This window comes from Lithobates pipiens, unplaced genomic scaffold (genome assembly GCF_037356315.1).
Source record: "Lithobates pipiens isolate NorthernLeopardFrog02 unplaced genomic scaffold, aLitPip1_a1.2 Scaffold_8, whole genome shotgun sequence".
NCBI classification, from domain to species: domain Eukaryota; kingdom Metazoa; phylum Chordata; class Amphibia; order Anura; family Ranidae; genus Lithobates; species Lithobates pipiens.
Genome location: NW_027507903.1, coordinates 685,743,021 through 685,815,109, shown reverse-complemented (window position 1 = coordinate 685,815,109; position 72,089 = coordinate 685,743,021). Strand labels below are relative to the sequence as shown.

Genomic DNA, 72,089 nt, shown 5'->3' with positions numbered 1-72,089 from the left:
CAGCAAGTGAGATGAAAAAAGACGGACGGCAAAACAAATTATACAGGGGTGATAACCCTTCCCTATGTTTTCCAAAAAGCTTAAAAATACTTTTTTTGACTGGAGCTACACTTTAAAAATGTACCAGTTGAAAATTACAAACAGATTCAACTTAACACAACAAACCTACACAGTCCCTGTCTTGTTTGCACTGCCTGTATACTGCTGTTCTGAGTATATAGGGCCTGGGGGCCACACACATTTCCTTTTTTTAATATGGGTACGGGGTTCCCCTTAATATCCATACAAGACCCAAAGGGGCTGGTAATGGGCAGGGAGGGCTACCCATGCCATTTTTCTGAATGATTTTCAACCATATTGCAGGAACCAGATATAACATTAAAACCACAAGCAGTTTTAAATGACGTTATTTCCGTTAAATGTCATTTTGTGTAGGGACTGTTCTAAACACGGGAAACACGTGGCACTTCACAGGCATACTACAGACACTCCCCAGGCACCATATTTAATGGAATTTTTCACTTTTTTTTTCAGTTTAATCGTCATTAAAATCAGTGCTCCCGCCAAAACGGCCGTTTTTAAAACTTTTTTTTGCATTGACCCATGTCCCCTGGGACAGGAGCCAGGCCCCCAAACCCTTTTTAGGACAGTATCTTGCATATTAGCCATTAAAATTAGTGCTTTTAATTTTGAACGTTCGAGTCCCATAGACTTCAATGGGGTTCTAACGTTCGTACGAATTTGGGGTCCGTTCAAAAGTTCTGGTGCGAACCGAACCGGGTGGTGTTCGGCTCATCCCTAATGAAGAGTGGAGATTAGGTGTGGAGGAGTAGAGTGGGGAGTGGAGAGCAGGTTCGGAGGAGATAAATAGGAACTGGAAAGCAGAAACAAAGAAAGAGAGGGGGAACAAAGCAAAAGAGTGAAGAACAGGGGCAGAGCAAGAGAGTGGGGAGCAAAAAGTGGGAACATAGATTGTAGAAGAGCAGAGATCAGGTGCAGAGGAGCAGAGACTGGGTGCAGAGGAGGAAAGCTGGGAACGGGGAGTAGGAGCAGAGGAAAGGAGGAGAGAGGGAACAGAGGTGAAGGGTGGATATCAGTCAGAGAGAAGAGTGGAGATCAGGTGCAGAAGAGGAAAGTAGGGCCCGAGGAAAGTAGGGCCCGAGGAAAAGAGAGGAGATCAGCGTCTAAGGCAGAAAGTAGGGAACAGAGAGTGGGTGCAGAGGAGGAAAATGGGAGCTGGAGAGAAAGGCTGGATAATAAAAATGAATGACATGCACTCACGGACTCTTGGTGAGAGAAGAGTATGCTGTCAGTTACCGTCTTCTGGATTTTGTTGGAAAATAAAACCTTGCACACAGTCGCTGTGCAAACCTTGCCTTATGAAAGTAGAGCTACTTCCACCAGGGCTGAATATTTCCCAAAATGGCAGCCTGAGACTGCAATGGAATGTATTTCCTTGCCTCCAAAATACTCCACCAGTCACCATGTCTGGCTACTGATTGTACAGTCTGGGGCCTGTTTTGTTGGACTCAGACAAAATACTTGTACACTGGGCTTGCTGAGTGTTGGCTTCATAGGTCTCTCCCTGGTTAACTGCAGCTGGTTGCCAATGGTTCCCACTTAGGTGCAGTGGGTTCTCACTTAGGTGCTGAGGATTTCCTGCTTGATTGCTGAGGGTTTCCACTGTTGCTAGGGGGATTTGTTTGGTTCATGTGGCAACATTATTTTGCTAGGGGTTCCTGCTGTTGCTGAAAGCACCTACTTGTTCCACTCCTTACTCTCGTTTTCTCATTACTCAAAGACCAGTCCAAGGTATTTTTTTTTTTCATTTATTTGGAACTTGGATGAGAGAAGGGATGAGTGGGATACTCCAACAAGAACTATTCACAAAGGATGAGAAAAACTCTCACTTGGCCTCACCAGATTGATAGTAGAAGCAGTAACACTGCTTTGACCATACAGCCACATGTATGAAAGGGTTAAGTCTTCTTGCTCTCACTGGCAGCAGACTTGATACACTACATTATCTTCAGGACACTCTCTAGCATCTCCTTTACTGACACCCATCCACTAACTCTTCTAGCTGAAGGGGGTGGCCCCTCACTCGACAGACCCCAAAGACACAGATCTGTACTCACAGTAGGCAGAATGAGATTCTTCCTGGTGTCTCCCTTCCAGTCAGCTCTGCAGGACCTCTGGGTTCAGCTTATCTCTCTCTCTCTCTCTAAGCCCCTGGGTCCACCACCCAGGGCCGCACGGCCTCCTCTCCCTCCTAGGCTCTGTTCCCCCTGCTCGACTCACCCTGAGCACAAGTACTCTGGCCTTTTATACAGTATGCTATAATTCACTATAGCACTTTCCTTCTGCCAATTGCCAGGGCTGTAACAAGGCCTGTGCACCCGCCTGCTGGGTCCGCTCCCACTGTCCGATATACCTCCCTATTGGACCAGTGGGGGGCAGTCAGAGCAAGCTGAGCTGCATCTGAGTACAATGAGCTGACCTAACCAATAGATCCTGCTCCCTGGTAGGCAGAGAGCAAACTAAGTTTTACCTGACCATCTTCCTAGTAAACAGAAAGACCAAAAATGATGCTCTTTTCTAGCACCTACCTAGGAGGGTGCTACAACTGCATTATCCTAAAAGTTAAACCAAATGTCAAAACAGAGGGCATAAAATAAATTCAAAATAACAACCTCACATTCCCCCGGACCCCTCTCACTCCTGTATCACCAATTATTTCCAAAATGTTTGAAATATAGACTTCAGGCAAGTGTTTGGTGGAAATTGGCTAGCATCAGAAAAGTACAGAAACACTTGAATAGGCAGCAAATAAAAATAGATGAAATTAAAATTGGATTGTATGGTCTGACAATAGCTACAAATATTGTTCAGTGGCTGGACAGAATGTAGGCAGCTTGATTAGGCAGCAACGTAAGAAGGAGCTACCAGGCAGGTTTTATGTTAAAGTAAACCTTAATGTGGTTGTAAAGACTGAAGGTGTTTTACCTTAATGCATTTGTTGCATTAGCCTTCAGTGCCAGAGGATCCCTCCTATACTTGCTGGAGCCCAATGGTCATTAGAGGGGAACCTGCTACCATAAGGAAATGTGGTACTTATGCAGTACTTCCTCAAAGTTCCATATTGAGGATGGTGGCAGTAGATTGGACAATTTACTCTTGTATAGAGGATCCAAAAGGGTGGCCATCCAATATCTCTATGATACCCCAAATTCTGGGATCATTGCTGAGGCATTTTAACATAAATGACCCCATGTCTTTGGTGCCACTGAGAACAACATTATCTTCAATAGCCCCATCCTAACCATGTACAACTCCTGGTTGTTTGGGAAGAGTTAAATGTCCCCCTCGAAGTCTTCCCCTTTTCCTCCTTCTCATCACCAGCCTCACAACTTCCCCGACCCTCCTCCTTAAATTCCACTTCTGTCACTTGCTGCATCTACTTCACAAGGTTGGGGGTCAGCAGCAAGTCCTCCTCCTCCTTCTGCTACTGCTCTCCCAGTGTCCGGTCTATCAGGCCATGGAGGGTGTGCTCCAGAAGGAACAAAAGAGATTTGTCTCACCAATGCCTGGCTCAAGTCTTCAAAAGTTACACAAATGCTGCACACATTTTACATGATGTACTACATAATCGCACAGGTACTCATTAATAGCACACTGCTCCTGGAGTAGCTTCTGCAGCATGACCAACATTGAGATCCAGCTTGGGGGGGGGGGGGGGGGGGTTGCCACAGCTAAGGCGTTCGACGAGCAGCTTGTGTTGGTGCTGCATTTTTGCCAGGCAAATACTGGTTGGGTATGACCACCTAAAATGACCACATACCTTTCTATTTAGACAAATGGCCTCTGGGAAGGTGGGGTGCCTAGTGAGAAAATAAGAAACCACTGCATCCCCAGGTTGAGGACATTTACCGGGCAAGATATATTTTCCCTGATGAAGGGTGGCCAACAGGTTAGTGTTGTTTTCACAGATGACCTTGTCTGGGTCAACATAGTGTGAGGTCAGACACCTCTTGGCCTGGAGAGCTGCCAAATGCCTCAGGAGAGCAATGGCAGCATTTAGCCAGAAATGTTTCACATGGTCTGGGATGCTTGGGGGGGACTGGTGGTTGAGAGGAATTGGACTATAAGTCCAATGAGGAAGATGGGATGCAGGTGATTGTGTGCTTTCTCATCCTCAATACCTGAAATGAGCAAAACTTTCAAATAGACATGGGTCACACACACCCTTCTGCCTGGTTTGCAGAGGAACTCCCGACTAGGGGAAATGTTCTAGCCTGAATGGTGAACCCCATTGAAGTTAATGGAAGCCGAACAGGAAAAATCAAAAGTGCCTATTTTGAAGGCTTATATACAAGTAATTGGCCATAAAACGTGTATGGGGGTCTGGGTATTGCCCTGGGGGACGTGTATTATTATTTTTTTTAAACTATGTTTTTTTCAGGAGCGGTTATTTTAATTATGCTTAAAGTACAACAATAAAAATGAAGTTCACTTCCTGGATGTAACAAAAACCTGCGTTACATCAGAGGGGGCGGGGTCACCTATACGTCATTGGGGAAGCCAGGCTTCCCCACTTGCGTCAGAGGGGGGCAGTCTCAGGTGACGGGTGGCCCCACCCTCCTCATATAAGAAATGTCAGGCTGCCGGGATCCCGCAGTGTCTCCGCCAGTGGAGACAGAGGAAGGATGGACTGCGCTGCGCTGGAGGGAGAGATCACCCGTCACTGGATCAGATCAGCTATTGCTGGACCCCAGAGAGATGATCATCCGTCGCTGGATAGCAAGAGTGGATTACCACCGCTGGAATCTTTTTTTATTTTTTTTTATTTTTAATAAAGGACTTTTTCAAAAGTGTGTTTGTCTTTTTTAACAATTTTTTACACTTTCTTTGATGATAGGGGTACTTTTGTACCCCCTTACCATTTCAAACAGGGCGATGGGATCTGGGGGTCCTCTTGTTAAAGGGGGCTTCCATATTCTGATAAGCCCCCCACCTGCAGACCACCACAACCACCGGCCAGGGACATGGTGGTTTGAAAGGGACCCCAAAGCATCCTCCCAATGTTGAGGGCATGTGGTCTGGTACGGTTCAGGGGGGGGAGGCGCTCTCTCGCCCCCCCCCCTCTTTTCCTGCGGCTTGTCAGGTTGCGTGCTCGGATAAAGGGTCTGGTATGGATTTTTAGGGGGACCCCACGTCTTTTTTTTTTTTGACGCGGGGTTCATATCCATACCAGACCTGAAGGGCCTGGTAATTGAATTTGGGGGAACCCCATGCTTTTTTTTTTTTTATCAATGACTTTCAATGACTATTCTCTGTATTACGGGGAGCCGACAATTCATTATAGCCGCGAGTGATTTTAAATGACTTTTTTTCCCTGCGAAATGACACTTTGTGCAGGGACAGTTCTAAGCATGGGAAACATGCACCCCTTCACATGCATACTATAGACACCCCTTAGGTACGAAATTTAAAGGAATATTACACTTTTATTGTTTCACTTCATTATTAAAATCACTGCTCCCGAAAAAACTGCAGTTTTTAAAACGTTTTTTGCATTGATCCATGTCCCCTGGGGCAGGACCCGGATCCCCAAACACTTTTCAGGACAGTAACTTGCATATAAGCCTTTAAAATTAGCACTTTAGATTTTGAACATTCGAGTCCCATAGACTTTAATAGGGTTCTAAAGTTCACACAAAGTTTAGATCTGTTCGCAGGTTCTGGTGCGAACCGAAGCGGGGGGGTGTTCGGCTCATCCTTACTTGCAAGATCATCCTCCTACAGCAAGCCACTGATCATGATCGTGATCGTGATCATGTGGTAAAATAATTCTGACAATTGCCAATTTGCTGGGTTTTGGCAGGATTATCAGGATTATCAGAATAGGAGGAAAAGGGGTTTGCATTAGCAACATTTTTAATGACTGCTCTGCATATGGGAGTAGGAGCAAGATGAGTAAAATGACTGCTCTGTGCATTGATTGAGGAAGAAGAAGAGGAAAATGACTGCTCGGCACATAGGAAGAAGAAGAAAATGATTGCTCTGTGCATGGAAGTAGGAGGAAGAAGAGGAAAAATGACTGCTCTGTGCATGTGATGAGGAGGAAGAAGAGGAAAATGACTGTGCTGCACGTGGGAGGAGGAGGAAGAAGAAGGAAAATGACTGCTCTGCACATGGGAAGAGGAAGAAGAAGAAAATTATTGCTCTGCGCATGGAAGTAGGAGGAAGAAGAGGAAAATGACTGCTCTGTGCATGTGATGAGGAGGAAGAAGAGGAAAATGACTGTGTTGCACATGGGAAGAGGAGGAAGAAGAGGAAAATGACTGCTCTGTGCATAGGAAGAGGAGGAAGAGGAAAATTATTGCTCTGCGCATGGAAGTAGGAGGAAGAAGAGGAAAATGACTGTGTTGCACATGGGAAGAGGAGGAAGAAGAGGAAAATGACTGCTCTGTGCATAGGAAGAGGAAGAAGAGGAAAATGATTGCTCTGTGCAGGAGAGGAAGAGGAAAAGTAGGAGGAAGAAGAGGAAAATGACTGCGCTGCACATGGGAAGAGGAGGAAAAAGAGGAAATTACTGCTCTGTGCATGGGATGAGGAGGAAGAAGAGAAAATTATTACTCTGTTCATGGGAAGAGGAGGAAGAATGGGAAAATGACTTCTCTGTGCATGGGAGGAGGAGGAGGAAGAGGAAAATGACTACTCTGGGTGTGGGAGAAGGAAGAAGAGGAAAATGAATGCTCTGCACATGGAAGGAGGAAGAATAGGAAAATAATTGCTCTGTGCATGGGATGAGGAGGAAGAAGAGGAAAATGATTGCTCTGTGCATGAGATGAGGTGGAAGAAGAGGAAAATGACTGCTCTGTGCATGGGAGTAGGAGCAAGATGAGTAAAATGACTGCTCTGTGAATGGAATGTGGAGGAAGAAGAGGAAAATGCCTGCTCTGTGCATGGGAGTAGGAGGAAGGAGAGAATAATGATTTCTCTGTGCATGGGAAGAGGAGGAATAAGAGGGAAATGATTGCTCTGCACATGGGAGGAGGAGGAAGAAGTGGAAAATGCCTGCTATGTGCATGCGAGTAGGAGCAAGAAGAGAACAATTATTTTCTTTGTGCATGGGAAGAGGAGGAAGAAGAGTAAAATCAATGCTCTCCTCATGGGATGAAGCGTAAGAAGAGGAAAATGACTGTTCTGCGCATGGGAAGAGGAGGAAGAAGAGGAAAATGACTGCTCTGCACATGGGAAGAGGAGGAAGAAGAGGAAAATGACTGCGCTGTGCATGGGAAGAGGAGGAAGAAGAGGGAAATGACTGCTATGCTCATGGAAGTAGGAGGAAGAAAAAGAAAATTACTGATCTGCGCATGGGATGAGGAGGAAGAAAAGGAAAATTACTGATCTGTGCATGGGATAAGGAGGAAGAAGAGGAAAATTATTGCTCTGTGCATGGGATGAAGCGTAAGAAAAGGAAAATTACTGATCTGTGCATGGGAAGAAGAGGAAAAAGAGGAAAATTAGTGCGCTGCGCATGGGAAGAGGAGGAAGAAGAGGGAAATGACTGCTCTGCTCATGGAAGTAGGAGGAAGAAAAGGAAAATAATTGCTCTGTGCATGGGAGTAGGAGCAAGATGAGTAAAATGACTGCTCTGTTCATGGCGGGAGGACGAAAAAGAGGAAAATGACTGCTCTGCACATGGGAGGAGGAGAACGAAGAGTAAAATCAATGCTCAGCACACGGGATGAGGAGGAAGAAGAGGAAAATGACTGCGCTGCGCATGGGAAGAGTAAAATGACTGCTCTGCGCATGGGAAGAGGAGGAAGAAGAGGAAAATGACTTCTCTGTGCATGGGATGAGGAGGAAGAAGAGCAAAATGAATGCTCTGCACATGGAAGTAGGACGAAGAAGAGGAAAATTACTGCTCTGTGCATGGGGTGTGGAGGAAGAAGAGGAAAATGAATGCTCTGCACATGGAAGTAGGAGGAAGAAGAGGAAAATGACTGCTCTGTGCAAAAGAGTAGGAGGAAGATGAGGAAAAATGACTGCTCTGCACGTGGGAGGAGGAGGAAGAAGAGGAAGACTTTGTCAGCCACTGAACTACCTCCTGTGCATGCTTTGGCTGTATGCCACTTTCCCTCTGGGGCAGAAAAGGCAGTGCCTTGCCTCTTGATGGTGGGGCTGATCACCGCTTTGTCCTGCAGAACCTGCTCACCCACTACTACCTCTGCAGAACCTCTGCCTCTCCCTTTAGGCCTCTCTGACACATTTAATTAAGGGTCTCGCACACATTTAATGACAGCAATGGCAATAAGGTAAATAAATCTGTGTTGCTTCTGTGCAGAATACTTTGTCACCCAAGTATGTGATGATATGCCGCAAACAAAGAGCAGCTTTTCTGGTGACAGCAACAGTAGCACCTTGCACTCCCTGAAATGTAAAAAAAAAGGCCCTAGGATACAGCTAAGTCAACAAAATCATTGTTCCAGCACAACTACTTACCCTGTAATGCTAAATTGCAACACGCCCTTAACGATCTTATCTAAATTAATTTTGTCAGGAAAGAAATCTCGCTGGGCCAACACAATACGAGTTAAGCACCGATCTGTTGGGGGAAGCGGCCATGTAGACTTTTCTGACTAATACCTAGCTACAAAACTCACACAACTTAGAGAATGGTTTCAACCCACTCCCAATACACGATGGGGAATTATAGGATCGTCTTATATCCCGGGACACTCTTTATTCATCTGGTTAACTAGTGTAGCCCTAGGAGCTCAAATTTCGTAATTCATATCAATGTCCATGTTTGCATCGGGACGAGCCTGGAAAACATTAGTCCAGCAGGCTCATTCATACTCAAACACATCTACTCTTAAAAGACCTATCTCGGCTTTACACCATATTCATATGCAGCCTATTGCACAAAGCTCAAACACACATGTGTATATACAGTATATATACACACGCTAATTGGGAGGCCTACCTTTACACGCACATGAACTTTAATGGCATCCCAGTCTTAGTCCGTAGGGTTCAATATTGAGTTGGCCCACCCTTTGCAGTTATAACAGCTTCAACTCTTCTGGGAAGGCCGTCCACAAGGTTTAGGAGGGTGTCTATGGGAATGTTTGACCATTCTTCCAGAAGCACATCTGTGAGGTCAGGCACTGGTGTTGGATGAGAAGGCCTGGCTCGCGGTCTCCACTCAAATTCATCCCAAAGGTGTTCTATCAATGGTTGAGGTCAGGACTCAAGGCAGGCCAGTCAAGTTCCTCCACCCCAAACTCGCTCATCCAAGTCTTTATGGACCTTGCTTTGTGCACTGGTTGAAATCATTTGGTGGAGGGGGGATTATGGTGTGGGTGGAGGGGGGATTATGGTGGGGGGGTTTGTTTTCCAGGGGTTGGGCTTGGCCCCTTAGTTCTGGTGAAGGTAACACTTAAGGCGTCAGCACACCAAGACATTTTGGACAATTTCGTGCTCCCAACTTTGTGGGAACAGTTTGGGGATGGCCCCTTCCTGTTCCAACATGACTGCACACCAGTGCAGAAACCAAGGTCCATAAAGACATGGATTTAGTTAGCAAGGGTGGTGGAAAATTAACTTCAGGTGCAAAAAAAAATCACTTTATAATAGTAACTAAAACATATAAAATTAAGTGTAGCAATCAAAAAAATTTAAATTCTAAAGTGCTGTAATGGTGGGAACCTCCCAACTAAAAAGTTGTTGCACTTGAAGTTAATCTGTATGGCAAATATCTATAGGAGGGGTTTCCACCATCCCTGCTAAGTTTTATTATTTTATTTATTTTTTCAGTGTGATGTGTATTATATGTGAAATTACATATCACAGAGACCGGTATTGTGGTAATATTGAAGTTTATTGAGATTTCCATACATAGAGGGTTCCATCATTATTGTTATGTTATTGATTAGTAAGTTAGCACTGCACCTTTTTCTTTTTTTTTTCTGTGGTGTGGGAACACATAACAGTGCTTTGCGGCAGGCCTTTTACCGGGACCGAACAGCTAGCCCACAGGTGTCAAACACAAGGCCTGCGGGCTGAATCCGGCCCTCCAGGCCATTTCATGTGGCACTTGCACCTCTTCTGCAGCTGCAGGAGAGCTTCAGCCCTCCTCCGGTCCTCCTCCAGACCCCTACTTTCTGCTTTCAAGCAATGCATCCAGCTTCTTCCCAGCGGCAGCATAAGGAAAGAAGGTGCACTGTGATGTTAGGGAGAGTGATGGACTTAGCTTCTGATGGTGGAGTGGCTCTTGACAAGTGATGGACGAACTTCCGACAGGACGTTTCGCGAACGCGGACCGCGAACGCAGACGATAGTTCGCGAACCGGAACGTTTGCGGCGGGCCCCATTGACTTCAATGGGAGGCGAACTTCGCAAACCTACAGGTCAAATTTGCAGCCACAAAATAATTATTAGCTGTGCAAACATAGTCCCACCACATGGCCAATGACATAACACATGTATGAGGTGAATCTGGGATCGACAACTACAAGCATTCTTTTTTTATATGGGAAATTGTTGTGACAATTCAGGACAGTGGAGCGCATGAAGGCAATGGAGGAGAGGGAAGGTCAGGGACCAGGGTAGGCAAAGAAGAGGGTACAGGAGATGATCACCAGCAGCGTCACATACAGCAATGACACCTGCACCGTGATAGAGTCATCTGACAGCAGCACCGTGATACAGAGCACTGACATCAGCAGCGTGACATACAGCAAAGACACCTGCACCGTGATAGAGTCATCTGACAACAGCACCGTGATAGAGAGCACTGACATCAGCAGCGTGACATAAAGCACTCACACCAGCACTGTGATATACAGCACTGACAGCAGCACCGTGATGGAGAGCACTAACATCAGCAGCGTGACATAAAGCACTCACACCAGCACCGTGATATACAGCACTGACAGCAGCACCGTGACAGAGCGCACTGACATCAGCACCGTGATATACAGCACTGACACCTGCACCGTAAGCAGCCCCAGGAGGAAGTCAGCATAGCACAGGGATGGTGGGAGCCCCTCATAATGAGCATAGCACAGGGATGGTGGGAGCACCTCAAAATATGCACAGCAGAGGTACAGCCCCAGGAGGAAGTCAGCAAAACACAGGGATGGTGGGAGCCCCTCATAATATGCACAGCAGAGGTACAGCCCCAGGAGGATGTCAGCACAGCACAGGGATGGTGGGAGCCCCTCTTAATAAGCAGCCCCAGTAGAAATATGACACCGCTCAACCTCTTCAAAGAGGAGGGTACGGGCATATAGTACAGTGTGCTTTTTTTGGACAAGGAAGTGAGCCAAATTAAGAAAGAAGGTCTGTGTGCTCGATTAAAAAAATTGTTTATAGACATATACATGGTCTACTGGTCACATGTGTTGAATTCCTCCGAGATCCATGCCTCATTCATATTTAGAAATGTGAGGTAGTTAACGCTGTCGTGAGCAAGGCGATCCCCCCTGCTGCGCTGAACGTCCTTTCGGACAGGACACTGGATGAGGGGCAAGCCAACAGTTCCATTGCAAATTGGGCAAGCTCTGGCCAGAGGTCAAGCTTGCCCACCCAGTAGTCCAGGGGTTCATCACTCCTCAGAGCGTCCACATCGGCCGTTAACCCGATGTAGTCGGACACCTGACGGTCTAGGCGTTCCCTGATGCTGGATCCGGATGACACCTGTCGATGGGTCGGCTGAAAAAATGACCTCATATCCGAAGTCACCAACACATCTTCAAACCGGCCTCTTCTTGCAGGCGCTGTTGGATTGGTACCCGCAACTCCTTCTCTGGGAGTGGGAATTGCTCCTCTGCCAGCGCACGCAAAAGCAGAATGCAGCATTTCTCGAAGCAAGGCCTGGAAGTGCTGCATTCTGACAGCCCCCTGCGACGGCGGTAACATTTCCGCCATTTCGTGTTTGTATCGGGGGTCTAAGTACGTTGCCACCCAGTACTGGTCCTTGACCCTTATGCTTTTTATATGGGGGTCCCTATTAAAACACTGGAGCATGAAGGCCCCCATTTGCACTAAAGTGGAAGCGGTGTGGTGGCCTGGCTCCTGCTCATCATCCAGGATAATGTCGTCCTCTTCATTCTCCTCTCCCCATCCACGCACAACAGGGATCCCAGAAAGGTTTAAAGCATGCTCTTCTTGCTCCTCCTCATCCGCCCCGGTACCATCCTCCTCTGACTCCTCTTCAGACTCCTGTTGTTGACTTGTCTCAGATAGAGTAGCCCCCCCCCTGGGAATTCATCCAGCATTGCGACTTCCTCATCTTCCCGCTCCTGCTCCTCCACAGCTTGATCAATGACACAACGCAATGCAAGCTCCATAAAGAAGGCATAAGGTACCATGTCACTGATGGTGCCATGGCTGCGACTGACCAGTTTGGTGATCTCCTCAAATGGCCGCAGAAGTCTGCATGCGTCGCGCATGAGCAGCCACTGGCGTGGTGAAAAAAAACCCAGCTCCCCAGAACCGGTTCTGCCGCAGAGTTCATACAGGTAGACGTTAACTGCACGTTTCTGCTGGAGTAGCCTATCAAGCATATAGAAGGTTGAGTTCCATCACGTCGGGCAATCGCAAATAAGACGTCTGACCGGCAGATTGTGTCGCCGCTGAATGTCAGCAAGGCGAGCCATGGCCATGTAAGATCTTCTGAAATGGGCCGAGATTTTCCTTGCCTGCCGCAAGATGTCCTGGACCCCAGGGTATTTGACAAGGAATCGCTGCACGACCAAGTTTAAGACGTGTGCCATGCATGGCACGTGCGTGATTTTGCCCTGTTTCAATGCGCTAAGCAGATTGGCACCGTTGTCACACACCACTTTTCCAACTGTCAAATTGAGCGGTGTTAGCCACTGATCTGCCTGTGAACGCAAAGCTGAAAGGAGTGCCGGGCTGGTGTGGCTCTTGGCTTCCAGGCACAACAGACGCAGCACGGCATGGCAACGTCTCACCTGGCATGTGGAATAGGTTCTGGGGAGCTTGGGCGGCGCAGCGGAAGAGACGCTAGCAGCGGAAAAGGAGGAGTCAGCTGAGGAGGAGAGGGGGGAGAATGGAGTAGGAGGAGGAGAAGAAGAAGAGTCAGGCCTGCATGCAATCCGTGGCGGTAAAAACCAAATCTACACGGGTGCCACGGGTTACATGCATGACGGCCATCAGAAGGTTCACCCAGTGGGCAGTAAAAGTGATATACCTTCCCTGCCCTTGTTTGTTAGACCACGTGTCTGTGGTCAGATGTATCTTGGCACCGACACTGTGTGCCAGAGATACATTCACTTGCCGCTGAACATGGCCATATAGCTCTGGGATGCCCTTCTCTGAGAAATACTTCCTTCCTGGGACCTTCCATTGTGGTGTTCCAATGGCTACAAATTTGCGAAAGGCCTCCGAGTCCACCAGTTTATATGGCAGTAGTTGGCGGGCTATGAGTTCTGACAAGCCAGCCGTCAACCGTTGGGCAAGAGGGTTATCCGGCGTCATCATTTTTTTACGCTCGAACATTAGGCCAATGGAAGCCTGCCTTTTTGCAGAAAAACGTGAGCTTGGCGTGATGGAAGGTGGAGTGGAGGACAATTGTGAGGAGAGAGGAGAAGGAGAAGTAGAAGACGAGGCTGAACGGTGAGAGCCTGCAGTGTGGCTTTGTGTGTTCCGTTGCTCCCACTCGGCTCGGTGATGGCTGCCCATGTGCCTTCTTAAGGCGGTCGTCCCTAGGTGAGTGTTGGGCTTACTGCGACTAATGCGTTGACTGCAAAGATTGCAGATGGCAACGCTATTGTCATTAGCGGACACGTTAAAAAAAGCCCACACTGCGGAGCCATGTGCCGGTGTCCTGGGAGCGCCAGATGTGACCGTACATGGTCGATGACTCGCTCCTGATACATTTGCAGTCTGCTTTGTCCCTCCTGTGCAATGTAAGTTAGTCCTGCTTCTCCTCCCTATCTGCTGGTCCATGTCTCCCTCTGAACTCCCCTCCTCTTCCTCTCTTGTGGGCACCCACGTGACATCACTAGACACGTCATCATCAACGTCACCTTCCCCACCGCTATAAGTAGAGATCTCGGAGTAGGCAGCAACACCGGGGACCAACCTCCTCCTTGGGCCGATCTGGGTACTGTCGTCAGACTGCTGAGTAGCGGTTGTTGCTACCTCCTCTTCCTGATCCAATACCAAGAGTGGCTGCTCATCAGAAATGTCCTCTTGATATGGATCGGAAAATAATTCCTGTGACTCAAGCGGAAGGTATGTGGTGGTGGTGGTGGTGGTGTTGTTGGTGGTAGTGTCTTTGGGGGTGCACATAGCAGAGAGTGAAGAAGAGGGTGCAGATCGAGAGGATGAGGAGGGTGCAGAAGAGTAAGGCTGAGCGAGCCATTCAACCAAGTCTGGTGCGTCCTTTAAAGTAATTGAACGCACCTTCTGCAACTTCCCACTTTGGCTCAAGCCTGTTGCTCCTGCCCTACCCCTACCACCCCTGCGGAAGGGCCTGCCTCTTCCTATGCCTGTCATTTTTTAAATGACCCTGTGACAAAGCTCTCAGTCCCTATACCAATGAAGGACTGCTGCAGTATAGGGCAGCGGTCAGCAGTAGTGCACCTCAACCCTATGTATTGTGGACCTATACCAGTCCTTATAGAATAGCAGACTGTACCTCACTCAACCCTATGTACTGTAGCACCCTAGACCAAGTTACCAGTCCTTATAATGACTTTTGTGGACCAAGTAGGTTGTGTGTGAGGGATTAGCAGACTGCACGTCAGTCCCTATACCAATGAAGGACTGCTGCAGTATAGGGCAGCGGTCAGCAGTAGTGCACCTCAACCCTATGTATTGTGGACCGATACCAGTCCTTATAGAATAGCAGACTGTACCTCACTCAACCCTATGTACTTTAGCACCCTAGACAGACCAAGTTACCAGTCCTGATAAAGAGCTTTGTGGAACAAGTGAGTTGTGAATGATTAGCAGACTGCAGCAGAAGGGCAGCAGTCAAGTATAATATTCTTTCTATATTTGGAAGAAAGAATATTATACGTGTACAAGCCTATTACCATACCACTGATACCAGTCCTGAAAAGAACCTTTGTGGAACTAATAGTAACAGCTACTGTTTAAACTGACCCTCACTGCCTGACACACTGCTTCCTGCCTGTCCCTATATAAACTGGCAAAACAGAGGCTACTGGAACAATAACTGGTTACTGGAATAGCACTTTTGTGGACCTGATAGTAACAGCTAATGATGATGATTAATCTGGCTGTCCCTACAGCAGCACACAGCGTCCTGTCCCTTTCTCTAAACTGACAAAAGACACTCAGGCTGCTGCAACAATCAGTAGCACAGCAAACCTATATACACCTAACACCTATACCAGTCCTGAAAAGAACTTTTGTGTACCAAATAGCTAGCGATTTATCTCTCCCTGCTCCACACAGCAACCTTTCTCTATAGTGACAGAAGAAAGAATGTAAAATGGCCACCGGATCGGGTGTATTTATAGGTTAGGGGGAATGTCCAAGTGTCCATGTGCTGTAATGTCTCAATTATCTGTCCTGTACCCCATGATGGATGTGTCATCAGGTCAAAGTTCTTTTACACAGTAAAAACACGGAAGTCCGCCGGGCGAACGGCGCCAATAGTCCGCCGAACGGGCGGACCGCGAACAGCCGAAATTCGCCGCGAAACGACCGCCGGGCGAACTGTTTGGCCATCACTACTCTTGACATCTAATGTAAGGGGAGGGGGTGCGCTGGACATCTAATCTTACAGATACAACGGGCCCGTTTGAGGACAATCATAATGCTGATGCAGCGCACAATGGAATTGAGTTTGATACCCCTGAGCTAACCTATCAAACACAAGCCAATGGGATAGGGGCTGGGCAAGCAGCTCCGTGTATGTGGCTCTGCCCTCTTTCTGAATGAGCACTGATATGGAACGGATGAGGAACGGATGAGACATGGATGAGGCATGGATGAGCACTAATGTTAATGGATCAGGCATGGATGAGCACTGATGTGGCACAGATGAGGTATGGATGAGCCCTGATGTGGCACAGATGAGGCATGGATAAGCACTGATGTGGCACAGATGAGGCATGAATGAGCACTGATGTGGGCACAGATGAGGCATGGATGAGCCCTGATGTGGCACAGATGAGGCATGGAAAAGCACTGATGTGGCACAGATGAGGCATGAATGAGCACTGATGTGGGCACAGATGAGGCATGGATGGGCACTGATGTGGACACAGATGAGGCATGGCTGAGCACTGATGTGGCACAGATGAGGCATGGATGAGTACTGATGTGGCAGAGATGAGGCATGGATGAGCACTGATGTGGCACAGATGAGGCATGGATGAGTACTGATGTGGACACATGAGGAACGGATGAGCACTGATGGGCACGGACAATGCACGAATGAGCGCTGGAGAGAATGGATGAGGCATGTATCAGCACGGATGAACAATGATGTGGCAGGGATGAGGCACAGACAAGGCATGGATGAGCACCGATGGGCGCGGATGAGGCAGGGATGAGCACTGAGGGGATGGGCACAGATGAAGCATGGATGAGCACAGATGGGCATGGCTGAGGCATGGATGTGGCATGGATGAGCACTGATGAGGCATGGATGGGCACTAATGTGGCATAGATGAGCACAGATGGGCATGGCTGAGGCATGGATGTGGCATGGATGAGCACTGATGAGGCATGGATGTGGCACAGATGAGCACTGATGAGGCATGCATGGGCACTGATGTGGCATAGATGAGCACAGATGGACATGGCTGAGGCATGGATGTGGCACGGATGAGCACTGATGAGGCATGGATGGGCACTGATGTGGCACGGATGATGCATGGATGGGCATTGATGGGCACAGGTGAGCACTGATGTGCCACAGATGAAGCATGAATGAACACTGATGTGGAACGGATGAGGCACGGATGAGGCATGGATGAGCACTAATGTAGCATGGATGAGGCATGGATGAGCACTAATGTGGCATGGATGAGGCACAGACGAGGCATGGATGAGGCATGGATGAGTACTAATGTGGCATGGATGAGGCATGGTAAGCCCTGATGTTAATGGATGAGGCATGGAGGAGCACTGATGTGGCACAGATGAGGCATAGAGGAGCACTGATGTGGCACAGATGAGGCATGGATGAGCACTGATGTGGCACAGATGAGGCATGGGTGAGCACTGATGTGGAACAGATGAGGCATGGATGAGCACTGATGTGGCACAGGTGAGGCATGGATGAGCACTTATGTGGACACATAAGGAACGGATGAGCACTGATGGGCGTGGATGAGGCACAGATGAGGAATGATGGGCATGGACAAGGCATTAATGTGCGCTGAAGAGAACAGATAAGGTACAGATGAGAACTGTACTGTAATGGGCATGGACAAGGCACGGATGAGGCATGGATGAGCGCTAATGGGGCACAGATGATGCATGGATGAGCACTGATGTTAATGGATGACGCATGGATGAGCACTGATGTGGCACAGATGAAGCATGGATGAGCACTGATGTGGCACTGATGAGGCATGGGTGAGCATTGATGCTAATGGATGAGGCATGGATGAGCACTGATGTGGCACAGATGAGGCATGGATGAGCACTGGTGTGGCACAGATGAGGCATGGATGAGCACTGATGTGGACACAGATGAGGCATGGATGAGCACTGATGTGGACACATGAGGAACGGATGAGCACTGATGGGCGCGGATGAGGCACAGATGAGGAATGATGGGCACAGACAAGGCACTAATGAGCGCTGAAGAGAACGGATGAGGTACAGAAGAGAACTGATGGGCATGGACAAGGCATGAATGAGCGCTGAAGAGAATGGATGAGGCATGTATCAGCACAGATGAGCACTGATGTGGCAGGGATGAGGCACAGACGAGGCATGGTTGTGGCATGGATAAGCACTGATGTGGCATGGATGAGCACTGATGTGGCATGAATGAGGAATTTATGCACACTAATGTGGCAGAAATGAGGCATGGATGAGCACCGATGGGCGCGGATGAGGCATGGATGAGCACTGAGGGGATGGGCACAGATGAAGCATGGATGAGCACAGATGGGCATGGCTGAGGCATGGATGTGGCACGGATGAGCTCTGATGAGGCATGGATGGGCACTGATCTGGCATAGATGAGCACAGATCGGCATGGCTGAGGCATGGATGTGACACGGATGGGCACTAATGAGGCATGGATGGGCACTGATGTGGCATAGATGAGGCATGGATGAACACTGTTGTGGCACGGATGAGGCATGGATGGGCACTGTTTTGGCACGGATGATGCATGGATGGGCATTGATGGGCACAGATGAGCACTGATGTGGCACAGATGAAGCATGAATGAGCACTGATGTGGAATGGATGAGGCACGGATGAGGCATGGATGAGCACTAATGTGGCACGGATGAGGCATGGATGAGGCATGGATGAGCACTATTGGGGGCACGGATGAGGCACAGATGAGGCATGGATGAGGTATGGATGAGCACTAATGTGGCACGGATAAGGCATGGATAAGCACTGATGTTAATGGATGAGGCATGGATGAGCACTGATGTGGCACAGATGAGGCATGAATGAGCACTGATGTGGCACAGATGAGGCATGGATGAGCACTGATGTGGACACAGATGAGGCATGGATGAGCACTGATGTGGACACAGATGAGGCATGGATGAGCACTGATGTGGCACAGATGAGGCATGGATGAGCACTGATGTGGCACAGATGAGGCATGGATGAGCACTGATGTGGACACAGATGAGGCATGGATGAGCACTGATGTGGCACAGATGAGGCATGAATGAGCACTGATGTGGCACAGATAAGGCATGGATGAGCACTGATGTGGACACAGATGAGGCATGGATGAGCACTGATGTGGACACAGATGAGGCATGGATGAGCACTGATGTGGACACAGATGAGGCATGGATGAGCACTGATGTGGACACAGATGAGGCATGGATGAGCACTGATGTGGACACAGATGAGGCATGGATGAGCACTGATGTGGCACAGATGAGGCATGGATGAGCACTGATGTGGACACATGAGGAACGGATGAGCACTGATGTGGACACATGAGGAACGGATGAGCACTGATGGGCGCGGATGAGGCACAGAAGAGGAATGATGGGCACCGACAAGGCACTAATGAGCGCTGAAGAGAACAGACGAGGTACAGAGGAGAACTGATGGGCATGGACAAGGCATGAATGAGCGCTGAAGAGAATGGATGAGGTATGTATCAGCACAGATGAGCACTTATGTGGCAGGGATGAGGCACAGATGAGGCATGGATGTGGCATGGATGAGCACTGATGTGGCATGGATGAGCACTGATGTGGCATGGATGAGCACTGATGTGGCATGAATGAGGAATCAATGCGCACTAATGTGGCAGAAATGAGGCATGGATGAGCACCGATGGGTGCGGATGAGGCATGGATGAGCACTGAGGAGATGGGCACAGATGAAGCATGGATGAGCACAGATGGGCATGGCTGAGGCATGGATGTGGCACGGATGAGCACTGATGAGGCATGGATGGGCACTGATCTGGCATAGATGAGCACAGATCGGCATGGCTGAGGCATGGATGTGGCACGGATGGGCACTGATGAGGCATGGATGGGCACTGATGTGGCACAGATGAGGCATGAATGAGCACTGATGTGGCACAGATGAGGCATGGATGAGCACTGATGTGGACACAGATGAGGCATGAATGAGCACTGATGTGGACACAGATGAGGCATGGATGAGCACTGATGTGGCACAGATGAGGTATGGATGAGCACTGATGTGGCACAGATGAGGCATGGATGAGCACTGATGTGGACACAGATGAGGCATGGATGAGCACTGATGTGGACACAGATGAGGCATGAAGGAGCACTGATGTGGGACAGATGAGGCATGGATGAGCACTGATGTGGACACAGATGAGGCATGGATGAGCACTGATGTGTACACAGATGAGGCATGGATGAGCACTGATGTGGTACAGATGAGGCATGGATGAGCACTGATGTGGACACATGAGGAACGGATGAGCACTGATGGGCGCGGATGAGGCACAGAAGAGGAATGATGGGCACAGACAAGGCACTAATGAGGGCTGAAGAGAACGGACGAGGTACAGAGGAGAACTGATGGGCATGGACAAGGCATGAATGAGCGCTGAAGAGAATGGATGAGGCATGTATCAGCACAGATGAGCACTGATGTGGCAGGGATGAGCACTGATGTGGCATGAATGAGGAATCGATGCACACTAATGTGGCAGAAATGAGGCATGGATGAGCACGGATGAGGCATGGATGAGCACTGATGTGGCATGGATGAGCACTGATGTGGCATGAATGAGGAATCGATGCACACTAATGTGGCAGAAATGAGGCATGGATGAGCACCGATGGGCACGGATGAGGCATGGATGAGCACTGATCGGATGGGCACAGATGAAGCATGGATGAGCACAGATGGGCATGGCTGAGGCATGGATGTGGCACGGATGAGAACTGATGTGGCATGGATGGGCACTGAGCTGGCATAGATGAGCACAGATCGGCATGGCTGAGGCATGGACGTGGCACGGATGGGCACTGATGAGGCATGGATGGGCACTGATGTGGCATAGATGAGGCATGGATGAACACTGTTGTGGCACAGATGAGGCATGGATGGGCACTGTTTTGGCACGGATGATGCATGGATGGGCATTGATGGGCACAGATGAGCACTGATGTGGCACAGATGAAGCATGAATGAGCACTGATGTGGAATGGATGAGGCACGGATGAGGCATGGATGAGCACTAATGTGGCACGGATGAGGCATGGATGAGGCATGGATGAGCACTAATGGGGGCACGGATGAGGCACAGACGAGGCATGGATGAGGCATGGATGAGCACTAATGTGGCACGGATGAGGCATGGATAAGCACTGATGTTAATGGATGAGGCATGGATGAGCACTGATGTGGCACAGATGAGGCATGAATGAGCACTGCTGTGGCACAGATGAGGCATGGATGAGCACTGATGTGGACACAGATGAGGCATGAATGAGCACTGATGTGGACACAGATGAGGCATGGATGAGCACTGATGTGGACACAGATGAGGCATGAATGAGCACTGATGTGGCACAGATGAGGCATGGATGAGTACTGATGTGGACACAGATGAGGCATGGATGAGCACTGATGTGGACACAGACGAGGCATGGATGAGCACTGATGTGGCACAGATGAGGCATGGATGAGCACTGATGTGGCACAGATGAGGCATGGATGAGCACTGATGTGGACACATGAGGAGCGGATGAGCACTGATGGGCGTGGATGAGGCACAGATGAGGAATGATGGGCACAGACAAGCCACTAATGAGCGCTGAAGAGAACGGACGAGGTACAGAGGAGAACTGAAGGGCACGGACAAGGCATGAAGGAGCGCTGAAGAGAATAGATGAGGCATGTATCAGCACAGATGAGCACTGATGTGGCAGGGATGAGGCACAGAGGAGGCATGGATGTGGCATGGATGAGCACTGATGTGGCATGAATGAGGAATGGATGCGCACTAATGTGGCAGAAATGAGGCATGGATGAGCACCGATGTGCGTGGATGAGGCATGGATGAGCACTGAGGGGATGGGCACAGATGAAGCATGGATGAGGCATGGATGTGGCACGGATGAGCACTGATGAGGCATGGATGGGCACTGATCTGGCATAGATGAGCACAGATCGGCATGGCTGAGGCATGGATGTGGTACGGATGGGCACTGATGAGGCATGGATAGGCACTGATGTGGCATAGATGAGGCATGGATGAACACTGTTGTGGCATGGATGAGGCATGGATGAGTACTGTTTTGGCACTGATGATGCATGGATGGGCATTGATCGGCACAGATGAGCACTGATGTGGCACAGATGAAGCATGAATGAGCACTGATGTGGAATGGATGAGGCATGGATGAGCACTAATGTGGCACGGATGAGGCATGGATGAGGTATGGATGAGCACTAATGGGGGCACGGATGAGGCACAGACGAGGCATGGATGAGGCAAGAATGAGCACTAATGTGGCACGGATGAGGCACAGACGAGGCATGGATGAGGCATGGATGAGCACTAATGTGGCATGGATGAGGCATGGATAAGCACTGGTGTTAATGGATGAGGCATGGATGAGCACTGATGTGGCACAGATGAGGCATGAATGAGCACTAATGTGGCACAAATGAGGCATGGATGAGCACTGATGTGGACACATGAGGAACGGATGAGCACTGATGGGCGCGGATGAGGCACATATGAGGAATGATGGGCACAGAGAAGGCACTCATGAGCGCTGAAGAGAATGGACGAGTTACAGAGGAGAACTGATGGGCACGGACAAGGCATGAATGAGCGCTGAAGAGAATGGATGAGGCATGTATCTGCACAGATGAGCACTGATGTGGCAGGGATGAGGAACAGACGAGGCATGGATGTGGCATGGATGAGCACTGATGTGGCATGAATGAGGAATCGATGCACACTAATGTGGCAGAAATTAGGCATGGATGAGCACCAATGGGTGCGGATGAGGCATGGATGAGCACTGAGGGGATGGGCACAGATGACGCATGGATGAGCACAGATGGGCATGGCTGAGGCATGGATGTGGCATGGATGTGGCATGGATGGTCACTGATGTGGCATAGATGAGGCATGGATGAACACTGTTGTGGCACGGATGAGGCATGGATGAGCACTGTTTTGGCACGGATGATGCATGGATGGGCATTGATGGGCACAGATGAGCACTGATGCGGCACAGATGAAGCATGAATGAGCACTGATGTGGAATGGATGAGGCACGGATGAGGCATGGATGAACACTAATGTGGCACGGATGAGGCATGGATGAGGCATGGATGAGCACTAATGTGGGCACGGATGAGGCACAGACAAGGCATGGATGAGGCATGGATGAGCACTAATGTGGGCACGGATGAGGCACAGACGAGGCATGGATAAGGCATGTATGAGCACTAATGTGGCACGGATGAGGCATGGATAAGCACTGATGTTAATGGATGAGGCATGGATGAGCACTGATGTGGCACAGATGAGGCATGAATGAGCACTGATGTGGCACAGATGAGGCATGGATGAGCACTGATGTGGGCACAGATGAGGCATGGATGAGCACTGATGTGGCACAGATTAGGCATGGATCAGCATTGATGTGGCACAGATGAGGCATGGATGAGCACTGATGTGGACACAGATGAGGCATGGATGAGCACTGATGTGGACACAGATGAGGCATGGATGAGCACTGATGTGGACACAGATGAGGCATGGATGAGCACTGATGTGGCACAGATGAGGCATGGATGAGCACTGATGTGGCACAGATGAGGCATGGATGAACACTGATGTGGACACAGATGAGGCATGGATGAGCACTGATGTGGCACAGATGAGGCATGGATGAACACTGATGTGGACACAGATGAGGCATGGATGAGCACTGATGTGGCACAGATGAGGCATGGATGAGAACTGATGTGGACACAGATGAGGCATGGATGAGCACTGATGTGGCACAGATTAGGCATGGATGAGCACTGATGTGGACACATGAGGAATGGATGAGCACTGATGGGTGCGGATGAGGCACAGATGATCCCTGATGGGCACGGACAAGGCATGAATGAGCGCTGAAGAGAACGGATGAGGTACAGATGAGAACCAATGGGCACGGACAAGGCACAAATGAGTACTGAAGCGAATGGATGAGGCATGTATCAGCACGAATGAGCACTGATGTTGCAGGGATGAGGCACAGACAAGGCATGGATGTGGCATGGATGTGGCATGGATGAGCACTGATGAGGCATGAATGAGGAATTGATGCACAGTAATGTGGCACAAATGAGGCATGGATGAGTACTGATGTGGCACAGATGAGGCATGGATAAGCACTGATGTGGCACAGATGAGGCATAGATGAGCACTGATGTGGACACAGATGAGGCATGGATGAGCACTGATGTGGCACAGATGAGGCATGGATGAGAACTGATGTGGACACAGATGAGGCATGGATGAGCACTGATGTGGCATGAATGAGGAATCGATGCACACTAATGTGGCAGAAATGAGGCATGGATAAGCACCAATGGGTGCAGATGAGGCATGGATGAGCACTGAGGGGATGGGCACAGATGACGCATGGATGAGCACAGATGGGCATGGCTGAGGCATGGATGTGGCATGGATGGTCACTGATGTGGCATAGATGAGGCATGGATGAACACTGTTGTGGCACGGATGAGGCATGGATGAGCACTGTTTTGGCACGGATGATGCATGGATGGGCATTGATGGGCACAGATGAGCACTGATGCGGCACAGATGAAGCATGAATGAGCACTGATGTGGAATGGATGAGGCACGGATGAGGCATGGATGAACACTAATGTGGCACGGATGAGGCATGGATGAGGCATGGATGAGCACTAATGTGGGCACGGATGAGGCACAGACAAGGCATGGATGAGGCATGGATGAGCACTAATGTGGGCACGGATGAGGCACAGACGAGGCATGGATAAGGCATGTATGAGCACTAATGTGGCACGGATGAGGCATGGATAAGCACTGATGTTAATGGATGAGGCATGGATGAGCACTGATGTGGCACAGATGAGGCATGAATGAGCACTGATGTGGCACAGATGAGGCATGGATGAGCACTGATGTGGGCACAGATGAGGCATGGATGAGCACTGATGTGGCACAGATTAGGCATGGATCAGCATTGATGTGGCACAGATGAGGCATGGATGAGCACTGATGTGGACACAGATGAGGCATGGATGAGCACTGATGTGGACACAGATGAGGCATGGATGAGCACTGATGTGGACACAGATGAGGCATGGATGAGCACTGATGTGGCACAGATAAGGCATGGATGAACACTGATGTGAACACAGATGAGGCATGGATGAGCACTGATGTGGACACAGATGAATCATGGATGAGCACTGATGTGGCACAGATTAGGCATGGATGAGCACTGATGTGGACACATGAGGAATGGATGAGCACTGATGGGTGCGGATGAGGCACAGATGATCCCTGATGGGCACGGACAAGGCATGAATGAGCGCTGAAGAGAGCGGATGAGGTACAGATGAGAACCGATGGGCACGGACAAGGCACAAATGAGTACTGAAGAGAATGGATGAGGCATATATCAGCACGAATGAGCACTGATGTTGCAGGGATGAGGCACAGACAAGGCATGGATGTGGCATGGATGTGGCATGGATGAGCACTGATGTGGCATGAATGAGGAATTGATGCACAGTAATGTGGCACAAATGAGGCATGGATGAGTACTGATGTGGCACAGATGAGGCATGGATGAACACTGATGTGGACACAGATGAGGCATGGATAAGCACTGATGTGGCACAGATGAGGCATGGATGAGCACTGATGTGGACACAGATGAGGCATGGATGAGCACTGATGTGGCACAGATGAGGCATGGATGAGCACTGATGTGGACACATGAGGAATGGATGAGCACTGATGGGCACGGATGAGGCACAGATGAGGCCTGATGGGCACGGACAAGGCATGAATGAGCACTGAAGAGAACAGATGAGGTACAGATGAGAACCGATGGGCACGGACAAGGCACAAATGAGTACTGAAGAGAATGGATGAATCATGTATCAGCACGGATGAGCACTGATGTTGCAGGGATGAGGCACAGACAAGGCATGGATGTGGCATGGATGTGGCATGGATGAGCACTGATGTGGCATGAATGAGGAATTGATGCACAGTAATGTGGCACAAATGAGGCATGGATGAGCACTGATGGGCGCAGATGAGGCATGGATGAGCCCTGAGGGGATGGGCACAATTGAAGCATGGATGAGCACAGATGGGCATGGATGAGGCATGGATGTGGCACGGATGAGCACTGATGAGGCATGGATGGGCACTGATGTGGTATAGATGAGGCATGGATGAGCACTGATAGGAATGGATGGGCACTGTGGGCACATATGAGCACTGATGTGATGCGGATAATTCATGGATGAGCACTGATGTGGCAAGGATGAAGCACGGATAAGGCATAGATGAGCACTGATGTGGACACAGATGAGGCATGGATGAGCACTGATGTGGCACAGATGAGGCATGGATGAGAACTGATGTGGACACAGATGAGGCATGGATGATGAGCACTGATGTGGCATGAATGAGGAATCGATGCACACTAATGTGGCAGAAATGAGGCATGGATAAGCACCAATGGGTGCAGATGAGGCATGGATGAGCACTGAGGGGATGGGCACAGATGACGCATGGATGAGCACAGATGGGCATGGCTGAGGCATGGATGTGGCATGGATGGTCACTGATGTGGCATAGATGAGGCATGGATGAACACTGTTGTGGCACGGATGAGGCATGGATGAGCACTGTTTTGGCACAGATGATGCATGGATGGGCATTGATGGGCACAGATGAGCACTGATGCGGCACAGATGAAGCATGAATGAGCACTGATGTGGAATGGATGAGGCACGGATGAGGCATGGATGAACACTAATGTGGCACGGATGAGGCATGGATGAGGCATGGATGAGCACTAATGTGGGCACGGATGAGGCACAGACAAGGCATGGATGAGGCATGGATGAGCACTAATGTGGGCACGGATGAGGCACAGACGAGGCATGGATAAGGCATGTATGAGCACTAATGTGGCACAGATGAGGCATGGATAAGCACTGATGTTAATGGATGAGGCATGGATGAGCACTGATGTGGCACAGATGAGGCATGAATGAGCACTGATGTGGCACAGATGAGGCATGGATGAGCACTGATGTGGGCACAGATGAGGCATGGATGAGCACTGATGTGGCACAGATTAGGCATGGATCAGCATTGATGTGACACAGATGAGGCATGGATGAGCACTGATGTGGACACAGATGAGGCATGGATGAGCACTGATGTGGACACAGATGAGGCATGGATGAGCACTGATGTGGACACAGATGAGGCATGGATGAGCACTGATGTGGCACAGATAAGGCATGGATGAACACTGATGTGAACACAGATGAGGCATGGATGAGCACTGATGTGGCACAGATGAGGCATGGATGAGAACTGATGTGGACACAGATGAGGCATGGATGAGCACTGATGTGGCACAGATTAGGCATGGATGAGCACTGATGTGGACACATGAGGAATGGATGAGCACTGATGGGTGCGGATGAGGCACAGATGATCCCTGATGGGCACGGACAAGGCATGAATGAGCGCTGAAGAGAGCGGATGAGGTACAGATGAGAACCGATGGGCACGGACAAGGCACAAATGAGTACTGAAGAGAATGGATGAGGCATGTATCAGCACGAATGAGCACTGATGTTGCAGGGATGAGGCACAGACAAGGCATGGATGTGGCATGGATGTGGCATGGATGAGCACTGATGTGGCATGAATGAGGAATTGATGCACAGTAATGTGGCACAAATGAGGCATGGATGAGTACTGATGTGGCACAGATGAGGCATGGATGAACACTGATGTGGACACAGATGAGGCATGGATAAGCACTGATGTGGCACAGATGAGGCATGGATGAGCACTGATGTGGACACAGATGAGGCATGGATGAGCACTGATGTGGCACAGATGAGGCATGGATGAGCACTGATGTGGACACATGAGGAATGGATGAGCACTGATGGGCACGGATGAGGCACAGATGAGGCCTGATGGGCACAGACAAGGCATGAATGTGCACTGAAGAGAACAGATGAGGTACAGATGAGAACCGATGGGCACGGACAAGGCACAAATGAGTACTGAAGAGAATGGATGAATCATGTATCAGCACGGATGAGCACTGATGTTGCAGGGATGAGGCACAGACAAGGCATGGATGTGGCATGGATGTGGCATGGATGAGCACTGATGTGGCATGAATGAGGAATTGATGCACAGTAATGTGGCACAAATGAGGCATGGATGAGCACTGATGGGCGCAGATGAGGCATGGATGAGCACTGAGGGGATGGGCACAGTTGAAGCATGGATGAGCACAGATGGGCATGGATGAGGCATGGATGTGGCACGGATGAGCATTGATGAGGCATGGATGGGCACTGATGTGGTATAGATGAGGCATGGATGAGCACTGATAGGAATGGATGGGCACTGTGGGCACATATGAGCACTGATGTGATGCGGATAATTCATGGATGAGCACTGATGTGGCAAGGATGAAGCACGGATAAGGCATGGATGAGCACTGATGTGGCATGGATGAGGCATGGATGAGGCTAATGGGCATGGATGGGCACGATGAGATTTGGATGAGCACTGATGTGGTGCAGATAATTCATGGATGAGCACTGATGGGCACAGGTGAGGCATGAATAAGCACTGATGTGGCACAGATGAGGCATGGATGAGCACTGATGGGCATGGATAAGGCATGGATGAGCACCGATGGGCATGGATGAGCACTGATGGCCATGGATAAGGCATGGATGAGCACCGGTGGGCATGGATAAGGCATGGATGAGCACCGATGGGCACCGATGAGGCACAAATGAGCACTGATGAGGCACAGATGAGCACTGATGTGGCACGGATGAGGCACAAATGAGCACTGATGAGGCACAGATGAGCACTGATGTGGCACGGATGAGGCACAGGTGAGACATGGATGAACACTGATGTGGGATGGATGAGGCACAGATGAGCACTGATGTTGCACGGAGAGAGCTGAACTGGACAGAACGATCATGTGTTAAAGAGTCACTGTGATTGGCCCTTTTCCCCCGATCCGTGATTCAGCTATAGTGCAGTCGGCAAGTGGTTAAACTTTATCAGATATGGCTCAAGTACTAATCCCCCCATCACCTAGTCTGGCACTGTTATCCTTTGAGTTAGAGTTGGTTCCATCCAAATGACACTATACCATCACCCATATCTGTCACAAACCCAGCCAGGACAGGGGGTTTTGCAGAGGATTAGGGGCAAGCCTCCTACCCACTGATTATGGCCCATGGAGAGTGCAGATCATTCTATATTGATGGACAACTACTTAATGGACACTGAGAACGAGGTTTGGATTACTTCTCTGAATAAGGACAATAAAGCTTCCCTTCTGGAGTGGATGTAAAGGTGTAATATTAATCTTGTACAGATTAATGGTCAGAGAGAATACGGTGACCCTCCTGCAGACTGGGTTGGAAAGGCTCCTTCACTTGAGACAAAAATACTCATCAACAATATCCCTCAAGAAATCTATGAAGATAAATGAATTCCACCTTTCAGACTGCTGGAATATTGAAGAAGATTGTCTCATAGACTTTGTGCCGGATAGTCTGAAGTGGGGTGTTTTTTTTAATGTGTTTTTCTGCTAAGTATGTCTCTCCGATTGTTGATTGTGAATTGGGTCACCTATTGTTTCTGTCTGTCTGACCATGTCTTGAAACACCAAACCCAGCTATATATGGGACGCCTGCCTTTACACGCACATGAAATTTAATGGCATCCCAGTCTTAGGCCGCGTACACACGCGCGGACTGTTCGCCCAACTCTGTCCGTCAAACAGTTTCGGCAAACAGTCCGCTCAAACTTAGCATGGACGGACATGGCCACACACGACGGACGAACAGTTTGCTGAAACCGTGCGCGATGACGTGAACGGCACGTACGACGGGACGAAAAATACGACGTCCTATACACTGCATTATAGCTTTCGGCGTGAAAATCCTTTCTGAGCATGCGCGCAACTTTGTTTGACGAACAAGCCTACACACGAGCGGACTGTTCGCTGAAACAAGGTTTCAGCGGACAGTTTTTCGGAAATTCCGAAAAACCTTGTCCGTCAAACTGTCCGCTGAAACTGTCCGCTGAAAGCCCACACACGAGCGGACTGTCCGCCCAAACACTGTTCAGCGGACAAAGTTGGGCGAACAGTCCGCCCGTGTGTACGCGGCCTTAGTCCGTAGGGTTCAATATTGAGTTGGCTCCGCCCTTTGCAGCTACAACAGCTTCAACTCATCTGGGAAGGCCGTCCACAAGGTTTAGGAGTGTGTCTATGGGGATGTTTGACCATTCTTCCAGAAGCATATTTGTGAGGTCAGGCACTGATGTTGGATGTGAAGGCCTGACTCATAGTCTCCACTCAAATTCATCCCAAAGGTGTTCTATGGAGTTAAGGTCAGGACTCTGTGTAGGCCAGTCAAGTTCCTCCACCCCAAACTCCCTTATCCATGTCTTTATGGACCTTACTTTGTGCACTGGTCCAAATCATTTGGTGGAGGGGGGATTATGGTGTGGGGTTGTTTTTCAGGGGTTGGGATTGGCCCCTTAGTTCCAGTGAAGGGAACTCTTAAGACATCAGCACTCCAAGACATTTTGGACAATTTCATGCTCCCAACTTTGTGGGAACAGTTTGGGGGTGGCCCTTTCCTGTTCCAACATGACTGCAGACCAGTGTACAAAGCAAGGTCCATAAAGACATGGGTGAGCGAGTTTGGGGTGGAGGAACTTGACTGGCCTGTGCATGTATATATATATATATAAATACATACATACAGACATACATAGGTATGTGTGGAATAAAAGAGAAAACTGCTCCTATACTTCCTGAGAAATTGAAGTTTTGAACCCATCCTTTTATAACAAGGGAGACTGGCAGCAAGACTTTGCAGGGGACACCTTCTCCATACCACAACTGCCCTTTAAGTCGTTCCCCCCCCCCCAACCTATTCCGATTGCTTCCATGTGTACAGCTGGTGGGTTCCAAACCCTGCTCTACATCCCCCTGGTCCACTGAACAGAGCACTGACTGCTCCATTCAGTCTGGAGTTACTTACACCACAAGACCTTGTATTGACCTTGTGATAAGATGTCAAGGCTCCAAAAGTCCAGCTGAACACCTGAGGCTTATGAGGACCCGTCAATAGAACATGCATTAGGTGAATTAAGCTCCCCTGCTCAGGTCACCTGATGCATGTTCTATTGGGGGGGTCCTCTCTTCACCCCCAGTAGGATGACCTCTTCCAACTCCTGACCTGACCAGGTTTACACTTGTTACTTGTATTCAGGATCCATTCACCTGCACCAGTGTTGCATATTATGAGACAGCAACTGCCCAGCCGCATGCGGTCTAACTGCGTACAGATTCACTTTACAAGCTATCATTCAGGTATTCAGGCATACTTTTTGAATAATAAACCTCCAGCCAGAAACCAAATTCTTCTTCTTTTACTTAAAGATACGTTAATACAGCTTCTAAAGCACAGCATTTAAGTAATGTACATAAGAAACTTCATATACACAGTCCAGAAAACAATATCCATTGGCATCACAGAGAAAAACCGTTCCCATGCGTCTTAGGTTAGATCAAGTGCAGGAAGGTCCATCGTAGGGGAAGCCGTAAGCCGGAGGGTCTGTAATTCAAATTTTGCATTGGCAACCAAGCTATAACCAGCCTGAGTATTGCCTGCTTACATTATTTGAGTTCATTGGGTTTCCCTAAGCCCAAGGACATTGTCTGATTCTGCATACTACTGAAGAGTGTTCTTCAGTAGGCAGAGCAAAAGGATACAATGGATTGGGTTGAATATTTTTTTCCATATTGGCCAATCATCGAGGGGTTTAAGCCAGTGATGTGGGCCGGGAAAAGTAATAAATATTTGGGGAGACCTTCTGGAAAGGTTATTTTCTCCTGGGCTGCTTCCTATAGAGTATGTACTTCTGAAAAGGTTATTTTCCTCCCAGACTTTGTCTGAAGGTAATGTAGAATATGAAGATCTTTTCTTCCTAGGCCTGCTGTCTGGGGAGAATGTGAGTCCTAAGTCCTTCTGTATGGGATGGGTATAGCTGCTGAGAGGTCCAATACATGCTTTTATGGCCCTGTCTCTGGGAGAGAAAGCCTAACCTGAAGAAGAGCCCCGCTCAGGCAAAACTGCAAGAGAGGTCCTACCTATTGGCCTACTGAATGTACACTAGCCTGTGGCAGAGGCATGAAGAGTTCTAACCTGACTAGTAGAAAAGGTTAAAAGATACCACTAAGCAGAGGGCATTTTTGTTGCTGTTCTTTGGCATTCCGTACCCCAAATCCTCTCCCCTTGTGCAACTGAGCCAATAAAATAGCAAAAAGCAGATCAATGGAGTGGAAGAAACTCTCTGTCACTGTTGTCTGGGTTCAGCTAAAAGGCAAATCACCAGGAGGAAGGGAAAAGATTTTGTTAAAAACCAGCAACTCTCAAAGCGGTGGCCGGTGGGTGATTAAAGGCATGTCCCCTGGCACCATCCTAGGCAGGCAGAAATTCTCCTTGAAGGGAGGAATCTTCATTAATTCTCTTTAGTAAGGTTTCCCGAGTATACGATATGGAAGGAAGCAGCATCCATGTTCCAGTTGAACTTCTCCAGGATTTGGCGGCACTCCTCCTTACCGTACCGGGTCAAGTTGTAGAGATGAACTACCTGGAAAGAGAAGAAAGTATTCCATGACACACAGAGAGAGAAGACCCTTACATTGAGAAATTGGTGTCACTTCTAATTCATACGGATGTAGGGTTCATGAGATTGGGGTTTTTTTTTGTTTGTTTGGTTTTCAAATTATTGTGCTTATCTTCTAGGCCAGTGGTGGCGAACCTTGGCACCCCAGATGTTTTGGAACTACATTTCCAATGATGCTCATGCACTCAGCGGTGTAGTGGAGAATCATGGGAAATGTAGTTCCAAAACATCTGGGGTGCCAAGGTTCGCCATCACTGTTCTAGGCTTTGACCAGTTTCATTACTGCTTCTTATCAACTTTTTAGGATTTCTTGCCTGTCCTCTTTCTCGTTCCTCTCTATCCTTCACCTTTTCTTTTTTTCTTTAGTTTTGGATGGCGTGTGGAAGAGTTGGAACCCTCATTCCAATTCTTTTTCTGCCTTTGTCTCGCTTCTTTCTCTTTACTTCTGCCAGGCTTTAAGGGACTAGGCACTCCTTCCTGCCTTCACTCTCCATTATGGGTATCCCCCAAAGGGATAGGGCTCCGTCTCTGGTAGTCTATGGCCATGGACCTGTGTAGCACGCTGCGGCTAACTGAACGCGATGCATCGTTTATAAGCAAATATTTCTGTGCGCTTATTCCAGTAGGGAAATGTTGCACTTAATATCCCAGATACAGGAATATATAACTTGTCTCCTATAGACTATTTGCAGACAAAACGCATTGGGAAGGGCAATCGGTCTATGATGTCATCATGCCAGCTGGTGTAAAATGACGATTCATTTTTATGCATTTATATAAATTGTGATACTTGTGAGTATAAAATGTATGCAATAAATTGGATGTTTTGGTGATTCTACTCTATGGTCCTTTCTTGTTCTCTTCCCATTATCCCCAAGGAGAGCCGTTGACCCTTGGTACTCGGTGAAGGTTTGGAAGTGACCTAAAAGTACCAATGTGCCCTGGGGTGACCTTGTGTGGGTGTTCAAGAACTATTGATCTATTTTGTTTAGAGATCATTGAGATCCGGTAAGGAGGTGGCACTTTTGTTGTGAGGTGGCCCGGGAACACTGCCTGCTGGATTTATGTACCTAATATATACATGGATATTTTCTTAGCCTTTGGGGTCCTAATTTGGACACTGGAAGTGGACTCATGTTATTGTTTACAAATTTTTGCACTTATTTTTTTCACCAAGACGCCCCTTTTTCATTAATCAATGCTTTATACAGTTTTGGTTTGTGAGGAAGTCATATTTTTATATATACTGTATAGGGTTTTGCACCTTTTTTATATTATTAACAATGCATTGTGTGCTAATGGTGAGTTCCCACGCAAGATCTGATGCTCAAAACGATATTACCAACATCTTTCTGGGGAAGAGTCAAGGGATGGTTCTCCAAGACTCAACCGTATCAAAAGCTGCAAAAGAAGCCGCAGTAGCTATGGTGCAGCTAGGACTTTGACAGAAGAATATTTCTGAGAAAATAACCTCTACATAAAAACGTAGGCTTCCCTTGGTAGATTAAGACCATTAAGTAAACTAGCAAAGTAAAGTAAAAGTAAACTAGCAAAAGATTAGGCTAGCTAGAAGTGAAAAGAAAGTCCACGGAGCGACAGCCGCAGGCTGTGGGCGCAGGGACGGCATGACAGTTGATTTGGAGGCACTGTCGCCGTCTTAAGGAAGGTAGAGAGGGGCCGCTTTAAGGATCTCGGGTAGGCAGGGCTGTGGGTGGAGCCTTCCATTTCGCCGGGAAGCCGAGTGGAAGCCTGGGTCAGTCGGAGAGCGGAGGGGGAAGAGATTCCCACCCACTCTCCCTTTTGGTAGTGGGGTTTTTTGTTGTGGTATGTTTACGGGGGTGGGCAGGTTTTTGGGGGGTCAGTTGATAAGGTCAAGTGGTGCAGGTGGAGAATAGGTTGTACCCATCCATGGTGATGGGGGTGGTTGGATCTGTACTTCACGGTTACATGGGGTTAACCAGGAAGAGTAAAAGGGGTAGGTCACTGCATTGGTTTGGGTATAGACTCCGAGACAGGGGAGTCCGTCTGGAGGTCAAGAGGTTAAAGGTATTGTGCAGTGACCAGTAGGGTCTTGGGTATGCTAATGACCCATGATTCAGTATTAATGTAAAGTTTACATGTTAATTAAAGTTATTTATTGAAAGTTTATATTTGTTATTTATATATTTTGGTTAATAAATCAAGGCCTGTCGGCCATTTACTCCAAACATAGTCTGGTCTGGTTAATGGGGAGTGAGGTGGTTTGGAGTCAGGTGAGGAGTTTGGGGTATTATTGGATATGTGGGGGAAGTGTCAGACAATACAAATGTCAAGGGTTATATAGCGGATGTCCCTGCGGCTTTCCTTTTTTTGCCAGCGTCCAATCCCCTGAAGGTAGCTGCATATAACTCAGGGTTAAAGACTAAAGATCCTGTATACTATAAAAAAATGAATAAACACCCCCTTTTTAATAATTTATTTAAAGTAATGGCCTGGAAGTTGACGGTGGTGGTGCTTACATCTTATCTCCAAACCACACAACATGACGGAGGGCTGTACCAGCCCGCAAGAAGCTTATTAGGCAAACAGTCTTCCCGACAAGAGTTTTTATGTATACCGAACTCCTCTAAATATTCCTAATTATCCCTAATTATCTTTCATAGATCTTCAGCTCCCATCTACTAACCTCTTATTATGAAAATGCCACCTTCCGGGCTGTTGTTCTGGCTTCAATCACTGACCTGGACCAAGTATGAAGGTGAGTGAAAATGACTTTCCTGATCTGAAAGCTTGTTCTAGGTCAGTGATGCAGAAAGTATTGTAGCCAGCCCAGAAACGAGTATTCTCAGGAGGTTTACAGTGGCCATTAGAAGGAGGTCTTTAATGGCCACCCGGGGATATCGCTAAAGATTGTACTCAAACCTCCAAACTGCTCCGGATCTAGACAATCCGAATCTTTGGGTACCTAAAATCAGGGTCAGTTAATTAAGGGTGTTATTCTGTCTAGATATTTGGTTGATAATGTTTGTGGTGTGAAGCTTACCCCGTCCCAGATGTTATGGTGCTACAATTGACCACAGTAATTAAATTAAATGGGTTCATGCCCAATAAAGTTGTCATCACACAGCTATATATGTGCAGAACACCATGGATATAGATGAGACATTTGTCGGCGACCCCCAATTCACAGTTATCTCTGATATAAGCAATTTTGTTGGTTTATTAAGAAACTGTCACCTTTAAGTGCTGGACGGCCCGTGTCACGTCTCCTCCGAAGAAACGCAGCGCTTCCTGGCATTTTTCTGGCGTCGCACCAGGGACCTGATCCTCCACCTGCAGCAAAGTAGATCATAGAAATTAGATGTCCGCGTCATCCGGGATTCAGTGGTGTCTGTAAAATGCATTGTGTATATTAAAGTGTACCAGTCATAAAAGGAACACTGAGGTTGCTGTCCTGGGTCAGTGGCCAGGAAGCAGTCGTGAATAAATTCACTTCACTTTTGCTCTGATTCCACACATTTAATTGGACGTATTATTTGTGGATCTGTCAGCAGAGAAGTGGACTGGCGATGGTGCCCTTGACAGGTCCTATAAATGGGTCCACATTTTCATGAAATAGCACACTCTGGCTATGGTGCCCTATACAGGTCCTATAAATGGGTCCACATTTTGATGAAATAGCACACTCTGGCTATGGTGCCCTATACAGGTCCTATAAATGGTTCCACATTTTGATGAAATAGCACACTCTGGCTATGGTGCCCTATACAGGTCCTATAATTGGGTGCACATTTTGATGAAATAGCGCACTCATATGGCCATGCCACATGTTCATACACTAAGAAAATACCTAATACTCCATTCAGAAGGGAATGCAGGACCATTTTAGCAGTCTAAGCCAGTCTGACTATGGATCAGCAAACAATGAAGAACATCTACAGATAAGGCTAACCTGGGCCAAATCTCCTATACAACATTCCACTCTTTACTACTCACAAAGTACTGAAGTCAGAGGATCACCAAGACCCCCAATCATTTAGAAGAAGGAATCAATATTGGGGTTACATCTAAAGAGGAAGACAAAATCCACGAAGATCTACTCCACGTCGATTGGCTGAAGAGGGGCAGTGGTGCCCTTCTGCTCCATCTCTCTGTCCACTTTTAAGGTATCACACATAGAATTTCCTGGTTCTGATCTTCTCCAGCCACGTATCTGACAGAAGACTATGAGGTAGCCAGAGGAGGCAAAGGGGCATCAGGAGAGATGGAGGGGTGCTTGCCACTAGAACCCCAGAATGGCAAAACTACTTAAACTTCACCCCTCAACCAAAATCCCTCCTCCTGCTCACCCAAAATGTTTGCACAATTTATTTATTAACATGTAGACCATTCGGTGTCCTCACCTCTCTGATCCTTCTCTGCAGTTCGCTGTGTGTGATCTTGCTGCTGCATCTTTGAGATGTAGATATCTGTGAAGGTCGACGGGCAATCGGGATCTCTCCTGGACCCAAGCCTGGGGTAGATGAAACTTTTTCTCTCCTGTTAAAGCTTGAGGACCGTCTAGGGCAATTTGCGGTGGTGGGCACAACCAGAAACTGATCCCTGGAGGATGTTGTTTTGGTTGGAGCTGAGCAGTGGGGAGTATCCACTAAATGCTGTGGGGGCTGCTCACTCCTTCTTCTCATAGAGGACCTATGGGTCATAGGTGCTATGCAATCCATATCTTGCCTATATGGCTCAGGTATGAGCAGCCCATGAGGCTTGCTATTTACCTCCCAGTCAGAGATGTTTTCCATACTTTTAGACATACCTGTAGGTGTAATTCACAACAACGTGAGATGAAAGACAATAGAAGAATGACAGAAAAAGAGACCAAAGTGAATAAAATTAATGATGATGGTTGGAATATGGAAATGTGTCATGTATTTGAACTTTTCAGGAGCATATAATGCTCCTGTTCAATGGCAAAGGCTGGTCCCAATCCAGCCGGTTTTGGCTGGTCTGCACTCTTCCTGTCTGACTTTCCACCTGCAGGGTGATTGTAGACACAGCCTCTTGGTGGAGACCAAACCTGTTTGCAGCCTGCCAAACCCTCAGTGTCATGCTTGTGACAGTGTTTGCATTTGCGCCTCAAGCTCCCTGTTTGCCTGCCTTGTTCCCATGCTCTAACCTTTGCCTTGCTTGATCCCCATCCTGCCAGCTAGTTTGGGTTCCCTTGTTATCAACCTCAGATTGGACTTTAGACTACTCTCTGAACGCTGCCTGCCTATTGACCACGGATTTGACCCTGACTATTCTCGAAACGTTGCCTGCCTGAACCCAGACTACAGTTACACCGCTCTGCCTGCCTGCCAATCGCAAGTACCCGTTTGCTGTGTTTAAATCGCACCTGCTTTGGCGTGGTAGCCAGGCACTCTAGCATTGTGCATAAGGCCTCGGGGCAACCAAGTCCTTGAAGGCCTGCTTGCCTTATGGGAAAGGGAGCCTCTTAGGGTGAAGAACACAGAGCCAGCTATAGTGCCTGACCACCAACGCTAGGCGGTAGGCGTGACTGAGGTATATATATATATATATATATATATATATGATATATATATATATATATATATAGAGAGAGAGAGAGAGAGAGAGAGAGAGAGAGAGAGAGAATGTAGGTTCTTGTGTCCACCAGCAGAGAGAAGTTGGGTAGATGCCACACTCCCAATTCTAGAGGCATAATAATGTTCTATCACAGGGGTCTTCAAACTACAGCCCTTCAGTTGTTCAGGAACTACAATTCCCATCATGACTAGCATGTCTATAAATGCCAGAGTGTTACAATGCCTCATGGGATGTGTAGTTCCCCAACAGCTGGAGAGCCGTAGTTTGAAGATCCCCGATCACTCTGGCATGTCTTGTAAAAAAGGTGGTTTCTCATGTGCCTTGTATAATGCCCAAGAAATATCGTCAGGAAAACACAAGTGGACCGTGGCACATCTACATTCTGAATTTGGCACTTAAGATGATCATGCACTATGCATTCTGATTGGGCAATCTCTGTCCAACTCAATATTTTTCGGCAAAATAGGTAATAGGAAGACACACTTGAACAATGAATTCAAATTATAGGAAATCAATCAGGCTCTTGCACAAAATCAATTTTTTTTAAGATCTGACTGCAATGTATGGTCACCTTTAAAGATCAAGGCCTGAAAATATTAATTTATTGGGTGTAGAAACTCTTCTCTGTTTTTTGTAATGTATTGAAAGATTTGGGTAAAATAAAAAAAAATAAAAAAACACGTTTCAAAAATCTATTAGACGTGATAGGAATGAGATTAGCATCAAAAGGGTTAAATCACTGAGAACACCTACTAATTGCCTAACAAGACACACCCAATGAGATGAAATTAACCAATTGGATTGGGCGTGCGTTATTATCAATGAGAAAACCGCTAGCGCCAGCTGCATTTTACATACGCGGGTATTTATTGACGTTATTCGCGCTTCAATGTGCGCCGGTTCGCACATTCGGTTAACAAATTTTCCAGCGTGCCAATTAATGTATGAACCGACGCAGAGCATTCGTCTTAGTAAATCACCCCCATAGACACTTACCTCGACTAAGCATTCCTCTTCCACCTCTATATTGACAATGACCAGACCTTTTGTCCTCCCTTTCTCTGGCTCTCATGCTGAAAGAAATAAAATAAAAAAACTCATGAGTATGTCAGAAGTATCGTTACTCCTTTTTTTTTACTTGGTGGTGGTAATAGACTTACTTCTTCTGAGTGTCATCATTCCTAAGAGAAAGCTTCTCCAGGTGATTGGACAGGTGCACAGAACTACACGCATGGGCAAAGTCCTCCGGGCAGATTGAGGCAGCAGGAAAAGTTGCAATCTTAAGAGTCCGCTGACTCTGCCCTCTCCAGAGGTTGGTGTCTAACCTGGAGGAAGGAATTTGGAAAAGTCCCATCTAGTAATATTATGAACATGAAAGTATTAGTAAGAATTAAAAATAATTTTTATTTGAAAAATGACATGGGCTGGTATATATATATATATATATATATATATATATATATATATATATATATATATATATACTGTAGTTGCCATCTGAGAAGCTCGTGCTGGAGAGCAGTCCTGGACATCTTTAAATATTGAGGACCTGGCCCGGGATTAATCTCTTAGGAATAGGGTTGCCACCTGTCTAGGATTCTTCCGGACAGTCCGGGTTTTGGATCATGCGCCTGGTTTTCAGTCACTGGACACATTATTCAGACCGGACTGTGGCTCCCTAAGATAGCTGGAGAGAGGATTAGGTGTTCTTCTCCCTCCGGCCTGCAGGGGGGCGATAGAGAGCTCGGACTGAGACTGAGAACTCACCTGAGTCTTGGCGTGGTACTGCAGGGGAGTAAAGACAGACTGTCTGGAGACTGGAGAGAAGAAGGATGGACTTTCTTTGCAGTGTGTGATCTGTGACTACGGAGGGAAAGGGGGGGGGGGGTGCAACTCTGACGTGTGAATGAGGGACACCTGGGGGCACCTGATGTAGAGAGGGGGGCATCTGATGTATATTGGACTCTGATGGGGACAGCAGATGTAAGTAAGACTGTGATGGGGCACCTGATGTATAGCTGGACTCTAATGGGGGGCACCAGATATAAATGGGTATTCTACTGGTGACACCTGATGTAAAGGGGCACCAGATGTATAGGGGGACTCTGGTGGGGACACCAGATGTAAGGAGGGACCCTGATGGGGTCACCAGATGTAAGGGGCACCTTCATAGGGACACTTTATGTAAGGTGGTTTTATTTTATTTTACTTGAAATATCAATGTGATTGGCCTACATTTATGGTGGGGACACCAGATGTTAGGTGGGGACTTTGATGGGGACACCAAATGTATAGGGGGACTCTGATGGGGACACCAGATGTAAAGGGGGACTTTGGTGGGGACACCAGATGTAAGGGGGGACTCTGATGGGGACACCAGATGTTACAGTAAATGGAAGTAACAGGTGGTAATGATGGATTGATGAAGACTGATCAGCAAGAGATAAGGAGATGTTGATGATGGATATTCGTTTATGAAAAGCAGAAAATAAATGATGAGTAGTAATGTCAGGGCCTGGACTTAAACCTGGAACCTCCACAGTGTCTAGCAATGATGCTCCTTGCACAACCCTGCCTTGTGCCTTGACTTCTGCTGAACTTTAAACTCTTTTCTCCTCCCATGAACTTCCTGATTCAAGCCATGTCAATGCACTTCCCGTTTGCCAGGTTATTGTGCTCTCTCCAGCCAGTATCTCCCTCTTGTCTTACCTGCTGCTGTCCATATTTTGCCACCACCCGTTATCAACCCTTGGCTTGTTCCTCATCCCAACCTGCAACTACTCGTTACTGACCTTTGGCTTGTTTACCGACTATGCTTCTGTTTGATCCTTACCTGCTTAACCGCTACTGGACCCCAGCTTGATCACCTCCTGGTGGGGTGATCCTGAGGACCGCAACCAGCAAAATCCATCTCCACCATCAGGAGCTCTGGTGAACACCAGTTAGTACCTAGACGCTGCACCTCAGGTGAGTCCATATCATCCACTAGGGTGACTACCTGTGTACCTAATCTGCTGGCTGGTGGTAATCGCACTACTGCTATAGCAACTGGTCTTCTAGCCTGACCCCTGATCGTGACAAGTTATGAACCATGTGTGAGAGATGAAAGGTTGATGGTTGTACATAGAAATAGAGAAAATTTTTATCTTACCCAGCCTCGATGACAGTGACTACATCCCCATCATCCAGGGGCAGCCGGAAAGGATTGTTACCGTCCTTAAGGAGCCTAACCTCCAGAGGTTTCACCTGGAGAAGAAAGACATTGTCTATCAAATAAAGGACTAACGAGAGAGGACAATTTGAGTGCCGTTTCTTCATAAGTAACATCTCAGATCATCATATATAGTGTAAGCTCTCTGCCAAACATAAAGCATAAAATACAGATGAAAAACCTCCTAGAAATCAAATGAAAAATAATTTATTCAAACATCCATAGTATCTCCACCCCAGAACCACCATCTCACAAAATTGTGTTTTTATCAACAAACAGCATAATCACATCCTTGTATTCGAGTCATTTGTTGGCGAAACACGTAAAGGTGATGGTGCTTCTGGAGTGGAAACCCTATGGCTGTAGCTACAATGAAGACGTTTGATTAAATTGCTTGCAAGAGCAAAGATTGGAGAGAGGCTCTCATTCATCTCTGAAGCACTACCCTCATAGGAGCCTCTGATTAGGAGGGGTCCTCTGTTCCTTGCCCCGAACCTCAGCCCCTCTGATACTCTAGGCTGAAGGTAAGAAAGATAAAATAAGAATTGAGGGAAAAACGGGGGAAAATTCTCTCTAGATCTATTGCGGATCCTTGCAGAGAGCAATAGCAGAGTTGGATATTTTGAATCCAAACATTGACTTCCCCTGGATCCAGCAGAAGATACACTACAGGACAGCAGTACTGGGACAGGGTCATCCAGTGCCCAGGGCAAGGACCCAGAATTGTGCCCCCCCCCCCCCAATAATATATGCTGTAGAATGGGTGTACTACTCCGCGTCCATTCTTTTGCCCCTTTGATTTACTGCGCCCAGGGCAGCTTCCCATCCTGCCCACTGTAGGGTTGACATACTGTCCTGTACACCCCCCTTGTCCCGACCCTGCAGGACAGTACTGGAGACAATCCTTCAAATTAGAAGACAATATGTGAGACAGACTTCTTTGGTACAGTTGTCAGGTCACTCACCTCTTGAAGAAGGCTGATGATAGAAGTAAAATTTGGTCTCTCTTTCGGTATGTACGCCCAACATTTCATCATCACATTGTACAAAGCATGAGGACAATCTTCGGGGCACTCCAGCCGCTCATGACTTTTTTCAATTGTAGCTAAAATCTGGAGTAATGGAGACGGTTACAACTCTCAGGATGGGAAGGTGATTGGTAGAGATGTGCACGACAGAAACATTTGTTTTGTTTCGTTTCAGATTCTTCATTAAGTTAATAATTTAATTACCTAATTTCCTTCTTATTATGAGAGAGTGATTTGTTTTCTTCGTATATTTGATCTTGCTTCGTATATTCATTATGTTAAAATTGATGCAAAATTTTAATTAAAAAACAAAATCTTTTTTTCTATTCTATTCTAATCTATTCTTTTTTTTTATTATTCTATTTTTCTTTTCTATTCTAGTTAACTTTTTTCTATTCTATGCTTTTATTTTCTATTCTATTCTTTTCTATTATTTATTCTATTTTCTAGTTTATATTATTTTGGGGGCACCCCTGGCACATACCCCGCTGCAGCAGGAACCCATCTGAGACCCTACCGTTAGTCCTTATACATGCCTTAGGGGCCTGATAGAGCATTTTCAACCAAAGTAGAAATTGAGGGCCAAACCCATATCTGCCCAGCACCTGCCCAGCACATATATATATATATATATATATATATATATATATATATATATATATATATATTGTAGACATGTCACTGGAGAAGTGATCGAGGGGGTGTACATCTCACCTAGGTTGCTACACAGTGTGAGATGGTAAATCCAGGATGGATCAGTTTCTCAGCAGCGATATGCTGCTGAGTTGTTATTTAATTTTGCCGGGCCTGGGTTTATATGGAATGGCAGGTAGGTTTGGTAGAGGGACCTGTCATTCCACATCCCCCGATCCAGTTCTGGGTTTGGGATCAGGTGAGCTTGGATCCTAATTAGCCTGGGAAGCTAAAGGCTCTGTAGGGTCTGCAGGTGATTGCTTCTCAGCCAGGGAATGAACAATCTGTGTGTTGAAGGAAGCTGCAAGCACAGCCACTGCTGGAGCTAAAACTCACCCTGCGATATCCAGGCGAAAGACGCTGTGTTTGTAAGTGTCAGATAGGTGAGCAGAACCTGTTAGTAAGCGCCCAGCCGGGCTAGGACTTTTATTTTTGTTGTACTTAGAAAGCACGGTGTTGCTGTATATTTTGTTTGCTGGACTGTTTGTACCACGAATAAACGCCAAGATCTGCTTTATCAAATTCCAAGTCTGCTGTGAACTGTGTCCAAACACACCCTACCCCGGGAAGATCCCTTACAATTGGTGGAGAATGCGGGCAACGCGGTTGCTAGGGGCAACGGTGTGGACAGACTTGGCTACAGCTGCTGATGTCCTGGGTGAAAGCTGCAACTACACTCCAAAAACAGTCCAGCAACATGGAGGAGATGCTGAAGCAGTTTATGCAAGTGAGTTTGCAACAACAGCAGGCTCAGACAGAGGCCAATAGACGACATGAACAGTCCATGGCTGAACAACAGCAGATGATGGCTGCACAACAGCAGGCGCAGACAGAGGCCAATAGACGACATGAACAGTCCATGGCTGCACAACAGCAGATGATGGCTGCACAACAACAACTTATCGAGCACCTGATAGTAAATCGAGAGGCGCCTGTGGTTGCTAATCCACCCACAATGGAGGGAGCCGCTCCAGAGATTTTTTCTGGGAGAAGGACTGTGCAGAAAGCGCTGCAAAAGATGACTGCTGAGGACGATGTTGAGGCCTATCTAACAGTATTTGAGCGCGTGGCTGAGCGAGAGAAGTTACCAGCCGCTGAGTGGGCAGAGGTAATTGCGCCCTATTTAACAGGTGAACCTCAAAAGGCCTACTATGACCTCAGTGAGCAAGAGGTTAAGGACTATACTCGGCTAAAAGAGGAGATGCTTGCCCGACTAGGAGTTACTACTGCAGTCCGTGCCCGGAGGGTACGCAACTGGAGCTACAGTCTGGACAAATCAGCGAGGTCCCAGATGTATGACCTAATCCATTTGGCAAGAAAGTGGTTGGAGCCAGACACTTCTACTCCTGCACAAATCCTAGAGAAGGTCGTGATGGATCGCTACCTCCGAGCCCTTCCTACTGACTTGCAACGCTGGGTGGGACAAGGTGATCCTAAGAATGCAAACGAACTTGTCAACCTTGTGGAGAGGTTCCAGGCGACTGAGGACTACCTCCGTGATGTTCCTGCAGCATCTTCACCTCCCCGGAGCGCCAGATCTGTGCCGTCAGCTGGTAAGAGACTTCCATCTATTGGGGGAGTGTGGAGGGGTGCTGATGGGGGGAAAAGGGCTCAAGTGGTGTCTCAGGGACAAAAGACTGGTGATGGTCCCGGGTGGCTAAGGGGCTCTGAAAAGGACTCCTTGCCAAAGAGACCAGGCCCTATCCAGTGTTGGAGATGCCATGAGGCGGGACACGTGTCGGCCCATTGCCCTCTTACCTCTGAACCCATGGAATGTGACGCTAGCAGGCGTCAGTCGCTATTTGCGGAACCATCTTGTGCTGCAGTTCCTGGACTAGAGACTGAACCGCAAATCTGCAACATCACAATCAATGACTTTCCTGTTAAAGCGTTAATGGACTCAGGAAGCCTTGTAACCTTGGTGCATGCTAGCCTGGTGACTGGGGACTTAGAGTCTAAAAAGCATATGAGTGTTGTGTGCATACATGGTGATACAAAAGTGTACCCTATAGTGCTGGCTAAAGTCGGGACTGAACAAGGCACCGTACAATATGAAGTGGGTGTGGTTAAAAACCTCATGCATAATGTAATATTGGGGCGCGATTTTCCATTATTCTGGGCTCTTTGGGAAAAAAGAAAAATCCCCAAAAGGAGTGAGGATACCTCTAAGGGGGTTGCCTTGTCCACTGTGAATGATAAAAATGTGCAGGATGAAAATGATTGTTTTCCTTTGCAGGTCCTGGCTGGGGAGGAGGAGGCTCCTCCCACTGAGCAAAATATACTAGACTTAGAGGTGTCTAGCGATAATTTTGGGGCTGCACAATTACAGGACCCCACTCTCAAAAATGCGAGAGAGCAGGTTGCTGTTATGAACGGGGTACCTCAGGAACCAGATGCTGAAAAAAGATTTCCACATTTTTCGGTGACTAATGATCTTTTCTATAGAGTCAATAAGGTTAAAGATGAGATTGTGGAACAGCTTCTGGTACCTAAGCCGTACCGGCGTCAGGTGCTTGACATGGCACATAACCATGTTCTTGGGGGACACTTGGGGACTGACAAAACGCGAGAGAGGGTTCTCCAGAGGTTTTTTTGGCCGGCCATATATGATGACATTAAAAAATACTGTGAGTCGTGCCCCACATGTCAGGTTAGTGCCCCAGTGTCACATTTTCGCAGTCCTTTGGTTTCGCTCCCTATTATAGAGGTGCCTTTTGAGCGTATTGCCATGGATTTAGTGGGTCCCATTGTAAAGTCAGCTAGAGGACACCAGTATATTTTGGTAGTCCTGGATTATGCGACCCGCTATCCTGAGGCTGTACCCTTAAGAAACACTGCATCTAAAACAATTGCACGTGAGTTGTTTTATATGTTCTCTAGGACTGGGATCCCCAAAGAAATCCTAACTGACCAAGGTACGCCATTTATGTCGAAAGGAATGAAGGAATTATGCAGACTATTTAAAATCTCACACATCCGTACCTCTGTGTACCACCCCCAGACGGACGGATTGGTGGAGAGATTTAATAAAACTTTGAAACATATGTTGAAGAAAGTGGTGGCAAAAGATGGTCGTGACTGGGATCATTTATTACCCTACCTCATGTTTGCTATTAGGGAGGTGCCCCAAGCGTCCACAGGGTTCTCACCATTCGAGTTGGTCTATGGTCATCACCCTAGGGGTCTACTAGACATTGCAAAAGAGACATGGGAGAATGAGTCCACCCCATACAAGAGTGTTATTGAGCATGTAGCACAAATGCAGGACCGTATAGCCACTGTAATGCCCCTGGTAAGGGAACACCTCCAGAGAGCTCAAGAGGCCCAAAGTAGAATTTACAACCGGTCCGCAAGAATCAGGACATTCAACCCAGGCGATAGGGTCCTTATACTAGTCCCCACTGTTGAGAGTAAATTCTTAGCGAAGTGGCAAGGTCCTTATGAAATTGTTGAAAAGATCAGTGAGGTGAACTACAAGGTGCACCAACCAGGTAGAAGGAAGCCTTTCCAAGTTTATCACATAAACTTGATCAAGCCCTGGAAAGACAGGGAATCCTTGGGGGCGACAAATACTGTTAATAATTTGTCACAACCAATCCCTCCAGTCAAGGTAGGTGATACTCTATCAGTGTCACAGAAACAGGAGGCTCAGGAATTTTTACAGAAAAACAAAAACAAGTTCTCTGACCTCCCAGGGCGTACACACCTCATCCATCATCACATTGAAACTGAGCCTAGAAGCAGAGTAAACCTTAAGCCCTATAGGATACCCGAGGCACGTAGGGAAGCCGTATCTGCCGAGGTAAAACGTATGCTTGCTCTGGGGGTAATTGAGGTGTCACAGAGTGAATGGTCCAGCCCAATTGTGCTAATCCCAAAGCCCAATGGAACTTGGAGGTTCTGTAACGATTTCAGAAAGTTGAATGAGATCTCCAAGTTCGATGCGTATCCTATGCCCAGGGTAGATGAGTTGATTGAGAAGTTGGGTAACGCCAGGTACATAACCACCCTCGATCTCACAAAGGGCTATTGGCAGATTCCACTTTCTGACGAGGCTAAAGAGAAAACTGCTTTCTCCACCCCTGATGGGCTATTCCAGTATGTAGTGATGCCGTTCGGGTTACATGGAGCGCCTGCAACTTTCCAGAGGTTGATGGACTTGATTCTGCGACCACATCGTGACTACTCAGCCGCCTACCTCGATGATGTGGTCATTTTTAGCCCTGATTGGGAAAGTCACCTCTGTAAGGTACAGGCCGTGTTGGATGCCATAAGTGATGCAGGGTTGACCATAAATGCCGAGAAGTGTGCTCTAGCCCTAGAAGAGGCCAAATATCTGGGCTACATTGTTGGAAGAGGATTGGTTAGGCCACAGCTAAATAAAATTGAGGCAATACAGAATTGGCCTAGACCCCTGACAAGGAAACAGGTTAGAGCTTTCCTGGGTATTACGGGTTATTACCGTAGATTTGTGCCGAACTTTGCCTCAGTTGCTGCTCCGCTAACTGACTTGACAAAGGGCGGAAAGACAGCAATGGTCACGTGGACCCCAGAGGCCGAGGAGGCTTTCCAAAGCCTTAAGTCTGCCTTGTGCCAACCACCTGTGTTAGTCACCCCCGATTTCAGGCGAGAATTTCTGGTCCAGACAGATGCCTCTAACACAGGCTTAGGTGCAGTACTCTCACAAGTAGTGAATGGTGAGGAGCATCCAGTGACGTACTTGAGTAGAAACTAACCCCGGCCGAGAAAAATTATGCCATTGTGGAGCGAGAATGTTTGGCAGTAAAGTGGGCCCTAGAATCTTTAAAGTATTACTTGCTAGGCAGGAAATTCAAGTTGGTGACAGACCATGCCCCCCTAACATGGATGAAGTTAAACAAGGAGAGAAATGCAAGAGTGACTAGATGGTTTCTCTCCCTACAAAACTTTAATTTCACTGTGGAACACAGGCCAGGGAAATTACAGGCAAATGCTGACGCATTGTCAAGGGTAAGTTGTCTGTGGGGACAAAAGGCTCAGCCCTCCGGTCTGAAAAAGAGGGGGGGGATATGTAGACATGTCACTGGAGAAGTGATCGAGGGGGTGTACATCTCACCTAGGTTGCTACACAGTGTGAGATGGTAAATCCAGGATGGTTCAGTTTCTCAGCAGCGATATGCTGCTGAGTTGTTATTTAATTTTGCCGGGCCTGGGTTTATATGGAATGGCAGGTAGGTTTGGTAGAGGGACCTGTCATTCCACATCCCCCGATCCAGTTCTGGGTTTGGGATCAGGTGAGCTTGGATCCTAATTAGCCTGGGAAGCTAAAGGCTCTGTAGGGTCTGCAGGTGATTGCTTCTCAGCCAGGGAATGAACAATCTGTGTGTTGAAGGAAGCTGCAAGCACAGCCACTGCTGGAGCTAAAACTCACCCTGCGATATCCAGGCGAAAGACGCTGTGTTTGTAAGTGTCAGATAGGTGAGCAGAACCTGTTAGTAAGCGCCCAGCCGGGCTAGGACTTTTATTTTTGTTGTACTTAGAAAGCACGGTGTTGCTGTATATTTTGTTTGCTGGACTGTTTGTACCACGAATAAACGCCAAGATCTGCTTTATCAAATTCCAAGTCTGCTGTGAACTGTGTCCAAACACACCCTACCCCGGGAAGATCCCTTACAATATATATATATATATATATATATATATTACTATATATATTACTTTATATATTATATTTATAATATTTATATTTATTATTTATAATAATTATTTATTATAAATTGTATAAATGTTATTATAAATTTATTATTTATAATAATATATTTATTATTTATAATATTAAATATATTATTACTTTGTATATATATATATATATATACATATATATATATTTATATATATATATATATATATATATATATATATATATATATATATATATATATATATATATAGACTGTGTCAGTAGAGCAGTAGATGGGGTCATAAAGGCAGAGATTTATGTCAGTAGGGCAGTGGACGGTGTCAGTAGTATTCATTTCTATTATTATTTTTTTTTAATTCTTCTTTTACAATTTTTTTTTTTTAGGAGAAAAAATAAATAAAATAGTTTTTTTTTTATATTTCAGGGGTCTAAACAGGGGAAATGTGCACCATACGGGGCACACCTTGCATACCCTTTGCTCACGCCTATCATTACCTGTCTTGAATTTAAGCCAAACCAGGGTTCCTGTCCATAAGTAAACATCTCCCACATGGTGACCCCAAACATCCAGACATCACTTGCGTGTGAAAAGTTGCCAAACTTCAAGCACTCCGGAGCACACCTACCACACAGAGGGAGAATAATGGACTTATTAGTGTTTTTTGACTTTCCAAACATAACCCAACCTTAGATTTGGTTAGCATCTTACTCCTTACTGATCCTTCACTCTACGACACAACAAAGTGCTGAATTCCATCCTCACCATGCAAAGGGTATCTTTCGACCAGGAGATGTGGTGTAATGATCATCATTTGTCTCCACAATCCTTGTCAACCCAAAATCTCCAATCTTTACCATCTGTTCACTGATCACCAAAACGTTCCGAGCTGCCAGGTCCCTGTGGATGAAATTATGGGTCTCAAGGTAGCTCATCCCAGAGGCAATCTGGATGGAATATGACCACAGGAGCTGCAGAGAATACACCCCATTATAGGAGTGCAGATGACTGAGTAAGGATCCAAGAGGTGCCAACTCTGTAACCTGAGATACAAGAAAGAAAGAAATACATGCCCTTATTAGAATGTTATACACAGCCTACCTCTGTAACCAATTAGGGGCAGGAGGGGCATACTCATAACTTTCTCTTGTGCTACCCTGCAGGGGTAGGCACGCCCATATCTCCCTTCTGTCAAGATACCCCTTTTGTGTAGATCAAATTTCCCTTTCTGTACATGGAATTTGCTCTTCCACAGTTACCCTAGCCAGGATCAGGCATGTACTGGCCATCGGTACTACCCGGAGTTTCCCGGTGGGCCGATGGCTCAGTGGGCCACTCTGATGTAAGGGGGCTGCTGATGGGACACTCTGATGTAAGGGGGCTGCTGATGGGACACTCTGATGTAAGGGGGCTGCTGATGGGACACTCTGATGTAAGGGGGCTGCTGATGGGACACTCTGATGTAAGGGGGTGCTGATGGGACACTCTGATGTAAGGGGGTGCTAATGGGACACTCTGATGTAAGGGGGTGCTGATGGGACACTCTGATGTAAGGGGGTGCTGATGGGCCACTCTGATGTAAGGGGGCTGCTGATGGGACACTCTGATGTAAGGGGGCTGCTGATGGGACACTCTGATGTAAGGGGGCTGATGATGGGACACTCTGATGTAAGGGGGCTAGTAATGGGACACTCTGATGTAAGGGGGCTGGTAATGGGACACTCTGATGTAAGGGGGCTGGTAATGGGAAACTCTGATGTAAGGGGGCTACTGATGGGACACTCTGATGTAAGGGGCTGCTGATGGGACACTCTGATGTAAGGGGTCTGGTAATGGGACACTCTGATGTAAGGGGGCTACTGATGGGACACTCATATGTAAGGGGTGCTGATGGGACACTCTGATGTAAGAGGTCTGGCAATGGGACACTCTGATGTAAGGGGGCTACTGATGGGACACTCTGATGTAAGGGGGCTGGTGATGGGACACTCTGATGTAAGGGGGCTACTGATGGGACACTCTGATGTAAGGGGGCTGGTGATGGGACACTCTGATGTAAGGGGGCTACTGATGGGACACTCTTATGTAAGGGGGCTGCTGATGGGACACTCTGATGTAAGGGGGCTGCTGATGGGACACTCTGATATAAGGGGGCTACTGATGGGACACTCTGATATAAGGGGGCTACTGATGGGACACTCTGATATAAGGGGGCTACTGATGGGACACTCTGATATAAGGGGGCTACTGATGGGACACTCTGATGTAAGGGGGTGCTGATGGGACACTCAAAATGTAAGTGGGCCAGTCTGGATGAAGTCCAGGGCCAAATTTCTTTCCCAGTCCAGCCCTGGCCAGGATAGTGTTCTTTTTTAAAAACGATGCCATTGCTGCACCTGCACTCATAGCCCCACCATTGCTGCAGCCATAGCCCAAGTCTCCCCTGCACCCAAACCTGGTCCTTGTGCAGCCAGCCAGCCACCTTTCAGAAAAGGACAATTCAGTTGTGCAGATGCACAAAGCTAAGAAATCCTGCCTGTGGCTGGTTAAAGGGTGCACGCAAGCACCAGATGGGCTATTTATACTGCACTAGTTCAGTGTGTCAATGCTGTTTGGTCTATTACGTTCTTGTGTTTCTGTTACCAGTTGCTGTTGCCGACCTGATCCTGCCTTGGACTCTACCTGAATGCCGCCCCTAGCTTGTTCCTGGAATGCATTTCTGCCTGTCCCTTCTGTTCATCCGTTCTGCTGTTGCTGACCTCAGCCTGTCTTTTGACTACTCTCCTGCCTGCCGCCTGAACCTGATCTGCTTGCTAGTTGCTGACCCAGACTGTCCGACTCTGCCTTGTGCCCATCTTGCATTCACACCAGCCTATCTGCAGTCTTCTCTGGCTCCTGTTCCTTCGCTAGTGCGTCCAGGCCCTTTATCCTGAATTCCAGACGCACACCAGCACCTGCCAGCGAGGGACTTACCAGGTATTCTACCAGGTATTCAGGCCACTCTGAGCTCCGGCATTCCCTGTCACCTTACCAGTAACTCCAGAGCCAGGGCTGTAAGAGAGCCCTTCCCCCTGCTCCTCAGGCTCCACCAACATGTACGTTACACCGCCGTTGCACCCGCTTAGTGCCTCTGTGTCTCCTCAAAGTGAAGAAAATGTCATCAGCACATCAAGGATTTCTCGAAAGGGTCCAAAGCTTTAATTTAGGGTCACATGATAGAGCTACAGCAAGCCATGCAGGGCCCCTTCATCAGGCAAGTGACCGTGATGGGTCATTGCTGTATCTCTAGCATGTGGCCCCAAAATAAAGCTTTGGACCCTTTTGAGGAATCCTTGGTGTGCTGATGACATTTTCTTCACTTTGAGGAGACACGGTTTCCAGCCTATGGTTATTACAGCACCCAGCATCACCGAACAGCCGGATTTATTGAATGTGTGCGTGGGGAACATTGCGTTTTGGATCTGTGGCTCCTCAGGTGCCTTGCAGCCTCAGAAGCACCCACAATCTTGGCCTCACCATTTCTGAACCCAAAGTTTTCACAGTCTAAGTCTCTGCTGTGCCTTCTCTGCACTTGCAACCTAACTCCAGCCTACAACATTAGCTTACAGCTAAGTCCAAGCTCCTATGAGAAGGTAGAAAACTGCTACCCCATAGACTCCAACCACTTGGAAAGCAGGAGGGTCTGAATCCTTGTTTGTGACAAATGTCAGCCACTCACCATTTTCATTGGCTGTGTAAGAACCACGCCGTAGAGTCGGATGAGATGTGGGTGATCCAGGGCGTACATCGCATTCACTTCCTGCAGAAAATCCTGAAGAACCGCAGGGTCAAAGCTGGCATCCGCACGGAGGGTTTTCACTGCAACACTCACCTGTAAAGATGCAGTAGATGATAGAGATAGAACATGGCAGGAGGTCAGAGAACTCAGAGAACCAACAGAGATAAAAGAAAAAGATACTCACTGTCCTTTCACTGGAAATCCTCCATTCTCCTTTCCGGACTACCCCAAAGCAGCCGTCCCCCAGATGGTCCGACAGGTGCAGGTCTCGGTCATTGACAAGACACCCCAGGGAGCTATCAGTGGCTCTTTGAGGGGTGATAGGTGAGACTGAGCTTGTGGGAGATAGGGGTGGAGGAAATAGGCCAGAGGGTGAATGGGAAGTGGGTGATAGGATAGTGGGAGTCTGGGCAGAGGACGACCGGTAATGCTTTGAGTTAATCATGTCTTGATCAAGTTGTGGGTGGGCTTACGGTCTTCTCAATGTGAAAATCTAAAGAACAGGAAAAGCAGAAATAAGACAATGTTTAGTCTCCGTTGAGTTGCATTCAGCAATATCGTGGTTTTAGCAGATTTGTTGGGAGGAGATGATGCAAGTTTAGTGCTACTACCCCCATAGGTACAACTGGTGATAACTGGTCCTTTCCCTGATAGCAAAAGCTACATACCACTGCCAGAACCAGTCCATTCACACTGGCTCTATTTACACACTCTTGGGGAAGTCTTTTTAGGACTTATTGCTTAAATACATTTTAAACAGGAGAGGGGTTGGAGCATGGGATACTCCAAAAATGCTCAGTAGCATTAACGAGAGGACAGTCCTCTCCTTAAGTAACTATGAATATTGAACAGTCGAGTTGAGTTGAGTGGCATTTTGATATAACGCGGCCATTTACCCCGTAGGGTCCCGACGCACTTAAGTCTAAGCCCTTGTACACACGGTCGGAGATTCCGACAGAATGTGTCCGATCGGACCGTTTTGTCGGATATTCCGACTGTGTGTGGTCTCCATCGGACTGTTTCCATCTGAGTATCCGATGTGTTGGTAAAATTTTCTGACAAAATGCTCTGATCGGACATACTCCGATCATGTGTAGAGAATTTTGATCGGACCAAGTGCCACGCATGCTCAGATCAAATTCCTACACCAAAGCTATTGGCTACTAGCCTGAACGTAGTCCCGTCGTAATGAAATAACGTCATCACGTTCTGAGTGATCGGATTTTCCGACAACTTTGTCCGACCGTGTGTATACAACAGTTTCGGACAAAATCCGTCGGACAAAATCCGACGGATTTGGTTGTCGGAATCTCCGACCGTGTGTACAAGGGCTAAGGCCTTACAGTTGGGGACCTTGAGGAAAATCTCTTTGGTGTCTGATCACCTTGCACCATTAAACAACTACTGGTATCCAATGCAATTCACAGAACACTGTCCAGTCACAGGGATCAATCAAGGGTTATAAATCAAAAGTCCCCAGGACAGCTGACACCTTCTAGCTTCTTCCAGACATGGTCCAGTGAGTGAGACAGTCCTTCTCCTGGTGGGGTGACGGGGGCCAATTTAGATTCAAGTGGTGACATGAAGTGCAGGATCCAGAACTAGATAGCTGGGTCACCATTAGAAGATATTGTAGAGGGAAAAGTGTTAGGCCGCGTACACACGGGCGGACTGTTCGCCCAACTTTGTCCGCTGAACAGTGTTTCAGCGGACAGTCCGCTCGTGTGTGGGGCTTCAGCGGACAGTTTCAGCGGACAGTCTGACGAACAAAGTTTTTCGGAATTTCCGTAAGACTGTCCGCTGAAACTTGGTTTGAGCGGACAGTCCGCTCGTGTGTAGGCTTGTTCGAGAAACTAAGTCTCGCGCATGCTCAGAAAGAATTTACACTGCGAAGGTTGCATTGCAGTGTATTGGACTTCGAATCTCTCGTCCCGTCGTACGTGCCGTTCACGTCATCGCGCAAGTTTTCAGCGGACTGTTCGTTCGTCGTGTGTGGTCAAGTCCGTTCATGCTAATTTTGAACGGACTGTTTGTCAAACTGTTTGACAAACCTAGTTGGGCGGACAGTCCGCCCGTGTGTACGCGGCCTTAGATAAGCTACCCCCGAGTTGATACACCCCATTAATTATGCCCGGTTGCATGATATTGGGGACATCCGTTCAGGAATAGAGCTGATGGCGCAGAAAATACCCTGCAGCTGCCAGGGGACTGACTGCTATACTAAGGATGGGATCATGTCTATGGGCAAGGATAAACAGACACTGGCGGTAGGAGAATCCGTTATTAGAAGGACAGGGTAATCTTTCACCAGGACGGTGATCACCCAAAAGTTTACCAGGCACAATGCGAATCAGGATGACCTATTGTTGGGGGGGGTTGGGGAGAACCCAGATGCCATGGTACATGTTGATATGAAGGACAATAGAGCATCCTGAAAAAAATATTTCAGTGACTTGGATACCAAGTTGAAAAAAAAGGACCCCCCCAATGTAGTATTTTCAGAAAACCTTCCCATGCCAGGAGCCACACCAAAGAGGAAATGGGAGAAACTGGTGTAGGAAGGAGAAATGTGGGTTCCTGGAGAACTAGGCAGACGTTTTGGTTGATCACTGGCTCTACTGTAGGGACAGACTGCATCAAAATTTTGGGTTGGGTGGAGTTGGGGAGAACCCAGATGCCATGGTACATGTTGATATCAAGGACAATAGAGCATCTCGAAAAAATATTTCAGTGACTTGTATACCAAGTTGAAAAAAAAGGACCCCCCCCCCATGTAGCATTTTCAGAAAAAACTCCCCATGCCAGGGGCCACACCAAAGGGGCAATGGGAGAAACTGGTGTAAGAAGGAGAAATTTGGGTTCCTGGAGAACTAGGCAGACTTTTTTGGTTGGTCCCTAGCTCTACTCTAGAGACAAATTGCATCTAAATTTTGGAAGGTGCAGATCTGTTGTTGGAGAAAATGGTGAGAAGATTCCTTCACCTAGCCTGAGCTCTGCCAATATCAGGTCACTTTCAGGTACTTGCACTTGCATTAATGAATACAGAGATACGTTTTTCGGACCCTGCAAGAAGAATTTTCCTTTCCATAGAATTTATGTTCCAGTACCTGTAGTTAAGACATGCTAGATGGTCCCACAAGCACAATACGCCTCCTTTCTGCTCTCAGTCGGTCCTGATCACTATGATAGCAATAGGAAAGGTCTCATTGCCAAAATATGCAATACCCTTCTCTTCGAAAAGTCTTACCAATGCCATGGCAAAAAGTGAAGCCAAATGGCAGGAACAGGTAGGTATCCCCACAGCTGAGGAATGGTCTACGACCCTGGAATTCATACCCCTCACCTCCTTATACCCAACACAAAAACAAATTCAGTTGTCCATAGGGCCTACCATAGATCTAATTGGGGGCCCTTTTCTTCCCTTGACTGCTCTAGATGAGGCAGGGGTGTGGGGGGGGGGGACTCTCATCCATATGATGTCGAGATGTTCAAAGTTTTTGAGATACTGGCAGTCAACAGTTAAAAAAAAAAAAATAACATTTTCAAAAACAACAAAACAAATACCAAATACAATACAAAAAAAACACCTTCCTAAAAAAGAATAAAAAATAAAGTCAACAAAACACACATTTAAAAAAAAAAAAAAAAAAAAGGATGAAATTTTCAAAACAATGCGAAAAAAAAAGACTCCTTAATAAAGAATAACAAATAGAGAGAAAACACGCCTTTCTAAATAAAGAATTAAAAAAGTAAAGTAAAGTACAAATAAAAAACTATTTCTAAGTAAAAAGTTGAAAATATAAAACGAAAAAACAACCTTCCAAATAAAGAAAAAAAAATCCAATAGGAAAAAAAAATAAATAAATACACCTAATAAATAAAGAATGAAAAAATAGAGAAATAAAGTACAGCAAAATCAATTTCTAAATAAAGAGTTAAAAATACAAAAAAAAAAAAAAAAAAAAAAAAAAAAAAAACCTTCTAAGTAAAGGATAAGAATAAGGGTAGATTTTGTTTTCTCTCAACTCTCACCTAAACAGCCAACGGCAAAATCTATTTTTGCCAAAATCACTTTATTTCTCCTTAGAATGGAAATATGAAGGTGAACCGGTTTTCCATTGTAATACTATAGTTTCTGTTAAATACATTGAAATTCATATTAAAAATAAAAAAAATTAAGACAAAAAAAAAAAAACAGGACCAACTAAAAAACAGCACTAGACAGCACATGAAATAAGAACTCCAGCTACAACCTGTAATTCATAACGTTGCATGTAGTGTAGAAGGGTTCAAACCTCTATAAGCTTGTAATTGATCCCAGATAGGAAGAATTACCCTACCATAAAAGTCCCATTGTAGGCTACCAGGTCAAGGTCCTGTGGCACCCAAGGTGAAGATGCCGAAATGGCCCACCCCAGGAGCTGAGACGGATGAATCTTGCGTGTCCGTGCGTATATTGGCTGGGCCAACAGCCCAAACATTACCATGTTTGGTCCATTGAGAAACAAAGGGTGTGGGTGAAATGTTGGGTTGAATTATTCCGATTTAGTCATAATAAGTAGAGAGGGAAACAGAACAAGGACAAGGAGGGGGCAGGAAGGACGGATGCCCTGGGCGCAATGGTTTATTGCAGGGATGCAGGTGCCCTGACGCTAACCCTAAGGGAAGGGGGAGCACAGTTTGACATTTTTGCCCGAGGCGCTCGATGGCCTTGTTCTGGCACTGCCCTCCACCATTCACACTACACTCTCTGACAGATCTCCTCCACCATTCACACTACACTCTCTGACAGATCTCCTCCACCATCCACACTACACTCTCTGACAGATCTCCTCCACCATCCACACTACATTCTCCGACAGATCTCCTCCACCATCCACACTACATTCTCCGACGGATCTCCTCCCACCATCCACACTACACTCTCTGACAGATCTCCTCCCACCATCCACACTACATTCTCCGACAGCTCTCCTCCACCATCCACACTACATTCTCCGACAGATCTCCTCCACAATCCACACTACATTCTCCAACAGATCTCCTCCCACCATCCACACTACATTCTCCGACAGCTCTCCTCCACCATCCACACTACATTCTCCGACAGATCTCCTCCCACCATCCACACTACATTCTCCGACAGATCTCCTCCGCCATCCACACTACATTCTCCGACAGATCTCCTCCACCATCCACACTACATTCTCCGACAGCTCTCCTCCTCCATCCACACTACATTCTCTGACAGATTTCCTCCACCATCCACACTACATTCTCCGACGGATCTCCTCCCACCATCCACACTACATTCTCCGACAGATCTCCTCCCACCATCCACACTACATTCTCCGACAGATCTCCTCCACCATCCACACTACATTCTCCGACAGATCTCCTCCACCATCCACACTACATTCTCTGACAGATCTGCTCCACCATCCACACTACATTCTCCAACAGCTCTCCTCCACCATTCACACTACATTCTCCGACAGATCTCCTCCACCATCCACACTACATTCTCCAACAGCTCTCCTCCACCATTCACACTACATTCTCCGACAGCTCTCCTCCACTATCCACACTACATTCTCCAATAGATCTCCTCCACCATCCACACTACATTCTCCGACAGATCTCCTCCCACCATCCACACTACATTCTCCAACAGCTCTCCTCCACCATCCACTCTACATTCTCCAACAGCTCTCCTCCACCATTCACACTACATTCTCCGACAGCTCTCCTCCACCATCCACACTACATTCTCTGACAGATCTCCCACCATCCACACTACATTCTTCGACAGCTCTCCTCCACCATCCACACTACATTCTCCGACAGATCTCCTCCACCATCCACACTACATTCTCCGACAGATCTCCTCCCACCATCCACACTACATTCTCTGACAGATCTGCTCCACCATCCACACTACATTCTCCAACAGCTCTCCTCCACCATTTACACTACATTCTCCGACAGATCTCCTCCACCATCCACACTACATTCTCCAACAGCTCTCCTCCACCATTCACACTACATTCTCCGACAGCTCTCCTCCACCATCCACACTACATTCTCCAACAGATCTCCTCCACCATCCACACTACATTCTCCAACAGATCTCCTCCACCATCCACACTACACTCTCTGACAGATCTCCTCCCAACATCCACACTACATTCTCCGACAGATCTCCTCCCACCATCCACACTACATTCTCCAACAGCTCTCCTCCACCATCCACTCTACATTCTCCAACAGCTCTCCTCCACCATTCACACTACATTCTCCGACAGCTCTCCTCCACCATCCACACTACATTCTCTGACAGATCTCCCACCATCCACACTACATTCTTCGACAGCTCTCCTCCACCATCCACACTACATTCTCTGACAGATCTCCCACCATCCACACTACATTCTTCGACAGCTCTCCTCCACCATCCACACTACATTCTCCGACAGATCTCCTCCACCATCCACACTACATTCTCCGACAGATCTCCTCCCACCATCCACACAACATTCTCTGACAGATCTGCTCCACCATCCACACTACATTCTCCAACAGCTCTCCTCCACCATTCACACTACATTCTCCGACAGATCTCCTCCACCATCCACACTACATTCTCCAACAGCTCTCCTCCACCATTCACACTACATTCTCCGACAGCTCTCCTCCACCATCCACACTACATTCTCCAACAGATCTCCTCCACCATCCACACTACATTCTCCGACAGATCTCCTCCCACCATCCACACTACATTCTCCAACAGCTCTCCTCCACCATCCACTCTACATTCTCCAACAGCTCTCCTCCACCATTCACACTACATTCTCCGACAGCTCTCCTCCACCATCCACACTACATTCTCTGACAGATCTCCCACCATCCACACTACATTCTTCGACAGCTCTCCTCCACCATCCACACTACATTCTCTGACAAATCTCCCACCATCCACACTACATTCTTCGACAGCTCTCCTCCACCATCCACACTACATTCTCCGACAGATCTCCTCCACCATCCACACTACATTCTCCGACAGATCTCCTCCCAACATCCACACTACATTCTCCGACAGATCTCCTCCACCATCCTCACTACATTCAACGACAGATCTCCTCCCAACATCCACACTACATTCTCCGACAGATCTCCTCCACCATCCTCACTACATTCTCCGACAGATCTCCTCCCACCATCCACACTACATTCTCCGACAGATCTCTTCCACCATCCACACTACATTCTCTGACAGCTCTCCTCCACCATCCGCACTACATTCTCTGACAAATCTCCCACCATCCACACTACATTCTTCGACAGCTCTCCTCCACCATCCACACTACATTCTCTGACAGCTCTCCTCCCACCATCCACACTACATTCTCTGACAGCTCTCCTCCACCATCCACACTACATTCTCTGACAGATCTCTTCCACCATCCACACTACATTCTCTGACAGATCTCCTCCACCATCCACACTACATTCTCCGACAGATCTCCTCCACCATCCACACTACATTCTCAGACGGATCTCCTCCCACCATCCACACTACACTCTCTGACAGATCTCCTCCCACCATCCACACTACATTCTCCGACAGATCTCCTCCACCATCCACACTACATTCTCCGACAGATCTCCTCCACCATCCACACTACATTCTCTGACAGATCTCCCACCATCCACACTACATTCTCCGACAGATCTCCTCCACCATCCACACTACATTCTCTGACAGATCTCCTCCACCATCCACACTACATTCTCCGACAGATCTCCTCCACCATCCACACTACATTCTCTGACAGCTCTCCTCCAACATCCACACTACATTCTCTGACAGATCTCTTCCACCATCCACACTACATTCTCTGACAGATCTCCTCCACCATCCACACTACATTCTCCGACAGATCTCCTCCACCATCCACACTACATTCTACGACAGATCTCCTCCACCATCCACACTACATTCTCTGACAGCTCTCCTCCACCATCCACACTACATTCTCTGACAGATCTCCCACCATCCACACTACATTCTCTGACAGCTCTCCTCCAACATCCACACTACATTCTCCAACAGATCTCCTCCCACCATCCACACTTCATTCTCTGACAGCTCTCCTCCACCATCCACACTACATTCTCTGACAGATCTCCTCCACCATTCACACTACATTCTCCAACAGATCTCCTCCCAACATCCACACTACATTCTCCGACAGCTCTCCTCCACCATCCACACTACATTCTCCGACAGCTCTCCTCCACCATCCTCACTACATTCTCCGACAGATCTCCTCCACCATCCACACTACATTCTCCGACAGATCTCCTCCACCATCCACACTACATTCTCTGACAGCTTTCCTCCACCATCCACACTACATTCTCCGACAGATCTCCTCCACCATCCACACTACATTCTCTGACAGATCTCCTCCACCATTCACACTACATTCTCCAACAGATCTCCTCCCAACATCCACACTACATTCTCCGACAGCTCTCCTCCACCATCCACACTACATTCTCTGACAGATCTCCTCCACCATTCACACTACATTCTCCAACAGATCTCCTCCCAACATCCACACTACATTCTCCGACAGCTCTCCTCCACCATCCACACTACATTCTCCGACAGCTCTCCTCCACCATCCTCACTACATTCTCCGACAGATCTCCTCCACCATCCACACTACATTCTCCGACAGATCTCCTCCACCATCCACACTACATTCTCCGACAGATCTCCTCCACCATCCACACTACATTCTCTGACAGATCTCCCACCATCCACACTACATTCTCTGACAGCTCTCCTCCACCATCCACACTACATTCTCCGATAGCTCTCCTCCACCATCCACACTACATTCTCTGACAGCTCTCCTCCACCATCCACACTACATTCTCTGACAGCTCTCCTCCATCATCCACACTACATTCTCCGACAGATCTCCTCCCACCATCCACACTACATTCTCCGACAGATCTGCTCCACCATCCACACTACATTCTCCAACAGCTCTCCTCCCACCATTCACACTACATTCTCTGACAGCTCTCCTCCACCATCCACACTACATTCTCCAACAGCTCTCCTCTACCATCCACACTACATTCTCTGACAGATCTCCCACCATCCACACTACATTCTTCGACAGCTCTCCTCCACCATCCACACTACATTCTCCGACAGATCTCCTCCCAACATCCACACTACATTCTCCGACAGATCTCCTCCCAACATCCACTCTACATTCCCCGACAGATCTGCTCCACCATCCACACTACTTTCTCCAACTGCTCTCCATCACCATCCACACTACATTCTCCGACAGCTCTCCTGCCACCATCCACACTACATTCTCCGACAGCTCTCCATCACCATCCACACTACGTTCTCTGACAGATCTCCCACCATCCACACTACATTCTCCGACAGATCTCCTCCCAACATCCACTCTACATTCCCCGACAGATCTGCTCCACCATCCACACTACTTTCTCCAACTGCTCTCCATCACCATCCACACTACATTCTCCGACAGCTCTCCTGCCACCATCCACACTACATTCTCCGACAGCTCTCCATCACCATCCACACTACGTTCTCTGACAGATCTCCCACCATCCACACTACATTCTCCGACAGATCTCCTCCACCATTCCCTCTACATTCTCTGACAGCTCTCCTCCACCATCCACACTACATTCTCTGACAGCTCTCCTCCACCATCCACACTACATTCTCCGACAGATTTCCTCCACCATCCACACTACATTCTCCGACAGATCTCCTCCCACCATCCACACTACATTCTCCAACAGATCTCCTCCCACCATCCACACTACATTCTCCGACAGTTCTCCTCCCACCATCCACACTACATTCTCCGACAGCTCTCCTCCCACCATCCACACTACATTCTCCGACAGCTCTCCCTCACCATCTACACTACATTCTCTGACAGTTCCTCTCCAATGACTATAACTTAAAACCATTCTTTAGCCTGGAAATGAAGGTACCTTATAGCTCATATTGTACCAGAAATGCACTCCATAGTTTGCCCCAGCATGGAGACCAGTGACTGGCTATCACAATGATCAGTCACACTATCGCCTGCCCCTGTACTCTTTCCCCTCTTGAATGAAGGAAAAAATACATTGCATTGAAAGAGGAGAAAACAAAATAAAAAAATAAAATACAGGAGCCAATTATAAAGACTTAAGGCGCTGGTACATGGTTCCAGCAAAAATCTCCAAATTTATACCTAACTACCCTTCTGAAAGTTTTCGGGGTTGTGGTGAATAGGGTACACGCTCTCACATCTGCTGGTTTTTCCAGTGTTATTGGGCAAAAATGTTGGTGTTCACACTGTTGAATCATTGCTCTCTTGACTTCACGAAAGCCCAGCTGAAACTCTCCCTACAGGTCATGGCGGCCTCCAAACAAACTATTGTAAAGGCCTGAAAGACCCCCGACATTATGGAGATGGAAAACCAGGTTACACAGACCACGATTCACAGTAAGTTTGAGGTTACATAGTTACATTGTTGGTAAGGTTGAAAAAGGACACAAGTCCATCAAGTCCAACCTGTATGTGCGCTTTATGTTTATATGACATTGTATATCCCTGTATGTTGTGATCCTTAAGGTGCCCATCTAATAGTTTTTTTTAATTATCAAAGCTCCCTGCTATACCCACTGCTTGTGGAAGAGAATTCCACATCCTTACCGCTCTAACAGTAAAGAACCTTCTACGCAGTTTAAGCTTAAACCAATTCTCTTCTAATTTTAGTGAATGGTCGTGTGTCTTTTTAAATTCCCTTTCCCGGAAAAGTTTTATCCCTATTGTGGGGTCACCAGTCCGGTATTTGTACATTGAATCATATCCCCTCTCAAGCGTCTCTTCTCCAGAGAGAATAAGTTCAGAGCTCACAACCTTTCCTCATAACTAATATCCTCCAGACCCTTTATCAGCTTTGTTGCCCTTCTGTGGACTCTCTCCAGCTCCAGCATGGACAGCACACTTCAGGTACGGCCGGACCAGAGTCTTGTAAAGTGGGAGAATTACCTTTTGGCTCTGATTTTCTGGCTACCCATAGGCGTACTGGGTACACCCCCAACCCAGTAAGGAAAGTGGACCTCCTTCCCTCTTCCCCATTCCCTTACCTACCTTCATCCTGCTTTGTTTCTCTTTACTCTCTGGTGAATGTTACTTGGTTTATTGAGCCTATTAAGTGCCTCAGTTCCCTGGATTAACTGTTTTAAGGGACACTTTGTATCTATTAGCTTATACTACTCAAACTTTACAAGGCCTGATGCCCCTGTTTCCATTCCCATCAGTCAATACCAGTCAATTTTAATGCTACTATTATATGTGGATGTACCGATCTGTCACAATATACATTATACCTGAAGTGGGTGCAAATCCCAATTTATACTGTAATTTTACCATTTTTACTGATGTTTATGTTCTACCTGCTTTTCTATAAAAAAAAATGATCTGTTAGTGTCAGGGTCAAGGTCAGAGTTGGGGGTCAAAAAGGTGAGGTCAGCTCTCCCGATGTCATCGGAGGTCAGCTCTCCCGATGTCATCAGAGGTCAGCTCTCCCGATGTCATCAGAGGTCAGCTCTCCCGATGTCAGGAGAGGTCAGCTCTCCCGATGTCAGCAGAGGTCAGCTCTCTTGATGTCAGCAGAGGTCAGCTCCCCCGATGTTAGCAGAGGTCAGCTCTCCCGATGTCATCAGAGGTCAGCTCTCCCGATGTTAGCAGAGGTCAGCTCTCCCGATGTCAGGAGAGGTCAGCTCTCCCGATGTCATCGGAGGTCAGCTCTCCCGATGTCATCAGAGGTCAGCTCTCCCGATGTCATCAGAGGTCAGCTCTCCCGATGTCAGGAGAGGTCAGCTCTCCCAATGTCAGCAGAGGTCAGCTCTCTCGATGTCAGCAGAGGTCAGCTCCCCCGATGTTAGCAGAGGTCAGCTCTCCCGATGTCATCAGAGGTCAGCTCTCCCGATGTTAGCAGAGGTCAGCTCTCCCGATGTCAGGAGAGGTCAGCTCTCCCGATGTCATTAGAGGTCAGCTCTCCCGATGTCATCAGAGGTCAGCTCTCCCGATGTCATCAGAGGTCAGCTCTCCCGATGTCATCAGAGGTCAGCTTTCCCAATGTTAGCAGAGGTCAGCTCTCCTGCCGCCATCAGTGATTGGCTCTCCTGGATTCATTAGAGGTCAGCTCTCCTGCCACTATCAGAGATTGGCTCTCCTAGCCTCATCAGAGGTCAGCTCTCCTGGCTTCATATGAGATCAACTACCCTTGCCTCAGCAGAGGTCAGCTCTTTTCTGATGTCATCAGAGGTCAGCTCTCCCAATTTCATTAGAGGTCAGCTTTCCCCATGCCACCAGCGATTGGACCTCTCTGTGCAATGAAAGAAACTGCGATGTCCATGCCATGACTATCCTCTGCACTCTGCTTATCCAGAGCTTTTGCTAAAGTGCAGGGGCAGCCATAATATGGAATTTGGGGCCCCAATGATTAAAAAATGAAGAGCCAATCTACTTGCGCAAACAGTCAGCAAAGTGCAAGACACAGCCGGAGAGAATTCGACTCATCAACGTCCTCCACACCTTAGCCCCCAAGGCCGTTACCTTTTCTGCCTCTGGGTTGGTCCAGCCCTGTCAGTGACATCTTGTTACAACCTGACACACAGGTTATCACCAGAACACAGAGACAAATCATTAATAAAGCCTAGACGAAGGTTCTAACCCCTCCCTATGCCATCCATAACCAAGAAAGCACATTTTGTCTGTAATCTGAGACCTGAACTTTGCAGCTTAGTAATGAAATGTCGTTACAGTAACCTCCACCCCAGCCTAGGGGCCCTATGTGCCCTGAGCTCTTCTATAACGATATATATAAACACATAGACCGAAGAGTGTACCGGAAGGTAGAGGATAGGGAGACTGGCGCCCTTCGTTGGACTGCAAGGCCCATGACTCGGGGTTTGGGTATAACTAGAAACAGCGTTTTGGTTGTGTTGGCTCGGTTGATGTTTGGGAAAGGTTACGGCTAATCATAGAACAGCAGAGAGAGTGAAGTATATCTTATGTATCGCCATACATTATATTGTCAAAAGTATTGGGGCACCTGCCTTTACACTCAAATTAACTTTAATGGCATCCAATTCTAAGTCTATAGGGTCCAACATTGAGTTGGCCCACCCTTTGTAGCTTAAACAGCTTCAACTTTTCTAGGAAGGCCATCCACGAGGTTTGGGAGGGTATCTTTGGGAATGTTTGACCATTCTTCTAAAAGCGCATTTGTGGGGTCAGGGACTGATGTTGGATATGAAGGTCTGGCATGCAGTCTCTGCTCTAAATCATCCCAAAGGTGTTCTGTTGAGTTAAGGTCAGGCCTCTGTGCTGGTCAGTCAAGTTCCTCCACCCCATACTCGCACATCCATGTCTTTATAGACCAGTGATGGCGAACCTTGGCACACCAGATGTTTTGAGACTACATTTCCATGATCCTCATGCACTCTGCAGTGTAGTTGAGCATCATGGGAAATGTAGTTCCAAAACGTCTGGGGTGCCAAGGTTCGCCATCACTGTTATAGACCTTGCTTTGTGCACTGTTGGGCAGTCATGTTGGAACAGGCCATCTCCAAACTATTCCCACAGAGTTGGGAGCATGAAATTGTCCAAAATGTCTTGGTATGCTGACGACTTAAGAGTTTCCTTCACTGAAACTAAGGGGCTAAGCCCGACCCCTGAAAGACAACCCCCCACCATAATCCTTCCTCCACCAAATGATTTGGACCAGTGCACAAAGCAAGGTCCATAAAGACATGGATGAGCAAGCTTGGGGTGGAGGAACTTGAATGAGTCCTGACCGTAACTCGATAAAACACCTTTGGAATGAAGTAGAGCGGAGACTGCAAGCCAGGCCTTCTTATCCAGATCAGTGCCTGACCTCACAAATGTCCTTCTGGAAAAATGGTCAAACATTCCCATAGACACACTCCTAAACCTTGTGGATGGCCCTCCCAGAAGAGTTGAAGCTGTTATAGCTGCAAAGGGTGGGCCAACTCACTATTGAACCCTACGGACTAGAACGGGGATGACATTAAAGTTCACGTGAGTGTGTAAAGGCAGGCGTCCTAATACTATTGACAATATAGTTTAACAATGCCTGTAACAATCCATCAAGAACAGGTTTTGAAGGTGCTACCCCCCACCCCCCCAGGTGTGTTTAGCCAACAATGGCAGATACTCATACATTTCTTTGGTGAATTCCTGTGATAGTATGTGTTTCTTTCACAAACAAGTATGGTATTAACTGTTTGGATCCACCGTGTTCTTGTTGGAGATTGTGCTGAGAGCCAGTACCTCACTTTTTCTAGCTAGGTATAAATGCATGTTCTCCCTGTGTCTGCGTGGGTTTCCTCTGGGTACTCCGGTTTCCTCCCACACTCCAAAGACATGCTGGTAGGTTAATTGGATCCTGTCTAAATTGTCCCTATTATGCAAGTTAGGCACCTTAGATTGTAAGCTCCTTGAGAGTAGGGACTGATGTGAATGTACAATGTATATGTAAAGCACTGCGTAAATTGATGGTGCTATATAAGCAACTGAAATAAATAAGGAAACAGGAGGGGGGAAATATAACTCATCATTAAGACTTCCCAGTAAGTACCTCAGTTGATCCACTGCTAGGCTAGTTGAACTTGATAAACCTGGTTAATGATGGACATTATTCCTACGATTCCAATATCTCACAAATTTAGGACATTTCCATAGGATAGGAATGAAATCTCCAGAATGACTCTGACATTTAGGGCAGATGGGGGATTCTCATCTACCCCACTTGTGAAGCTGCACTGGAGTCCAATAAGTGCGATGTAAGATAAACTGATGGGATCATTTTTGAGCTGGTGACAACGACACCAGTGGACCAGCCTCAAGTATTTGTTCCCATTATAACCCATCTGTAGGCCCAACATCTCTCTGCCATTTCCCCCAACAGGGCAAAAGGTCAGGTGCGTGAATATAGGTCAGTAGATGTGCATAAATCCTAGCTATAATACCCTTTTTTTTCTGGATCAGTAAAAATGGACTCAAGAAAAGATGAGTCCGTCAAGTGCATGGAGGAGTATCTGCTTTGACTACCAACAGCGTGACGCAGCTGTAAATACTGATAATGGTAATTCCTTAGCAATGGAACAGAGTGTTCTCCAAGTTTAGCCAGCTCTGTGTAAATTCGGTTACCCCAAATAGGCGTTCTGCAAAGGAACCCCGTTAAACCCCATCTCTACTTAGTATTTCTCCATAGTTTCATCAGTAGCTGCACAGTGGGACAATGGGAGGGGGTAGTAGGAAAACCCATTCCAGTGTGAGACAGAGCTGAGTATTCTGTAGATGGGCAGATCAATAAGTCTCTGGAAGAGTCTTCTATAGTGTTTAAGTCCCAGCCTGTAAAGTGCTGTAATTGTGCAGCAAAAAAGTAAGCTTGTAGGTGTGGGACAGCCAGACCACCTTAATTCTTAGGGTAAGGTTCAGTGTTATTGGTAGTGTACCCCAAGGTTCAGTGTTATTAGTGAGGTAATCCCAAGGTTCTGAGGTTATTGGTGGAGTACCCCAAGATTCAGAAATATTACTGGGGTACCCCAAGGATCAGTGTTATTAGTGGGGTGCCCCAAGGACCAATGTTAGTAGTGAGGCCCCTCAAGGAGCAGTGTTATTAGTGGAGAACCCCAAGGATCAGTGTTATTAGTGTTGTAACCCAAGGTTCAGTGTTATTAGTCAGGTACACCAAGGTTCGGTGTTATTAGCGGGGTAATCCCAAGGTTCAGTGTTATTAGTGGTGTACCCCAAGGTTCAGTGTCATTAGTGAGGTAATCCCAAGGTTCAGTGTTATTAGTGGTGTACCCCAAGGTTCAGTGTTTTTAGTGAGGTAATCCCAAGGTTCTGAGGTTATTGGTGGAGTACCCCAAGAATCAGAAATATTGCTGGGGTACCCCAAGGATCAGTGTTATTAGTGGGGTGCCCCAAGGATCAATGTTATTTGTGAGACCCCTCAAGGACCAGTGTTATTAGGGGTGTACCACAAGAATCGGTATTATTAGTGGAGAACCCCAAGGATCAGTGTTATTAGTGTTGTAACCCAAGGTTAGGTGTTATTAGTCAGGTACACCAAGGTTCGGTGTTATTAGATGGGTAATCCCAAGGTTCTGTGTTATTAGTGGTGTAACCCAAGGTTCAGTGTTATTAGTGGTGTAATCCAAGGTTCTGTGTTATTAGTGGGGTACCCCAAGGTTCTGTGTTATTAGTGGTGAACCTCAAGGATCAGTATTATGAGTGGGGAACCCCAAGGATCAGTATTATGAGTGGGGAACCCCAAGGATCAGTGTAATTAGTGGTGTACTCAAAAGATCAGTGTTATTAGTCAGGTACCCCAAGGTTCAGTGTTAGTAGTAGTGTAACCCAATGTTCAGTGTTATTAGTGAGGTAATCCCAAGGTTCTGTGTTATTAGTGGGGTACCCCAAGGATCAGTGTTATTAGTGGGGTGCCCCAAAGATCAAAGTTATTAGTGGGGAACCCCAAGGATCAGTGTACCCAAAAGATCAGTGTTATTAGTCAGGTACCCCAAGGTTCAGTGTTAGCAGCAGTGCACCCCAAAGATTGGTATTATTAGTAATGTACCCCATGGTTCAGTGTTATAAGTGGGGCACCCCAAGGTTCAGTGCTGTTAATCTAAAAAGAGACATATTTTAAAACTGTAAATGCCAACTTACCTTTCAGAAGGACCAGACTGAAAGATGACAGAAGGTTTTCAGTTTTTTTTCTCAGCCCCTTCAAGGTCATATGGTCCTATGACCTCTTCTTGGTGCCACAGTATTATAACCTACATCCAGGGAAATCTTGTGAAACTAAACAGGTGCATGCAGTGTGAAGAAGGTTGTAGGAAGGTGGCTGCAAGTAGGAGAGGTGAGATATGGCTGCTGGCTATCAAGACTCTTCATCTTATGGAAGGGAGGGGTGAGCAGTGAGGGAGGGGGAAAATCAGTTCTCTGCATTCAGCATTCTTCACTGCTATTATTAGGACTGCTCTTCAAGTTCAGGAAAATTGTAAATTCGACCAATTGATGCAAATTTGTTTCCAAAAAAGATAGAACCAAACATAGGCAATATTTGGGTGCACTTATTTCAGGCGATGTTGGTGACCAAATTGAAATGAAGTGAAAAAAAAAGTCATAGGATTTCCTTCACTTTACGTCATGATTGACGTGTGTAGGCAGGTGCAGGTTTCCACTTTGTAAACACAAACTGTTGGTGGAGATGGAGTTATATCATTGAGCGCCATGACTGATATGGATTACATCGTTGGATGCCATGATTGACATGGATTACATCCATCCAAGTTTGGATAGGGGTCTGGTTGGAATATTATGGGGAATCCCAAAACACTCCTGAAGGTGGAGGTGGGTTTTGCTGCGTGTTATTACCAGGTCACAGTCCTCAAAATTAATACACCAGGAGGTGAGCAAGCTGGGGTCTAGTAGGAGAAAAAGCCGGTAGGGATCAAGCAGAAGCATAATCAGTAAACAAGCCAAAGGTCGGTAACAATTGCTTACAGGTTCGGATCAGACGGAATCATAGTTGAGCGACAATCCAAAGGTTGGTAATGAACGCCAGCAAAAATACGGATGACATCAGGGGCAACAAGTGTGAGATATTGGCTGGAGAGAGTGAAATAATTTGGCAAACTGAATGTGGAGGCATGGTTTAATAGGAAGTTAATGGGAGAAGCAAATATTTCAAGGTTCAAGAAAAACAATACATAGGGCAAGGTTTTCCAAGGAAACAGACAGGGAGCTGTCCAGATCCCAGGTGGTTCAGCAACTGCCAGATACAGCAGAGGTCGCCAGTTCAGCTCTTGGTCCTGACATAGTGCCCCCACCCAATTCCTAATTTAGTACAAAAAAACAAACAAAGGTGGTCTAACTTTATTCAATAACCAATCCTGCTAACTTAACAGTGACAATAGTGACATTTCTCAGGACTGTCCCAAAGAGGAACATATTGGATATCCACCCCAGACAGCATGGACCTGGAGGGACTTAGTGAAGAAATGAAGGTCAGTACTATCATTTCATATTTTTTTTTACACACATGGAAAATGTCCGATATTTATCCTACTGCCCTAATTGAGGTAGATATGAGTGTTTTATCTAATCCAGACATTCTCAACCAAGGTTCCTTCAGAGGTTGTTAAAATTAGGAGCAAAGGGTGGGACTTCGAACGAAGCACGTGGTTGAAATGAATACAATGGTGGAGATTGAGATATTTAATATTCGGTACATAACAAAATTACACACATAATTTCCATATACATACAGATAGGACTACACATTAAACATGGCATCAATTCCTAAAACAGTGGTAACTGGTAATAACATGGTTAAAAATGGGTAGCACGATAGTTACAGAGTCCACCATATATCACAGTCGGGTACAAAAATGGTGCAAGGTAACCTCTGCATGGCCTATGATGACCTTACTGGTCCCTGTCACATAATGTGATGGTACGAATATATAAATAATAGAAACTGTTAGAGCTGTAGTATACTGGTATACAGCAGTTGTTAGGTTGACGCATTTCATGGCTTGGTGCCGCTCATCAGGAGAAAGCACGTGGTGTATCTGAAAATGTTAGATGAACAACTAGATAAATAATCTTGTATCAACAGAGGATAGAGGGGAGGAGAATGAAGATCAATAGATCACTTACAAGTATATATGCCAGCTGGAGGTGTAATGTCAAGGACCACGGACCACCCAAAGGCATCAGTGTCAGGAGCTGGGGGGGGGGGGGGGGGGGGGCTGATCCAACCATGACACAAATCACGTGCTTCCAAGTTCATTGCCAAGTTCCAGCATGGTTCCAAGTTCAATGCCAAGTATTAACATGGTTCCAAGTTCAACGCCAATGTCACGTATCTTGTGGCAGAGCCTGACGTGTAGAGGGAGGCCTTTCGTACAGCCCCAGCTCTGAGACCACCGAGACCGCCGCAAGGTATGAATACCTGTAAGATGTCCATCAGCTGCTGTGGTGGGTAGCAGGGACGTCACCAGAGACAGGTCAGATCGCTGGAACAGCAGTTGGCATCAGAAACAGCAGGCAGCAGGTGCTTGACAGGCAGTGGCAGGTAGCAGGTGCAGGACTAGCAGGGACCAGGTAGCATGCAGAGAAGGACGGGTGAATACCTGGATGCAAGGCCAGACGAGCTAGGTCAGCAACAAATGGTCAGATACAAGCATAAGCATCAGGCAGAGAGTGGTCAGGATACAAGTAGAAGTCAGATATGTAGAATCAGGCAG

General features: G+C 47.2%; 1 protein-coding gene across 1 annotated transcript; it reads right to left on the bottom strand.

Annotated features, from left to right (window-relative positions):
- Window positions 1–31,419: 31,419 nt before the first annotated feature.
- On the bottom strand, window positions 31,420–69,746 carry LOC143962188 (activated CDC42 kinase 1-like). Its single transcript, XM_077471520.1, has 12 exons — window positions 69,502–69,746; window positions 52,848–53,156; window positions 52,604–52,756; window positions 49,651–49,928; window positions 49,383–49,509; window positions 42,452–42,598; window positions 41,427–41,521; window positions 39,436–39,600; window positions 39,272–39,348; window positions 37,078–37,484; window positions 35,912–36,007; window positions 31,420–32,659 (listed from the first exon to the last, which is right to left on the bottom strand). Exons 2-12 carry the CDS (start codon window positions 53,106–53,108, stop codon window positions 32,528–32,530), a joined length of 1,938 nt encoding a protein of 645 aa, XP_077327646.1. The 5' UTR covers window positions 53,109–53,156; window positions 69,502–69,746; the 3' UTR covers window positions 31,420–32,527.
- Window positions 69,747–72,089: the final 2,343 nt, after the last annotated feature.

What these genes read in the sequence shown, in the direction of transcription:
- LOC143962188 (XM_077471520.1), bottom strand. Translation starts at nt 53,108, where the DNA reads ATGATTAACTCAAAGCATTACCGGTCGTCCTCTGCCCAGACTCCCACT. An exon ending in AAGAGGAATGCTTAGTCGAG is followed by an intron (nt 37,485 to 39,271) that starts GTAAGTGTCTAT and finishes TTACACCTACAG; the next exon opens with GTATGTCTAAAAGTATGGAA. An exon ending in TGCAGAGAAGGATCAGAGAG is followed by an intron (nt 36,008 to 37,077) that starts GTGAGGACACCG and finishes ACTTTGCTGCAG; the next exon opens with GTGGAGGATCAGGTCCCTGG.